Genomic DNA, 72089 nt, shown 5'->3' with positions numbered 1-72089 from the left:
CTGTATTTTAGCCTTAGACTACAATAAACAGCTATAACAGTTATCACTGGTGTCTACAATGAAGCTTTATTGTTAACATGGTTCTAATGACAATCCAACATTTTTAAAATCCAATTGTCACAGAGACAAAATATAATTTGGCTGGGGATTACAATGATAAAGTATACAGTTCCGACTTACATACAAATTCAACTTAAGAACAAACCTTCAGACCCTATCTTGTATGTAACCCAGAGACTGCCTGTATTTGTGCTCAATTTTTCATGAATTATTTCCATAGTAATTAAAATACACATAGAAGAACATATACATTATATATCCTTAAGGGGGACCATGCACCTTCTACAGGGCCCTTGGTGCCTAGCCTTAGCTAGGAAAACTTTATTTGGAACATTATTGAGGAATTCCCTGCATTTTATGATGAATGGATAATATAAGTTCCCTTAATACAATTGTGTGCAGAAATGCAGTAAAGGTATTCCCATGGGATGAAACAATCAATTTCATTATGGCCATTCTGAGAACTTTATGTGATTGATGAGACCACTAATACTGGCATGAAGGGATTAGCAGAGACTTGGGACTAGTCGTGTGACTTAAAGAGGATGCTTTTAGAACAATAGAATAAACTATGGGGCTTATTTACTAAGAGTCGCGTGCTGCACTTTCATCAGACTTTGCGCCGTTTTTGTGTTTCACACAGCTTTAACAGGTGTCTGCGCTGGGACTGTGTCGCAGACTGTGTCGCAGATCATCCGACTGTGTCGGATGATCTGACTAATTCGGACTGAGCGCAGGATTTAACTTTCAAATTGTGCCACAAGACAATGCACTTACATGCACCAGTAAGAGGAAGGTGAACTCCAGAGGACCTGAGCGGAGAAGCGACACATGCAGGATATCGGACGCATAATCTTAGTGAATCGCGGCAGCGTGCATTATCGTCGGACAATGCACTTTCGGTGAACTCCAAGGAATGGGTAAGTAAATGTGCCCCTGTGTCATGTAAGATAAGTGGACATGGATAAGGCAGGTCAGAGTTCCTACACTGAGTAATCAGGTTGCTGAAGTTGACAGTGCTGTCATTTCATTTTTCTAAGCGAATCTAAGAGAGAACAATACTCACAGCGGTGAGTCTGAACGCCAAACCCAAATAGAATGAAGTCTGGGTTCACGTTCATGGACACAAACCCACAGTTGCTGTCCAGAACATTGCGGTTCGGGTCCACTCATATCTACTTGGGACTCATAATAACTCCCATAACAGTGGTTTTTGGGATGGCATGGGCACACCCCTCCAACCAATATGGGAGTGGTTATCACGGAGGGGGCATGCATATACTAATGACTGCAAATCTCTCTCCATCCACTGTAAGGGTACATGCAGATGAACATGTGCCCGCCCAGCCTACGGCACACATCACAGAGCTGGAGAGGAGGAGTAATGAGCGCTGGGCCGGCGCCATAACATGATAAAATATAGGACATGTCCTATACTGCACCGTGCACGGTCACGGTGCGGTGAAATAATGTGTGCGCCACAAGTGTCAACAGGGATCAAAATCTGGCTGCAAATGGTGCGGCCGGATATCAGTCCCTATTATGGTCGTGTGAATGTACGCTTAGCCAGCAGGATGCAGGAATAAACAGAGCCAAGAGTCCTGCTGCTGGAGGGTCATGTGACACGCGGCCCCTACCGACAAATGACCCCATAGGGGTTGATAGTGAAGAGTTCTCTAACAGATATGATAAAATAAATAGTATAGGGCTCTATTGAGAGGAGGGATCAATTCTTTAACTCACTGACAAATGTCCACAGTTAGGGAATTTTCTAATGAGCTGTTTAAAAATGGGTTTACTAAACCAGACAACCCCTTTAAGGGAAGTTACTGATTGCAAATCTGTACGTTAAAGCAGCTGCAGATTCCCCTGGCAATGCTATAATTATTTAAGAACAATCTGAGGCATTCAGGAGGTAACAATTTGTTTGCGACTGGCAGCACAAACGTGCAATGGCTTTTAGATTAATGTACCATCTCTGTGATTATATGCAAATGTCTCCCTATCTGGAGCTGTTTAATTTTCCATTTAGAAATTGGATGTGTATTTTGGATGGGGAGGAGTCACTATGGCGAGATGTGTATGGGATGACTATCAGCCGAATGGAAGAAATAAAAATGTTCTCAAACAACGAATTACAGTCAGACAATTAATTGGGCATGTATGTGCATAATTAAGCATGCAAACATTGTTCCTTGTACACATAAATTATCATATAAATGCTTTCATTTGAAAATTCCGGTTGTTAGGCAGAGGTATAGTAGTGCAAGCATTCGCCTGTGACATCTGCCAAAACATGTGCAAAATTTCCCTCAAATTTCTTCTTTTTACTTTCAATTTAATTAAATTTAGCGACAGTGTAACAGTGTGTGAAGGTTTACAGGATTCAGGCATTTGGTGCAAATGTTTTTGATGAGACTAAGGACTCTAATTATTTTTGCATCTCACTATAAATCTAGTTTTTGACCACATTCCAATTCTTTATTTGTATTCTCCCTATTAAACATTACAATTTTCTCCATTAAAAAACCCTTTAAAGAGGACCTGTCACCCTTAAAAACGGCACTAGCACCTAGTGCTACAACAGTCCCATCAGGGTTACACTGCTAGCGTTATCAGAAACCTCCGATAACGCTAGCAGACACTGCCGTGATGTACACTGAAAACGCCAGACTGTTCTTAAAGCGGTTCGGCGTATTCATGAGGGGGCGGGATTAGGGGTGGTGATGCTCGCCAGTCACCGCTGGCCTATGGAATGAGCGGGGCGGTCCAGGAAAGAGGCAGCCCCTCATGAATAGTTTATAGCGCAGCCATTTTTAAGGGTGGCAGGTCCTCTTTAACCCCTTAAGGACGGAGGGTTTTCCGGCTCATTTCTCGCTCTCCAACTTCAAAAATCCATAACTTTTTCATTTTTACGTGTACAGACCTGTGTGAGGGCTTATTTTGTGCGTAACAAATTTTACTTTCCCGTAATGTTATTTATTTTAACATGCCGTGTACTGCGAAGCTGAAAAAAAATTCCAAATGTGGAAAAATTGAAAAAAAACCGCACGTGCGTCACGTTCTTGTGGGCTCAGTTTTTACGACTTTCACTCTTCGCTCCAAATAACATGCCTACTTTATTCTTTGGTTCGGTGCGATCGCGGTGATACCAAATTTATATAGGTTTTATTGTGTTTTAATACATTTTCAAAAATTAAACGAATGTGTACAAAAAAGAAAAAAAATTTTTTGCCATCTTCTGACGCTAATAACTTTTTCATACTTTGGCGCACGGAAATGTGTGAGGGGTCATTTTTTGCGAAATGAGGCGACGTTTTCATTGCTACCATTTTGAGGTCTGTGCGACATTTTGATCATTTTTTATTTCATTTTTTATGTTATGTAAAAAGGTGTAAAAGTCGCATTTCGGACATTTGGGCGCCATTTCCCGCCTCGGAGGTCACCGCCGGCCGTAACCGTTTTTATATTTTGATAGATCGGGCATTTTGGGACGCGGCGATACCTAATATGTCTGTGATTTTTACTGTTTGTTATGTTTTATATCCGTTCTAGGGAAAGGGGGGTGATTTGAACTTTTAATATTTTATTAATTTTTTTTATTTTTTAAACTTTTTTTTTTCTTTTTTTTTTCACTATTTTTTAGACCATCTAGGGTACAATAACCCTAGATGATCAGATCGCTCCTACCATATACTGCAATACTACAGTATTGCAATATATGGCGTTTTTGCAGGTCTTACATTACAATGAGCCACTGGCTCATTGTAACGAACCTGCATAAACCATGTAGCCTCGTGTCAAGAGAAGACCCGAGGCTACCATGGTAACCGATCGCCGCCCCCCGATGACGTTCGGGGGCGTGGTGATCGAAAAAAAGATGGCGGCGCCCGAGCGCCGCCGTCTTTTAAACGCCGCCCGCGACTTTGCGGGCGGCGTTTAGAGGGTTAATAGCCGCGATCGGTGCAAGCACCGACCGCGGTTATTAGCGGTGGGGGTTTTGTGCAAAATGCAAAAACCCCCACCTCTGTATGAAGAGGACTCAGCCCGTGAGCCCTCTTCATACTTCCCTTATACCTCTGCGCCGTAGAGCTACGGCGCAGAGCGTTAAGGGGTTAAAGACCTTAAAAGGAACCCGTCAACAGAAGTTGTCCTAATAATCTGTTACAACTTTACTGTCAAGCTATTTAACACATAGATCATGACTGGTTTTGTTTCATTATATTGAAAATCAACCTTGAAGAGGACCTTTCACCACATCTCACATGTGTAGATAAGCACACCATCCTGTAGGGGCTGTTACGCAGATTCAGGGGCACTTAGAATTTCTCCTCCTAACCCTTATAGTTATGTAAATATCATTCCCGGTTTCTGACCACTATAATCTGTGTTTGGTCAGAGAGGAAGGCATATGCATTTGTCTTGTTTGCATCGCATTTATGCTTATGTGGTGTATGCATTGATGTCTCATTTGCACTTACGTTTACATAGCGTTTCTGTTTACATTGCATGCATGTTTACCAATGCGTGTAACATTGCATTTTTTTAAACACAGTGGGGGTCATTTACTAAGGGCCCAATTCGCGTTTTCCCGACGTGTTTCCTGAATATTTCCGATTTGTGCCGATTCTCCCTGAATTGCCCCGAGATTTTGGCGCCCACGATCCGATTGTGGCGCTTCGGCACTGGCATGCACGCGATGGAAATCGGGGGGCGTGGCCGAACGAAAACCCGACGGATTCGGAAAAAAATGTGTCGCGGAGCTTGCACTTACCTTCACTAGGAATAGGCCGGTGAACTTGAGTACGTTCCGATGCTCTTCAGTGCAGCAGCGCCACCTGGTGGACGTCGGAGGAACTAAAATAAAGTTAGGTTAGGTTCCCGGATTATTAAATTACAGATTAAGGCAGAGGCAGGCAGAAGTAATCTACCACCAGATCTACGTCTGATAGTAGATTCCTCATGGTAGATTTACTTTAATCTAACCTTTCCAAAGGCCATTATTTTATAGTTGTCAGTGTCCTCTTTCTTTAGGGTTAAATGCTGTATTATGTATCGGCGTATCAGCGCCAGCAGTTCCCACTTTTAATTTTCACTTCTCTTTTCAAGACCCACACATCGCGTTCTCTTTTCTGTGAAGATGATAGTTTTCTTTTCTTTTTTTTTGCAAGAATTTCTATTTTGCCTTAAAGCAGATCAATCTCCTCGTCTCTTCCATATAAACAAGCGTTCAATTTTCTGACCATGTCTCTAGTGTGCATTATGTATCAATAGAAAAAGATCCAGCCCCAGGCACCGTCATCTCCACAACACAATCCAATTCATACTATGGGCCTATGGAAATGAGTTACCTGCTCTTCACCTTTCTGCTTATATGAATATATCTTTATGGTAGGATGTGCTGTTTGGCTGTTTTTGGAGATTGTGTTCTTTATAAATAATCTTCCCTTCGCTTTTCTTGTTGCTTTAACAGTGCAAGATCAAAGGAAACCAACATGCCCTGAGCAAATAAAAAATATGTCAAAATCTGAAAGTGTGTAGCCTTCCTATTTACATGTTAACAAGCTGGACATAAGAAATGGAGTTTTTATCTTTGTACACTTTATCTTTGCTGATATGCCCAAGTACTCTCTATTAAGTGGCTTCACAAGTGCAATCTCTGTATAGATTTTGTATGTTTGCTTCTCATTTTTATTCCATGTTGCTTGGAAGGCATCTTAAAGGGTATGAATATTATTGTATCTTATTTTTAAAACTCCATTAAACCATTATACAGATACCACAACAAAATAAATCCCATAGGATCCTGCAGCAGTAATGTTATATCTGACTCCCTTTCCTCTACCATTGTGAAGAAGGTAGGTTAAGAAGAAGCGGGATACATGGGAGGTAAAATAAATTCCCACAAATGGATACTAACTGAAAATCTGTAAGGATGTTCTTCTGTTATGTCAGAGCTTTCATTTGCTACTCAAAATAGTAGCAGTATTGTAGACATTGTATACTAGACAGAACAAAGTCCACATATCTGTACAGGAATTCTAAGAGGGTGAAAATTGGGAAGGTAACTTCAAGGTTTGATAAGATGGTGAGCTCTTAAAGGTCACCAACATTAAAAGCTTGCAGGACATATACCACAAGTGTTGGCCATCTACCTTGGCTATTTACCTTGGCTGTAGTATTAAAAAAATGGTGATGTGCCACAACCCTGACGATGCATAGGCTAGGTAGTTGTTGCGAATAGCACCCTCTCCATGTTAGGAGCTGCTAAGGGAGACTGATCATCTTGCTAGGAGGTTTCCACAAGTGGGGAACTTTGTAATTGCAGCTGGAACTACTGCCTGGTAGGAAAACAGTAAACATATCAATTGTCTGTAACCAATGATATGCTATGTTGTTACTGTAAAGCAAGTTGGAAGCTGATTGGAGAGTGCTGCCACTTCACTAGGAGAGCATAAAAACCCCTTGTGGGTGGGAGCAAATGGACAGTCAGCTGAGACTCAGTGAATCTTCAGTCTAAGCAGAAGCAGAAGAGATTGCAATGCAAGCAGATGTCCCACTACCAGGAAGCATAGGTGTCTCAGGCCCGCTGCCTGACACCTTGGGCAAGTCAGGAGACTAAGCACCAGAGCAGAGGTCCACTGTCTGGACTTGACTCCATCTACCAGCCCAGCCTGAAACTACTGCCAGGCTGTGAGCAACCCTCCCTGTGGTCCAGATATCTCCTACCAGCTTTCCAGACTGCTGAACCTGCTGTTGATGTTTTGCCTGCTGTTCAAGTTCAAATAAAGAACCGTGAGTTGATTTGTACAATGTGCCTCACCATCCCAGGCTTCCCATCCTCCATCACGCAGGGATTCCCATATATACCTCGGGGGTTGCCCAAAGGAGAAACCTCTTTATCAGCCTCTCCCTCTACTTTTCTTGCACACACCACCTGCTGGAGACCTGCAAGGCTGTAGGCCCATCCTCCCGTCCCAATACCAAGCACCATGACCATATCATGCTCAAGGCCACATAAGCCAGCCACTCTGGTATTCTGGACCCAGCTGTCTACAACCACAGAAGAAAGGCTAAGCCCCGGTGGGGGATGTTGCAGATGCAATTGACAGCAAGACTAGCTTTGTGTTACATTTATGTCTGTGTCACCCTCTGTCTATACGTCTATATATGTCTATATGTCTATATATATATGTCTATATATGTCTATACGTCTATATATGTCTGTCTATCTGTCTATACAGCTGAGGGTGCATTTCCAGTTTGTTTCAGGGTGCGGTCACACGTCGCGTTTAACGCATGCGTTTAAAAACGCATTGGAATAGCTGAAGAGTGATTTGCCTAATTAAACACCTCTTAACACTTGTGTTTACAAAACGCATGCGTTAACCGCGACGTTAACGCATGCGTTAACAATGCGTTAACAACCGCATGCGTTAACCGCGATGTTAACGCATGCGTTAATAATGCGTTAACGGTTGCGTTTTGTAAACACAGGTGTTAGCAGCTGTTTAATTAGGCAAATCACTCTCCAGCTATTGCAATGCGTTTTTAAACGCATGCGTTAAACGCGACGTGTGACCGCACCCGCAAGTCTTTGGCTAGTCTGAACACTGGTGTATTTACTTTCCTGGCAGCCTTGATTGATTTCCACCACACCCATCTGTCTCCTGCAAACTCTGCTCTGGTTCAATTAATTGACAGAATCTATCCCCACTGTCATTGCTGTCCTGCCTGATCCAACCACTTTTTGGACTTTCATAAAAGGACTAGTGCTCTTTCCCTATTAAAGTCTTTTACTGGGATAGCTGTGTTTATTCTTTCATCTGTTTTGTAGTATCTGTGACCTTTTCTCCTGGTCTCAGAATATCCATTTGCCTTGCAATTTTGTACTGCTTTGTCCTCATGGCTCTGACCCATATTTGGCGACTATGCCTCTCTGTTTGTCCTGCCTTTTGTTTGTCTCCATGTTTTGTATTTTGGGGCAGGAAGGAAACATTTGCAGATCTACTTATAGATTTGCAATAGATTTAATGGGTAAACAAGATGAAAAATCAAGTGTATGGAGCCTGAAGGAAATTGCTGCATTCAAGCTGTTGGACATAGGACAGGTCTGTAGAGTTGTCCACAGCGAAAAGAGGTGGACAGGAACATAAAATTGTGCAGTCAGGTATATAAGATTAAGCTCTGCATTTATCCCATCCTTCTGCAACGTATTAAAGGCAATTTTGATAGGTAGAGGATTAAAGAAAGATTTTCGGTGGGGATGGGGCTGGCGGATAGAATTACAAATTATTCCTATCTTCCAACAGATGAAAATAAACCAAAGTGGATAGATGTCTGCTGGTTGTATATTGATCTATAAACCAACTGCATTGTGCACTCAACCTACTGTAACTACATGCCATAATAAAATGTAAATCCTAATCCTATTTTCAGACTCAGGGCATATTTTGGTTTTCTGTGGTAATAACCATTGTTACATGGGAAGCATAAGACGAAGGAATACAAAAATCATTGTGATCTTCATATTTTATACATATTCTTTGTAAAAAATAAAGATAAATTTCAGATAAACAGAATTTAGTATAATTATAGCATGGAAATACTTGGTATCCATCAAAAAAAGTTCCAGAAATGAGGAGAATTTGGAAAAATGACTTTTTGCCTTTGATAATGAATGGATTGCATGAGGAGCAATATTTGCTCCATAAAAACTTTGAAGATTGAATTTTAAATTGCAAAATGTAAATCTGTATTAGGAAATATTATTTCCTCCATATATCTTGTTCTGATCATTATTTACTATTAAACAAATTTCCAGTTCTATATCAATCTACAACCGAGAAGTTCCATGAATTCTTCCCAAGTACCAATTCTTGGGATTTCCTATTTTAAAATGACACAGAATTAAAGAGCACGGATCATGCTACCAAATACATGGTCGACATATGTTAGTAAGGAAAAAATGTATATGTATCCATTTCGACACTTAAAGGGAATCTGTCATCATGTTTTCAACATTAAATCTAATGACAGGTTCTCACAAAAGTCTTCTCTCTGTTTCCCGTTCAGTTTTTAGTACAAAAATCCACATTGTTGTATATTTTGAAATCATTTTTTTTTTAAAGTAGCTGTCACTTTTCTAGCAGACTAGCTAAGTCACAAGGGGCATTTTTTCTCTTCTCCAATGTCTCCCTCCGCTTCCTCATTCCAGAGGGGGAGTCACACAGTGATTGGCTTAAGAGAAATTCCTCAGGGAGGAAAATGAGGGAGCTAAAGGAGATTTTGGAGAAAATACGCCCCTTGCGACTTGGGGAGTCTGCTGGTAAGATAGTTTTTAAAATTGATTTAATAAAAAAATGAGCTGATTTTTATAATAAAAACTGAATGGGAAACAGTGAGAAGACTTCTCTGGAAACCTGCCTTTAGGCTTAATGGTAAAAACCTGATAACAGGTTCCCTTTTATACAATCAGAGGTACAACCACAATGCTAGAGTACATGGCTCACCCTACTTTTAGCTATGTATAACCCCCAGCAATTTACAACCTGCCACTTGTGTCCATAATGTCCTAAATTTATTTGAATTGATAAAGTTCAATACCAGAAATAGTCCATGCATTAGGAACCTAGCATATTCAAGATATGTACCTGGGTACAAGACAAATGATATTATGTTGTTAGTAAAAAGTAGTAACAATAGGATAACATTTTTTGTGGATGGAAAAGTGCAGAACTAAGAGCAGGAACACATGAATAGTAGAGTAAAATTATAATTCGAAGACCCAGATCTTACATCCCTTATGTAATGAAAGAAATATTAGATACTAAAATCTAAAAGTAAAAAGAAACCTAGTTTATGAGAACTTATGATAACAAAATGGGGGTCATTTACTAAGGGCCCGATTCGCGTTTTCCCGACGTGTTACCCGAATATTTCCGATTTGCGACGATTTTCCCTAAATTGCCCTGGGATTTTGGCACACGCGATCGGATTGTGGCGCATCGGCGCCGGCATGCACGCAGCGGAAATCGGGGGCGTGGCCGAACGAAAACCCGACGGATTCAGAAAAACCGCTGCATTTAAAACAAAAAATGTGTCGCGAAAATTACACTTACCTTCACCAGGTATAGGCCGGTGAATTTCAGGGCATTCCAGCGCGCCTCCGGGGAACTTCAGCGCAGAAGCGCCACCTGGTGGACGGCGGAGGAACTGCCTTAGTGAATCCCGGCCGGACCCGAATCCACCGCAGAGAATGCGCCGCTGGATCGCGAACGGACCGGGTAAGTAAATCTGCCCCAATGGGTCCATTATGATTAGTATATGACATTTATCATCCTCTTCAATAACAAATGAGCATAATAGAAACCCTAGACAGAGATGTGAACTCTACTATACTTAAACTCTAATAAATAATAAGCTGGAAGTACAAATAATCATTGTATCACAGGAAATATATTATGCCATAGAGCAAAGAGTAGAGAATGCTATTGTTCTGTTATAAGTGTATAGTAGTGAATAGAAAGATGTAGAATAATACTACATCATAGAACAAATCACAATTTGAAGCTGGAAAAAAAGTCAGAAAAGGTGAATGAACAGGATCACCTTATTATAGCGTTTTTAATTGCTTTGATACTGTAAAATATACAATATTGTTGCTTGTTTTATTATAAAGAATTTTATTCACTCTATTATGAAAGCTCAGTGGTTACCATCATGGTTTAGCTGTAGGGGGTACAGATTACATCCAAGGTTTGGAGCCTAAGAGGAACTAAAGGACCCACTGCCAGATAAAAATACACTTGCATTGAAGTTATTGGTAGTTGGTTACTTACCGTATTTAGAATTAGGGCCCAGATATTTTTACTGCAAAACTTTTCATTCTTTTTCTGCATTAGGCACTTTTCATGGTGAAAGTAAATATCAGAAAATATTTATAAGATTTTTATGACAGAATTAGGGAAAGGACACCATGTTGCTATAGGGAGAGAAGTCAACTACATTACTTAGTACTCTATAATGTCCTCCATGCTGCTGTTCATTCTCTATGCATGAGATAATAAAAGGGGAGGAGGGTCTCATTTTCTCTGCATGCAGTGTATGTGAGACAGTGGGGCACGTTTACTTACCCGCTCCTGTCGCAATCCCCGAGGTGCGTTCTCCGACGAGGATGAAGTCCGGCGCGATTCTTCAAGATCGTGCAGCCATTTTCCTGCATGTGTCGCTTCCCCACTGAGGTCCGCCGGAGTTCACCTTCTTCTTCCCGGTGTATGTAAGTGCATGGCTTGCGACACAATTTGAATTTTAAATCCCACGCTTAGTCTGAATCTGTCGGGTTGTCAGACGGCCACGCCATCCGATTTGTGTTGCATGAAAGTCGGAGCGATTGCTCCAAAATCCGTTAGCGCGCGCCAAAAACCTCTGTTAAATGTGGGGCAAATCTGAAATAGTCGGGAAACCCAAAGGAAATGCAGTGTGCGGACCCTTAGTAAATGTGTCCCAATATGGTAGCTATAGCAAAATATTCCTTGCAGTAACAATTTTTCAGAATTTTCAATTTTTCTGAACGAAATGCAAAAATTATCATTACAATTTTTCAACTAACAAGAAGTACAATGTGTCACAAGAAAACAGTCTCCAAATCACCTGGATATGTTATAGGGTTCCAAAGTTATAACCAATTATGGCACATGACAGATTCTAAAAATAGGGCCTGGTCAGTAAGGTGAAAACTGGCTATGGTGGAAAAGGGGTTGAATATGGTGAAGGAAGGAATCTTTTTGTATTGTTTAATCACATTCCAGGTCTGGATGTTTCATTTATATAGTTGCAATCAAAATACAGGCGGTCCCCTACTTAAGAACACCCGACTTACAGACGGCCCCTAGTTACAAACGGGCCTCTGGATTTTGGTAATTTACTGTACTTTAGACTGAAGCTACAATGATCAGCTGTAACAGTTATCACAGGTGTCTGCAATTAAGCTTTATTGGTAATCCTGGTTCTTATGACAACCCAACATTTTTAAAATCCAATTGTAACAGAGACCAAAAAACTTTTGGCCGGGATTACAATTATAAAATATACAGTTCTGACTTACATACAAATTCAACTTAAGAACAAACCTACAGAACCTATCTTGTACGTAACCCGGGGACTACCTGTAGTTATCAACTATAACTTGTTTGTTACACATTCTACATCTACTGCATATAGTAGCTAGTCTTATACTATGTAAAAATTAAGAATTTGAGCTGATTGGAAACTAATAAAATATGTACAATACAAGCTAAATACAGTAATGGACAGAAATAGTCTTATTCTCGTTCTACACAAACAACAGTTTATTCTGTTGACGACATACAGTGTATATTCTTCTGAATCCCTGTCCAGTCAATAACAATCAGTTGGGCTGAGGACTATTATCAGCAAAGTGCTGATTACTGATTTTGGAGAAATACAAAGCTATAATCATCACTTGTTCTCTCATAGCGGCTTCTACACCACTAGTATATTTGTGACCCTGCATGTTGTATGCTGATAACTTATTGATTGTAAACACTGCTTGGATATGAAAAGTATATTATATTCTCAGCACGTAAATTAGGAAAGACTTAGGACGTCTGTGAACTGGCTGATGGTTTAAGATGTTCAATAATTCTCAGTTCTCAAGTTTTTACTGATCCAAAATAATAAGAGCAGGATGGGCAAAGATTTATGAATACAGAGACTGGAGGTGCTAGTTCCACCTTGTTGCTGATGATCGACCAAAAGCTCCCAGCAACTTCAAGTTCTACCTGTGACAATGGGATTTACTTCCAAACTTACCTAAATTGCCTTTAGAATTCAGTTTCACATAGTTTTTTACGTATTTATACTTCCACCTATGATTTCTAGAGTTTTCGCCCCACATCATAGATGCCGACTGCTCTGGGATCACTAAAGCCCGGTTTATATTGACAAAGGGATTTATCATTATGGCCTCTCCACGTGAAGTTTCCACATACAGGATCTTTCTGACTGGTATAATTTCTGCCCTGGCTCTGATAATTGTATTTTCCTGCTTCTAGTGATAGATTTCACCATTATAGTTCTCTCCCCCTAAGACATCAATTGCCCAAGAGGTTACAGCTCAGACACCATCCCCTTTCCTTTATAAGAAGCTTTCATTGTATGTTCTCATCAAAACAATGCTCGCGTTGACTACATTATTCTGAGAACCCATAGTTTGGCTGAATGTCCACTTTTTTTTACATTTGTCATCTTCCTAAGAACCTCATAGACAGGAAAGTTTATTTTATGCTGTGTTATCTTTAACCTTTTGTTACATTAATGCAGTTTTCAGGCAATGTTGCTATTGTAAAATCAGAAATTGGTAATTTTATTCAATATTTCTAAAACATATTTCTTTTTAAAATGTTTCCACTGTTTTACACCTTATTCTTGTTGATATACAGTTAATAATGACTGCCTATAGGTAGATTATGTCAGGGAAAAAACTAAAATCCTTAAAGGGCTTCACCACTTTACCTCATTTTTTTTTTTTTATTGTCCCTAGAAGTTGGATATTAGGTAATTTTACAATATACATCTATTAAAAGTTCTGCACTTTTGCTTGATTTGTAAATTAAAGCCTCCTGTCTTTTACCTCATCAGCCAAACATTCCTGTCTATAAATGGCCACAGATGGAGGGTCATGTGATCTCTATCTTTCCATAAACAATTGCCCTGCCAAGACCTTGACCTTATATTCATGAAAACTATAATGAGGTCATGGCAGGGAGATTGTCCATGGGCAGACAGAGATCACATGACCCTCCATTTGTGTCCATTTTATGGTCATGAATGTCCGGCTGTCCAAACTGTCCACTGTTTCAATGTTTTTGTATCTCATCATGACAGTGTAGAGAACTTAGTTAGGCAGAAGGCCAAAGATGCAGGTCAGGGATCAAATTAAACATATTAAAGGGGTTATCCGGGTTTAAAAAATTTCTTATGGCCGGGCTGGGGAGGGCTATTTAAACACAATAAACATGTACTTACCTCCTCCGGTGCTGCCGATGTCCCGCGCCGCGGCCGGTCTTCTCTGTGCGCCGGTTTCATTACAAGTGCGCACAGAGAGCTCCCGGCCGGCCGGAAGCTCCCATGCGCACCATCTCCCAGCGCTTACAGGGACGGATGGGAGGAGCCGGCCACATAGCGGACTGGAAGCTCCCTGTGCGCGGCTTCCGTGCCCCTGTGTGGGACATCAGTGGCGCCGGAGGAGGTAAGTCCATGTTTATTATGTTTAACTAGCCCTCCCCAGCCCGGCCATAAAAAATTTTTTAAACCCGAATAACCCCTTTAAAGAGACTTTGACATTAAGAGCAACATTTGCAGGCATATGGAAGCTCAAAGGCGGGCTTCTGGGAAGGAAATATGCAAATATGTTTTAAGGGGTGGGATAATTACAGGTAATATATGCAGCAACATTGGACTCCATAATGAAGGGTGCATACGAGATCCATATCCATAGTCAGACTTCAAATGTTATTGTACAACCAATTGGACATGGCACCTAAGCCATTCATGATACTGTCACAGTTTATACATGCAACAGGCAAATGTTAAATTAAAGACTGTTAACCTAATAAAGTACATAAAGTCGTAAGACCAGGTTAGTAATTATACACATACCTGGTATCACTTTTTGAACAGTGGAGGTGCAATGCAATCAATGGAACAGGGCACCCGTGATCGCCATATGAATAGAGCCGCTCGTCATGGAGCCATGTTGATACTCCATTCAATCTCTATGAGACTAAAATGTGGCTGAGCATGGACAAAAATCGTGCCTGTCTAGATTCCAATTAACTCTCCCTCCACACCAGAACATTTGCGGTGAGAAGAGTGTAGAGAATTAGAAAACACCACTACCACTCTTCATCCCCAACTCCATGTTCTGTGATCACAGTATGGAGTATGTGCTGGTTGTATAGAAAACCTGAGTCAAATGAGTTATTGATCAGGTCACCTAATAAGTAAATAACTCTGTAATGATAACTGTGTCCAGGAATTCATCATATCAATCTATTATATCTCTAGAAGATATGAAGACTGGCCAGTCCTTTCCTATTGAAAACCACAAAGCATCAGCAATACAATGACATCTCTTGTAATATGCGGCCTATTGTATCCAGACCATAATACTACACTATAATTACATGATAATTAATGAAGGCTATTCATTTTTTTCATTGAACTCAGCAGTTTTCCACATTATCTGTGGATCAATAGCAGCTTTATGTGTCTTGTGGCCACTGCTATTGATTGTGCTCCATAAAAATGAGTTATCTATGACTTTTTTTCAGCTTTTTCTATACAAATACAATAATGATCGGCAATTACTTGTTTATTTGAGGTCCCTCTGGAATGTTGATTCATATTTCAAATTTTATTTAAAAATCTATGTACCGAATCAGTAGTAAATTAATCTACTTAAGGTAAAACTGGGGGTTGGGAAAATAAAGGGGAATGATGTGAGATTGTTTTATTAATAATTTGAACATTTGATTATTATGTATTTCAGTGTTCAGTAAGTTGTCCATACTGTACATCTTATCCCTGTAGAGACATTGGGGGTCATTTACTAAGGGCCCGATTCGCGTTTTCCCGACGTGTTACCCGAATATTTCCGATTTGCGCCGCTTGTACATGAATTGCCCCGGGTTTTTGGCGCACGCGATAGGATTGTGGCGCATCGGGGCCGGCATGTGCGCGACAGAAATGGGGGGGGCGTGGCCGAACGAAAACCCGACATATTCGGAAAAACCGCCGCATTTAAAAACCGAAAATGTGTCGCTTGGGGAGCGCTCACCTTCACCTTCTATGGGATGGTGCATTCCGGGGCGTTAAGATTATTTTCGGCGCTGCAGCGCCACCTGGTGGACGGCGGAGGAACTACCATCTTAAATCCCAGCCGGACCCGAATCCTGTGCAGAGAACGCGCCGCTGGATCGCGAATGGGCCGGGTAAGTAAATGTGCCCCATTCTTCTTTGGTGAAGCTAAGAAACACCAACTCTGTAGATCCTGTAATAGTAATGCAATAATAATAGCACATGGCACGGCAAGAAACTGGAGCAACCTGGCTATAGCCGCGACATAAATGACTCACGTGGGGCCCGGACACTGTGGCTCCTTTAGACCTTCCCATTAATGGCTCCATGTCATGCCTACTACCCAACAACCACCTCACCTGCAGTAGTCTCTTTTTCTTAAACAGACCATCTCCTTACCTTCTGTTCTACTACAACCAAGCAAACCCTTGCCATGGGACCTCTCCTATCAGCATGATATATAGTAACGAAATATAATATGGGCGGTTTGGGTGGTAACCCAGGGCCCAAACCTTCTAGGAGGGCCCATGCCCTCTCAAACCACCCACCACAATTTATACTTAGAAGAACCTTCACCCATGAAATCCTCATACATCTGTTCCTGTTCTTAATACACATGTCCATTTCAGGACCTTTGAAGATGCTCTAAAGATCCTGAAACTATAGATTGATGTGCAGCGATCCACCTTTACGCTCCTTTTTCCAACTTTGGAGAGAATGCTCCTCCTCTTTGTGTAATGTGATACTGCCCCTTCCATTGAGGCACCTGAGCCTCCCTGCTCACATATAATCAGCCCAATCACTGATCACCCATTTGTGGACTTGACATACTATTCTACTTCTACCAGACTCTTAATGGGGTCCTACCACTTAACTGGTCACATCAGCACCCGCCACATCTAAATAACAGAGACAAAGAGCAATACAAACATTACAAAATGTTATTACACAATTATAGGCAAGTATTATTTTGTCAGAAACATAGAGCACCTTTGGTTCTCCGGTGGGCCAGTGCCCTGCTGGCAGCCTATGAAACCATATGCAGTTGGGTAAACAGTGGTAGCACTTGGGAGCTGCATGGTATTCTTGCAGTCCAATCTTTGAGCTATCTGCCTTATATAGATTCATTTCTGCTCACTCAGATCCATTCAACATTCTATGCTGCAGATAAAATAGTTGCGTAGGCGACTGGTGAGATTGCTTAGAACTATTCTTCCACTGCTTCATTTCCTTGCAAATGTATTTTCTCCTTGGCAGGTGAATGTGATAACAAACCGTCACTGCGGGCAGACTTCCGAAAGCTACAACTACATACACTTTATTACAAGGAGCTCTGCAACAACTCAATGTGCTCATTTTCTCCCTTACATCTGCATTTACAGAGCTTGCACAGAGTAGAATTTAAGTCCCGCTGTATACATTTTACAACCGGGTAACATCTCCACAAGATTGGATGACGGTTATTCTTGTATATCTTGCTTTATGTCGTAAGACAATGTAGGATGGGGGTTTAAATCATACGACTTTGAAATATGAGTTTGGTGCTTGGAAAAACCTTTTTGTAGATTGGGAGTTTAGCAAAGCTTCCTGTGGATGACTTACGGCGCTCGACAGGAATGTTTTTCAAAATAATTACATTGTTTCCCAATCACAAACTCGCTGCATATCAGCATTGTTTATGGGATGTGGAGGTAGACCGATCCTGTTAGTGGGCAAGCGTGCAGTCTGTGTCTATAACATGGGATAATAAAGGTGACATATTGAAAACTAAAGGGATATCACTTGTCTGTAAAGTGACTTTACCTGAAGCTGCCTAAAATAAATAACACTAAATCCAAGAGGTATATGCTCCTGGATTGTGTCAAGTCTTTTAATATTTATTTCAGTCTTTTCAGGGCTACCTTTGTCTAATAGTGCCTCAATTTCTAAAAAAAAAGGCTTAGAATACCTTAAGTTTCTCACTGAAAGATTTTAATTATGCATTTACAGTGCTGTAGTGTCTCTCTTAAGAAGCTCACAGGGTCTATATGGTTCCAAAATGCCCTAATCCTACTGGGTATATCCCAGCGGCTTCACTACATTCATATGTTTATTATTTTAATTATTTTTTATTATTTGTTTTTGTTTTTTTTTTAATTATTTGTTATTATATTTATTATTTGTTTTTATGCTTATTATTCGAATCCATTATACAAGCTCTTATAATTCTTGTGTCACCCCCTTCATCCTCATAGACTGTAAGCTCTTGTGAGCAGGGCCCTCCCTTCTATTTTTTCATATGACTGTGTTTTAACTCAATAATGTCTTTAATTTGTATATTTACCCCCCGTAATCTGTAAAGTGCTATGGAATCTTATGGAGCTATATAAATAAAGATTATTATTATTGGATATTCGGATATACAGGATATTTTTCGAAGACACTGGGGGAGATGTATTAATGTGTCGGTCTTTAGACCAGTTCAAGTAGAAATAGCAAGTATTCTGGGTTTTCTGACCAGTGAATGCCTTAACTGCCATATTTACTATAGTCGATAACAGGTAGAGACTATATTACAAAACTCTGCCAGTTCTGATCTGTTCTACAGGGTGGAACTGGTAAAGTTTGCACTTTTATCCACTAAGAGGCCAGAGCCTCATAGTGTATACAGGCACAAGTCTGGCAGCAGGGGGGGATTTTAAAACTGGCTTTCTAAACACCAGACTTAATGAATTCCCCCTGTATGGAGGAAAAATCTCTAGAATATTCTGTTTATTTTCTGGCAGAAATTTTTCATATGGTATTTTTCTTCAATTGGTATATGAACATATCTTCTAAGAACTTGTTACACGATTCTGTAGGGTCATTTTTAGAGGACCAAAAAAAAAATCACATATCATAGATTATCCAAGACATAGGTCCGTCTAGTCCAAACTATGCTCTTTAGTGTTGAACAAGAGTAGAGATGCAGGAATCATTCAAGAATTGCTTTATCAAATTTTCCACAAGATTAATTTTGGGTGTGAGCCATTGCTTTATTTGTTCTGTAATATGGTATCTTATCCCCACTAGTCCTCTATACTAAAAGTCCCATCTTGTTTTGTAAATTTCTCACAAATCAATTTTAAGTTTTTATTAAAATGATAATGGAAGGGTTAGTAAAAGACTATATACCGGAGTATGTGACATCCAATAGTATAATAAGTGATAACCAGCGAGGGGTTTAATAAGGATAGAAGTTGTCAGACTAACCTGATCTGCTTCTATGAAGAGGTGAGCAGATGCCTGGATGGAGGAGCTGCTGTGGATATTGTGTTCTTGGATTTTGCAAAGGCATTTGACACTGTCCCTCATAGACGCCTGATGGGTAAAATAAGGTCTATTGGTTTGGCAGAAATCATTTGCAATCGGATTGGGAACTGGCTGAAGGATCGTATCCAGAGAGTTGTGGTCAATGATTCCTACTCGGAATGGTCACCAGTTATAAGAGGTGTACACCAGGGTTCTGGGCTTGGCCCACTATTATTTAATATATTTATTAATGATATAGAGGTAGGAATTAATAGCATGGTGTCTATTTTTGCAGATGACACCAAGCTGTGTAGGGTAATACAGTCTATAGTCGATGTTCATAGGCTGCAGGGGGACTTGGACAAACTGAATGAATCAGCTGGTTCTAAAGCCATCAAGATCTTGTCATGTATCAAAATTGGTATGGACTCTCGGGATAGGGATATAATATTACCACTGTACAAAGCATTGGTTCGGCCTCACCTGGAATATTCTGTCCAGTTCTGCGCACCGTTCCATAAAAAGGATGCCCTGGAGCCAGAGAGGCTTTAATGAAGATCCACAAAATGATACGGGATATGGAGGGTTATGAGCAAAGATTAAAACAACTTGATTTATTTAATCTGGAAAAGAGACGACTACGAGGGGGCATGATTAATTTATATAAATATATGAATGGTCCATACAAGAAATATGGTGGTAAGTTGTTCTGGATTATATTAGATCAAAAGACGAGGGGGCACTGTCTACATCTGGAGAAATCAAGGTTTAATCACCAGAGGCAACAGGGCTTTTTTACAATGAGAGCTTTCAATCTGTGGAATAGCCTGCCTCAGGCGCTGGTCACAGCAGGGACAGCAGAGAGCTTCAAGAAGGGTCTAGATGCCTTTTTACACCTAAATAGCATTGACGGTTATGTTATAAAGAATTGTTTCCCCTAAATCCCTTCCTCATCCAAAAATCACCTCTGTATGTGTAGAAGATGCCCCATGTATATGGTGATGGTATAACTCCCTCTCCTCTAGGCATATAGGATGCTCCATGCCTATGGCGATGCTAGAACCACCTTGGTATGCATAGAAGATGCCTCCTGTCTTGTTTACAGGCCCAGGTATAAAAAGATCCTTAGAAAGATCCCTGTACTACCCATCCAGGTATTTCCACAATGTACCATCTGTGACATAAGCATACCTATGCCCTAATAATTGTTCCCAGCATGTGTCAACACATGATCCAAGGAAATTGGATAGCAATCCCCACTGTGATCCCCCACTGGGAAAGATGTGACAATATTCAGTACACAGACCTATGTGGTAGCTGATTAGATAGAGGGATAAGGCAACCTTACAAGCAGGATATATATCACATGTAACAAAGCTACACAAAGTAATTCTTAACAAGACCAAACCTGGAATTCTTCCTTCATTTATCATGTATTAAGTGACACTAGTGCTCAGCACAATTTATTTATGGGTGATCCTACACTACCTTTGGATGAGGTGAATGTGTTAAGGAGTTGTCAGGTATAAGAGGCACAGTACATGTGTTTTATAACCTGTCTGTGCCAGAAGTTGCATAAGAAGACTGTGCCCAGGAGGATTCGAATCTGCTCTGATCCTCCGCACTGGCAAAGTTTATATGACTGTACTTTAGTGATTCAGTGCATCTCCTTTAATTTATGACTACAGAGTCTTTCAATCATCACATTCCGAAGGGAGAAAAATCCCTACAACGGAGAACAGATGTTTTGCTTTATTTATTAATAAATTATAGATAGACGGCAACTAAAAAAAAAATTGACGCACGTGCAGTATATCATCTCATCCAAAATGCAGTTTACTGGTATCATCCCGAGATGTCATAAGAATGTAATAAAAGGCAGCAAACAGCCCGACATAAAAAGCTTTATTGCAGATTTTCAAATTTAAGGTTTCTTTTACTGCTAATGAAGAATACAATCATTTTAAAAATAAACGTAATAAAATGTTATGGTGGATGTGGAAGATGCCGGCGCCGCACAATCTATTTTATTGCTTGGTGTCGTTTTTGCAATTCTACTCCGTACTGAGCACATATAAGGAAATCGAGTCAGGCAGATCTATGGAGCAGATGAGGACAATTTGACCACTAGAATAAACTATATTTAGTCTACGCCATTTTCATTCCAAGGAATAAGATGAGCCATTGTTTATAAATCCACTGGGATATCAGGTTTTATTGTATAATTCCGAACACAAAGAACTTCATGTAATGTGTTAGTGATACAAATCCTTCCTTATAGGGGCTGACTCATCAAAACAACCGGGCTGTATGTCCTCTTCAGGTCATTGCCATCACTGGGGTGTAAAGAGGGTTTTTTTGGGTCAGGACTTACCTCTATGAGCCACTCGGCAGGAGAAACTTAAAAACAATTATAGTTTTGACCCCTTTAAAGAAGCACGAGGTCAATTGTTCATATTGGATACAAGGTCCTGTATTATGCTCCACCTCCTACAGCTCAGCTGAGGTTACAATAGCCTATGGCTATTGCATCCACCCCTGGCCTCCGCTGAGCGTACACTTTTGTTGTCTATCCAGTAGAGTAACTGTTCATATAAGGAGAGTGACATCACTGGTGAAACATCACAGCAGCAATTCACTGGCTGCAACCAATAGAATCTATCCCACTGTATAATCATAGAGGGGGATACATCCCAGTTGTAAATGCGTCTGATGTAACCTAACTATGAAGGACAATTTGAGATTAGACATGCAGTTGCTGCAGTATGAAGATGTTTGGCATTAGACAGGTAGTGACTGCAGTATGAAACTATATGAGATTAGTTATGCAGTCACAGTCACTGGCACTATAAGTCAGTATCAGTATACAGATGCAGATATCTAGCTATCCCTTTATATAACAGCCTCCTCTCTCTATCTAGCTGTCTCCTCTCTATAATTTTGCAGGAACATGTGACCCTTATACAGCAGGCTCACATGTCCTGCCTGGGCAATTACAGCCATGCCCAGTATGATAGGGGTTACAACATGGACGAATTGGCTGCTCAGCAGCCCATCAACCAGCTTTATCTCATTGGCTGCCTGTTCTCTGACCTCCTTCTGTGGCCTGCAATCCTTCAGCCTCCTTCTGTGGCCTCCTGTCCTCCAGTCTTCTTCTTTGGCCTCCTTTTCTCCAGCCTTTTTTTGTGGCCTCCTGTCCTCCAGCCTCCTTCTGTGGCCCCCTGTCCTCCAGCCTTCTTCTGTGGCCCTCTATCCTCCTACCTCCTCCTGTGACCTCCTGTCCTCCAGCCTCTTCCTGTGGCCCCCTGTCCTCTAACCTCCTCCTGTCCTCCAACCTCCTTCTGTGGCCCCCTTTCTTCCAACCTCCTCCTATCACCCCCTGTCCTGAAGCCTCCTCCTGTGGCCCCCTGTTATCCATTCTCCTCCTGTGACCTCATGTCCTTCAGCGTCTTCCTATGGCCTCCAGCCTCCATCATATTATGGCCACCTGTCCTCCTTCCCCCTCATATTGTGGCCTTGCTTCTCTGAATATTGTGGCTCCTGTCCTCCTCCATCCTCTAAATATTGGAATAATGTGGCCCTTGTGCTTGCTTATTGTGGCCCCTCCTGGTTATAAAAAAATACCCTTACTTTCCTTTCCATTGTTCCCCTGCAGTCCTGCTTCCTCCTTCCCTCGGTGCTCCGAGATGTTGAGGCCGGGCTGGGTCACCCAGTTGTAGCTCCTCCCCTCAGATGAACCTGCCCCCTTCTCCTCAGAGCCCCGGGGAGAGGAGGAATAGTGGCAAGGTAAGTAAAGTTTTTTTCTATAAATAGAAAGGTGGCAGCCGGCAGCAAAAGCTGGTCCTGCTTCCTGGTCTCGTCTATGCATCTCCAGTGTGTCAAGGCGGAGACCAAGACATTGTAGGACAGCACGAGAAATTCTCCATACTCCTAGCGACGGCAGACAGTGCCCAACAATCATGAATGTTCCGCTGAATCCAGATAGTTGAGAGCTATGGGTTCAGTGAACAGGAAGAGAACACAGAGCTAGGTGTTTAACCCTTTGTCTGAACCAATATAGTTTCCTGCAACCTGGAATGGTTCCGTTATTTATAACAGAAAAAATAGAGCTGTAGTAAAAAGTAATTTTGCTGTTATATTTAACAGAAACATGTTGCAAGGAGTATTCTGTACATGAAACCATATGCAGAAAGAAAGGGGAAAGGAAGACCTTCCATTTATAGTTTCTGTTATCCTCTTCTGAAGCAGAAGAGCATAATAGAAAAAGTGCTAATGTGACCTTAGTTTCCTTCATGTAGATAGATTCGGAGGTACCGCACACTCTTGAATACTTGTTGGTGCGTATGTAGGGTTCTTAACCCGGTCAGATATGGTAGAAAATAAGGCACACACCAATAATTTTTTCAATGCTTGCTTTGAATTTATTCAATATTTGATAAACACATTAGGCCTTAACCAAAAACCATTGATGGCATATGAAAAGTATTTTACAGATCAAAAAATGGTCGATGTTTCGGTCTGGACGACATTTGCCAAGTAGATCTGGATCTAAATTATTATTATTTCTGTAGGGGAAGCATTGTGCCTGCCGGTCTCTGCTGCATATAGCAGCAAGGGCAACAGAGATAGTGCGGAGAACTCTCTGAAGGCTCTCTGCACCATCATCATATTCATCTCCATCTGTGTTCAGAGAGTGCAGATAGAGCTGAAGTGCCGGCAGCCGGGGCGCGAGGTCAGCGGCAGCAAGGCTAAAAGGTGTTGGGGCTTACCAATGCTTTCACCAGTGCATCTGTGAGCCAGTCCAACCTTGTATAATGAGGTTTTGCAGCAGATGAGGTTTGTATTATTAGGTTCTGCGGCATCTGTAAAAATAATTTAGGAGGGGCAGGGGCATTGCAAATTTTGAGGTTGAGAATGGTAAAGTAATGTGTCAGAGGAAGGGAGGGGGCCCAAAAATTTTCCAGTCGCGGGCCCTGAAATTTACAGCGGTGGAAATGACCCTAGAAGACATACAGTTGGGCTGATTTATAGAAAGTGTCCCAAGGTCAGACAGTGCAAAGTAAGACTAGACTTATAGTCTAATTCTATAAATGTTTTAAACATTTTTAAATGTTTCTAATGCTGGATGATAAATCTGTACAAGTATAAGACTGTCTAGTCGTACTCTGCACCTCCTATTTACACCAGAAAATTAGGACACAATTCTGTTGGGTTAGCAGCATTTCTGGTGCACTGACCTTCTAGGCACGAGGGGGCACGGCAATTTTTCTTAGGCCTTGCCCCTATTGTCAAGCTAGTTGTAGGAGAGCCAGAAAACTGTCTAAAACCCTTTATAAACGTGGTGTAGACAGTTTTTTTGGTGCAAACTACAACAGAATTATGTTGTGGACGGATTAATAAATCTCCCCCAATATTTTTTTAGGAGTCACTTGCCCTTTCCAATCACAAATGGGAAATACATTTGTTGGTTTGTGTTTTACTATACAGGAATGAGGAGCATTCAAGCCTGATTTTTCCAATTTTTTGACGGATTTTGTCTGTCAATAGCACACTGTAATATATTGGCATATGTTTGAAATCTGCTGCAAAAGTCAACCATCTTTCATCGTGAAGCCATCAAAGAAATATATCACTTTTTATGGTAGTTTAAATTGAACCCCAAGGCATTTTTCTAAAATGACAATATTAGCATACTGGAAATATTCATATATTTTACTTTATTGTATTGAAAAATAGTGTTTTGGGAAATATCTGTGTTTTAACCATAAAGTAATATGTGTGTAGTAAAACAGAAAAGAACAGAATAAAAGGGCAATCAAATTTTAATGATGTGGATGAAATTTGTAGTCTCACACAAGTTATCCTCAACACTTACTGGAACACTTATCAATCTCCTATCATAAGAATTCCCGCCAGGGGAGAACAACATTGGAAAGAGGACTATTAGACAGCGACTTCATGCAATAACACATAGGTAAAATTCTGAGTTTACCCCTTCCTCTCCACCGTCCTCCTACCACTGCCTGGTAACCTACGTTTTTTTCACTCATTAAAGGGTCAGTCTTGTTTTTCCTGACATCGCTTAGGTTTTCAGTCCCATATATTTATCATTTAATATATGCCCACATATGCTGGATGTCAAGAGGATCCTTAGGGTTCATGTACACGATTAGGAAATTTGGAGGTATTCTAGGCGTTTCTTCTACAGCTAGCACTCATCCCTCTTCACTACGCATACACATGGCTGCAGATTCCATGGCCCTGTATATGATTTCAAAAAATGCAAAAGGTCCTAATACTGTTTGCATTCTGGGAAGTCCTTTTCAATTGCCAACAGCACATGATAGTCATTCACCTGCCATTAACACACAGGATGCATACAGCAGTACATGTTACCGTTGTTTGTCTCCCATATAACTGCATGTCCTGTGGCAAGGAAGACTCAGACTGCACCAGAGAAGCACAGCATAATTTTGGCATGGTTATACTGTTGTGACAATGGTTAGCACTACAGCCTTGCAGCGCTGGGGTCCTGGGTTCAAGTACCATCCAGGTGAACAAATATACATATACAAATAGCTTGTATGTTCTCATCATGTTTGTGTGGGTTTCCGTGCATACTACAAAAACATACTGGTAGATTTTTTACATCATAAGCCCCATGGGGACAGGGACCGATGTGGCAAACACTGTGAAGCGCTGCAGAATCTGTGTGAGCTATATAAGTAAAGGAAATTATTATTAATCTCATGATCCGTTCCACACTCATGTTCCTAGCGAACCTAAACCCAGTTTGGCTTTTAAGTACATTTATATATCTGTCTCCTTTCAATCTTGACTCACGTTCTGCTTGAAATTGGGCCTGAATTTGGCAAACCCATACCCAGACAAGTCTACTGAACACACTCCACCTGCCCTAGCCTCTACCTATCCACCCATCTCTTCTGCCTGCTGATATTGTACTGGTGTTATCTGCTTGGGTTGAAGACTTGATGTAGGGTCCTGCTGATGTGCCGCTGCAATCTTTAGATTCTAGTCTGCTCTCTTAGGCTTAGCTTCAAACCAAATACAGGAGGACTCCCGACTTACAGATGACCCCTACTTACAGACTGCCCTTACTGCCACTGTGACATCTGTTGAAGCTCTCTATATGGTTTACTTTAGTCCCAGGCTACACTGATCAGTTGGAAGATGTCTGTAATGAAGCTTTAATGATAGTCCTTGTTCCGATGTTCCAAAATTTTGTCAACTATAAAATGCATACAAATTCAACTAAAGTACAAACCTAAAGAACCTATTTTGAACGTAACTCAGGAACTGCCTGTAGAAATGGGACAGTGACAATCAGCTTCTTTATAGATAATACTTTTGAGAAATTTTCATAGAGAAATAAATATTATGTCTTAATTTACTTTTGAGGTACCGAATGCAGCAGAAGGTATACCACAATTTCTGCTGGACACCATATTCATAAATAACTCCTAGGTGCTAAAGAACCTCTCACCTAAAGGCCTCCTCCCAGTCAGTGTGGCTAGAAAGTGACTGTGGGGTGGTTGCGATGGATGATCCACCTCTGAAGTATTGCCTTACAGGCTGCAGTTGACACAGCAGCTTCCGTCTTTAGAGCAGGGTAGCTGTGTCAGGTCAATCCAACCAAACAACCACCAACTGTATTTTAATCATACTAATGTAGTTCATTTTGTGTCCCCTTCTATGAAAGGTTCTCAGAAATGTTTCTACTACACATTTAGGTAAATCTGGTAGGGTATGAGATGTAAATTCAGGAAAGTCTCTGAACCATGGCATCATCACTTTTTGTGTAGTATGTAGTCCCAAGTGGGGTATAGATAATGATAGTGGAATTTGACCCTCTTGTTGTGGTGGGTAGGAGTAGAGCCCTAAATATTTATACTTTATACCAGAAATCTGTAGATGAGATTTTCACGGGATAAAATACTTAAAATGGGCAAAACAGAAGATATAGAAGATATATTCATATGTCATTGGGAATGGCAGCTATTCCCTGGGGTGCATTGGAAGTTAATACCAAGGTGGTGTTGAAACATTATCAGTAGGAATAGTGAGAGATGCTTTATTTTTATCTCCTTATGAGTCATTTGTTACCAACTTTGATCTCCTGGATAACATTGTTGTAATGGAACATTCTGGATAAAACTGATACATTATAGTATATCTTGTTTGCAATTGTATACAAGAAGAGAGCGTGTCAAGACAACCAAACTATAAGCAAAATATCAAACTTTATTTACACATACTAAATTTTTGACAAACACTGACCAGTTTAAAAACACTTAAAACGTGTAACAAGTACACAAACAAGACTCAATGGGAGGAGAAAATATAAAATTCATCCCAAGGAAACCACCCTGGCTACATCAAATCTTATCTGGTGTTGATATATATACAATAAGAGCTCCCAAAGGGAATCAGCTACATAAGGTGCATAGTAACACAAAAGTACAGTAAACTTTCCTACATAACAATGATCATAAGATATAAGGCACTGCATATAACCCGTATATGTACAAAAATCATGGTAGTTTACCAGACACAACACCAGAAACAGCCAGGGGGTCGTGATGGGACAATGGGACAATGGGACCCAAAGCAACCATAATACAGTGATGTCATAAGTCTAATCATGGCAGTATATGGAGGGAGCATGTTATGATAAAGATTACATATTTACATAGTGCAAAAAGGTATTCAAAATTGTTACATATATATTGTTACATTGTTACAAGTCATATTGCATCATAACATATCAAAAGTCATGGTCACATAGAAATGTGTAGCATAATATATTGGTGTATCAGATAATGGGCCACCTACCAGATAGCTGGAGAGTAAGGGTATGAAGATAATATGGCCTGTGGCCATGTCGGTATATAGTGTCTGGAGTCTTTTGCGGAGCTCACCGCACATGGAAGGACGGTGTGGATACAGACGTCAGGCGGTAAATAAATAGAGGAGAAATGAGCGAGGAAAAGGTAGAGAGATGGTGTCGTCATGAAGTGACATTCCGCCAACCGAGGTGGCACCAACCAAGGACTGGAAGTGACGTTGCACCAACCAAGATGTCACAAACAAGAACCGGAAGTGACATTGTGCCAACCCATATACACTTACGGTTGGGGGCGTAGCTGGGAGTAGAACACCGGCTGTAGCCAAAGATAAGTGGGAGGAGCTAGGGAGCAGAATCCCTGGAGCCTGAAAGGTAAGTAGTTAAAAGGGAGAGTGAAAAAGGGGGTGAGCCAAATAATGAAAGAATAATGGAAATAAAGGAGACAGACTTATATCAGAAACAAATAGGTAGGAGGTGGATAAAGAAAAGTCAAGATACCTAGATGAGAGGAAAGAAGAATAAGAAAAAAGAGGAAAGAAGAAAAAGGGGAGTAAAGTCTGAGAGGTGGAGGGAAAAGGGAATAGAAGTAGAGGAAATAGCATGACAGAGAGGTGAAAGGGGCAGATCCAAAGGAGTCAAGCTACCCGAAGAGGAGAAAGGATAATACCAGCAGATACCACTCCAGAAAATCTGAATGTACCGCACAATGCCAGCATTATCGATTCTGTGGATAAGAAAAACAAGTTAGAACAATGATCTTAGACAAGTTTTATTACTGCATGTATCAATTCTAAATAAAGATAGTGATTAAAGTAGATTGTGGAGTTCATATCCTCTGTTAAGTCTCCTAGGGGCTCAATATTTCCAATCGATGTATTCAGTATGCTTCTCTTTTGAGAAGAGCCAAACCCTGTCTCCACCTCGTCTACTTTGTGGTACCTGTTCTACTTGATATTTTAATTAAGAGATGGAGTGGAGGGCTTCCACGAAGTGCTGAGGTAAGGGTAAGAGTAAACATCAACATCTGATGTCGGATTTGAGCTGTGTTTAAAACAAGGCATGAAGGTAACCCGAAAAAGAGGGGATGTTTGGGTAACCCTTCTGTAGTAGAGCGAATCATATTTAATGGCCTGGTGTAACTTGTACACCATAGAGTGGAAGTGATGCACAAAGGTGATGTGCTCCGGCTCATTTGTTCTAGTGTTAGCCTGTGTGGCTGTTTGGATAACCACGTATAGAAAATGTATTACTCATGTGTTGAATGTGAACGTTGAGTGTCTCCTGATCTGAGACTATCCTCTTTACCATCCTATTCCACTTGGGATCTTGGTAAGGATTATCTGCATGCAGAGGAGTGGGCACTAGTGTAGTACAAAAGGGCATTATGGTCAGTTGATTTGGTCAGTGGAAAGGATACCCTCTGGGAATTTAATCAACATGGTATTCAAGAAGTCTATTCTGTTGGGATCATGGTGAAAGGTAAACCTTAATTCAGCCCATATATTATTGATGTGGTCATGTTATTCCAACAGTGATTCTAATGGAACATTCCAGGTACAGACAATATTGTCTATATACCTGCGCCATGTAATGGCATGAGTTTCAAACAGTATGTTAAAGTAAACAAGCATTGGCTTAGGGAGGGGCCACGTTGGACCCCATGGCAGTGTCTCGAATCTGCAGGTAAAATATGCCTTGAAATAAAAAATAGTTTTCTTTCAAAATCAGTATTAAAAGGTCAATGCAAAATTGATTAACTAATGGCTGATGTTGTGTAGTCTTTAGTAGTTCAGACACAGGTAGGATTCTCTTATTATGTTCAATAGCGATATAAAGACTGGTGACATCCCAGGTTACCAATAGCACTGTAGGTGGGATCAGCAATAACGACCTGGGAAAAGTTTAGAGTAGGACGGTTTGTGGACCCTTTGGTCATAGATCTCCACTGATAGTCAGAGAGGGAAACATAAAGGACATAGGGGTGCCTTCCTCGTGTAGTACCGTTAACAATTAGTTTAAAGTAAGTAAAACAATTTTAAGTGCTCACCTGGTAGCACAATACCATGTGCACATAAGCAGATGTCCCTGCTGTCAATCTTCGTTGTCTTCCTCCCTATTTCCTTCCAGTTGGACCAGCAGGTAGTGAGGTATACAGGGTTATAGTTCTGAGCTCCAAACCGGATTGGCTCGAAGATGCGCTCAAGGGAGTCAAGTCCGCATAGGGTTAAAGGTTCTTTTTATTAGTTGCTACGCATTTCTGTTAAGGACTTGAACCTTCGTCAGGCAACTATCCAATGCCTGTTTATCAAGACCCAATATATTTCAAGGGTAATAAAGGGAATTATGTTCCAGATCCTTCCTGTAGGAGTCAAAAACTCTGGAGACCAAGTTATTAAAATTTTCTACCGGGTCTTTTTTTGGAGGCATAAAATTGCTTTTAGAGTTGTAGGGGTTCAGCTCAAACGTGGGGGCCGGCAATGACAAAGCTCTCTTGGACAGCAGGATTAAAGTTGAAACTGTGCATTTATTCCAGCAAAAACAGCAGTTACAAACAAAACATCAAATAAAAATCCTTGCCTGTCCGGCTCTAACTAAACACTTGGCGGTCCTCACTAGCCACTGGAGGGCTTCTCCCTGCCACCATGAAACATATGTTCAGTAACCCTGTGTCACTCACGTGTGGCTCTCACACAGTCCAGCCTCTGTGTCTTCAGGTAGAGAGCCACTTCTGACTGCTCCACACCCTTCTTTAAGGGATTGCACACCTGGTGCATTGTTAGACCCATTAGAATCTGGAAGCTTTGGTCTGGAGCAGTGATCACACTTCTGTCTCTACTCCAGCAATTAGAGTCCTGTACCAGATATTCCAAGAGACCAACACATGGAAAACAGCTTCCAGTGTGACTCAATTCACATTGTGGTCGCTGTAATACACATAAACCTTCATTTTATCGCCAATTCAATAGTGACTTTGTCACAGAGTTAAGACCAGAGTCACCGGGCGTAATTAGGGCTGTAGTCAGTGGTGGGTTAGTCCACCTTAGAACACCTTAAGACGTAAAGTTCTAAAGAAATCTATGGAGGGACAAAATGATAATCCCTTCTGCAAGAGGTCCACCTGTGCTGGACTCAAGGAGACAGAAGAAATAGTGACTACAATCTTTAATCTACAATGTATCTTTAAGATACATTCTAACATTTTCTACGTTTACTTGCATCAGATCTGTATGTCGGTCACACACTTTATCTTTGCTTTGTCTTCTAAATTGACATGCTTCTGAAAGAGCCCTGAAAGACAACTTAAATGGAGAGATTACTATATGACCCTTTAACTTTGTCTAAAGTTCAGCAAAAGATTCAATTCTGAGAATAACCTCTTGACTAAAGAAATTATTCTGCTCACATAGGGAAAAATAGGAACTGAAAAATACCCAAATAAGAGCCAAGGATGTTTTGCAAGTCTAATGTGTAATATTTGAATAATTCTTGCTGAGAACAAGTGAATAGAGGAATGATTAAAACACTAAAGAAAAATATCCAAGGAACAAGAGCAAAAGTTTTCTTTCCAGTCTCTTTATATGGAAATAAGTAGGTAAAGTACATATCCACCACCATGCATGCTTGAAGGGAATGTGTCACCAGAAAATGTAGTTGTTACGTTAAACATTTTAATCCCTTAATAATTAAGACTTAAAGGAAATCTACCATTTAAAATGGTCATTCTGACCTAAACATATCGTTACATGCAAATCGCTAGGTAAGCCGATGCTGGAGGTGGTCGTGATAAGGCACAGAAATCCGCAGTTTCGATGAAAAATTAATTTATCAATAGGCATATGACCCTATTCGGCGCTCCTGTGCCTTTGACACAGGGCACTTGGTCCCGATCATAACAATGCACACTCCTTGCGTGCTTGAAACTTCACCCCCCTACCCTCCCTTGCTCGATCCCGAGAGCCGGTGACGTCATGGCCGCGCATAATGAAGATGCAGTGCGCATGTGCCAATGCTCCCACGAGCTCGGTGACGTCATGACGTCAGGGGCTAAGGAGCACTGAATTGGGTCATATGCCTATTGATAAATCGATTTTTCATCTGCGGATTTCCGTGCCTTATCACAACCACATCCAGCATCGGCTTAGCTAGCGCTGTGTAACGGTATGTTTAGGTCAGAATGACCATTTTAAAATGGTAGATTTCCTTTAAATGACTAGGGCATTTTTAGCGAACTACCGAATTAGTGGTTTAAGGGCCATAACTTCTTTTTTTGTTTGTACTACCTTGACATTTTTTGCTGCATTTTTTTTTTGGACACACTAAGGCTAGTTAAAACATAATGAATAGAGATGAGCGAACACTAAAATGCTCGGGTACTCGTTATTCGAGACGAACTTTTCCCGATGCTCGAGTGCTCGTCTCGAATAACGAACCCCATTGAAGTCAATGGGAGACTCGAGCATTTTTCAAGGGGACCAAGGCTCTGCACAGGGAAGCTTGGCCAAACACCTGGGAACCTCAGAAAAGGATGGAAACACCACGGAAATGGACAGGAAACAGCAGGGGCAGCATGCATGGATGCCTCTGAGGCTGCTTAAACGCACCATTATGCCAAAATTATGGGCAACAGCATGGCCATGACAGAGTGACAGAATGAAGCTAGATAGTATCTAAAACATGCAATAATTGACCCTGACACTATAGGGGACGGCATGCAGAGGCAGCGGCAGCAGGCTAGAGAGTGTCATGGCGACATACCCTAAATGGACTCAGGCTTCAAACCAATGGGTGGCAGAGAGGAACCAAAGGAGGTGAGCAAGAAGTGCTCAAATAATATCGGTACATGATAAAAGTTTGCCAGTATATTTTGTGGATTACACAGCAGGGTGGCGACAAAGTTAACATGGAAGCCATGAAAACAACCCAAAATTCTGCCTGACACAGCTCGTTTGATAAGGGGACCATGTATGGAGGCAGTGAACTAGTAGTAGATTAAAGGTGCTGCAGTTAAAACTATGTTAGTTGGATCTTGGCATGGAGCTGGCGCTCCGCTGCCAGGCGAGCTTTCGCCAATCCAAGCCCCTGTCTCTAGGCTACTCCCCAAACAGCACTTTTGTATAAGATCAAGTGTAGTAGCGTTATTATAAGTTTAGGATATGCCGGGTGAGGGGAATGTAAACAGATGCGCAAGAAGCGCATGATGCGCATGGAGCTGGCGCTCCGCTGCCAGGCGAGCTTTCGCAAATCCAAGCCCCTGTCTCTAGGCTACTCCCCAAACAGCACTTTTGTATAAGATCAAGTGTAGTAGCGTTCTTATAAGTTTAGGATATGCCGGGTGAGGGGAATGTAAACAGATGCGCAAGAAGCGCATGATGCGCATGGAGCTGGCGCTCCGCTGCCAGGCGAGCTTTCGCAAATCCAAGCCCCTGTCTCTAGGCTACTCCCCAAACAGCACTTTTGTATAAGATCAAGTGTAGTAGCGTTCTTATAAGTTTAGGATATGGCGGGTGAGGGGAATGTAAACAGATGCGCAAGAAGCGCTGAAATAATATCCCTAAATGGTAAAAGTTTGCAAGTATATTTTGTGGATTACACAGCAGGGTGGCGACAAAGTTAACAACTTTGATGTGGAATGCCCTGTAATAGCTCTTGGGCGGTGTGCCTTTTATCGCCTAGGCTCAGCAGTTTCAGCACCGCCTGCTGTCGCTTAGCGACGGCACTGCTGCTGTGCCTAGAGCTACCGACTGATGGCGCCATGCCCACGGATGGTAATTCGGAGGAGGAGGAGGTGGAGGAGGGGTGGGAGGAGGCATAGTAGGCCTGAAACACCTGGACCGAGGTAGGCCCCGCAATTCTCTGCGTCGGCAGTATATGACCAGCCCCAGGGTCAGACTCGGTCCCAGCCTGCACCAAGTTAAGTGTAGTAGCGTTCTTATAAGTTTGGGATATGGCGGGTTAGGGGAATGTAAACAGATGCGCAAGAAGCGCATGATGCGCATGGAGCTGGCGTTCCGCTGCCAGGCGAGCTTTCGCCAATCCAAGCCCCTGTCTCTAGGCTACTCCCCAAACAGCACTTCTAAGAACCTTTTGTATAAGATCAAGTGTAGTAGCGTTCTTATAAGTTTAGGATATGCCGGGTGAGGGGAATGTAAACAGATGCGCAAGAAGCGCTGAAATAATATCCCTAAATGGTAAAAGTTTGCCAGTATATTTTGTGGATAACACAGCAGGGTGGCGACAAAGTTAACAACTTTGATGTGGAATCCATGAAAACAACCCAAATTTCTGCCTGACACACCTCGTTTGATAAAGGGACGATGTATGGAGGCAGCTATATGGACGACTTTTGGAGGTAGCAATGGAGACAACGTGTGGAGGCTGCTATGGAGACAATTTAATTTGGATAGTGCCTGTATGTGGCAGTCCCAAACATTTTTCAAACCAGAGGAGCAGGTAGGTGGCCCTCCAGTAAAATGGAATAGATTGAGTGCCTGTATGTGGCAGTCCCAAAAATTCTTCAAACCAGAGGAGCAGGTAGGTGGCCCTCCAGTAAAATGGAATAGATTGAGTGCCTGTATGTGGCAGTCCCAAAAATTGTTCAAACCAGAGGAGCAGGTAGGTGGCCCTCCAGTAAAATGGAATAGATTGAGTGCCTGTATGTGGCAGTCCCAAAAATTCTTCAAACCAGAGGAGCAGGTAGGTGGCCCTCCAGTAAAATGGAATAGATTGAGTGCCTGTATGTGGCAGTCCCAAAAATTCTTCAAACCAGAGGAGCAGGTAGGTGGCCCTCCAGTAAAATGGAATAGATTGAGTGCCTGTATGTGGCAGTCCCAAAAATTCTTCAAACCAGAGGAGCAGGTAGGTGGCCCTCCAGTAAAATGGAATAGATTGAGTGCCTGTATGTGGCAGTCCCAAAAATTGTTCAAACCAGAGGACCGGGTAGGTGGCCCTCCAGAAAAATGGAATAGATTGAGTGCCTGTATGTGGCACTCACAAAAATTGTTTCAAACAGAGGACCGGGTAGGTGGCCCTCCAGAAAAATTAAATGCATGAAGTATAGCAAGAGCCAGTGGGCCCTGTCAAAAAATAGCCATTTTCCTCTGCTTTACTGTACAAAGAGGAGGAGAAGGAGGAAAATGAGGAGGAGGAGGAGGAGTGGATCAATTATTCAGGTTGAGCTTCCTTCACCTGGTGGAGATTGGAAATTCTGAGAAATCCAGCCTTTATTCATTTTAATAAGCGTCAGCCTGTCAGCGCTGTCAGTCGACAGGCGTGTACGCTTATCGGTGATGATGCCACCAGCTGCACTGAAAACCCGCTCGGACAAGACGCTAGCGGCAGGGCAGGCAAGAACCTCCAAGGCGTACAGCGCCAGTTCGTGCCACATGTCCAGCTTTGAAACCCAGTAGTTGTAGGGAGCTGTGTGATCATTTAGGACGATGGTATGGTCAGCTACGTACTCCCTCACCATCTTTCTGTAAAGATCAGCCCTACTCTGCCGAGACTGGGGACAGGTGACAGTGTCTTGCTGGGGTGACATAAAGCTGGCAAAAGCCTTGTAAAGCGTACCCTTGCCAGTGCTGGACAAGCTGCCTGCTCGCCTACTCTCCCTCGCTACTTGTCCCGCAGAACTACGCACTCTGCCGCTAGCGCTGTCAGAAGGGAAATACTGTTTCAGCTTGTGCACCAGGGCCTGCTGGTATTCATGCATTCTCACACTCCTTTCCTCTGCAGGGATGAGAGTGGCAAGATTTTGCTTGTACCGTGGGTCCAGGAGAGTGAACACCCAGTAATCGGTGCTGGAATAAATTCTTTGAACGCGAGGGTCACGGGATAGGCAGCCTAGCATGAAATCTGCCATATGCGCCAGAGTACCAACGCGTAAGAATTCACTCCCCTCACTGGCCTGACTGTCCATTTCCTCCTCCTCCAACTCCTCCAACTCCTCTTCTTCTGCCCATACACGCTGAACAGTGAAGGACTCAACAATGGTCCCCTCTTGTGTCTCGCCAACATTCTCCTCCTCTTCCTCCTCATCCTCCTCCACCTCCACCTCCTCCGATATGCGCTGAGAAACAGACCTCAGGGTGCTTTGGCTATCAACAAGGGAATATTCTTCCCCCGTCTCTTGTGACGAGCGCAAAGCTTCCGACTTCATGCTGACCAGAGAGTTTTTCAACAGGCCAAGCAGCGGGATGGTGAGGCTGATGATGGCGGCATCGCCACTGACCATCTGTGTTGACTCCTCAAAGTTACTCAGCACCTGACAGATATCAGACATCCACGTCCACTCCTCATTGTAGACTTGAGGAAGCTGACTGACCTGACTACCAGTTCTGGTGGAAGTTGACATCTGGCAGTCTACAATCGCTCTGCGCTGCTGGTAAACTCTGGATAACATGGTCAGTGTTGAATTCCACCTCGTGGGCACGTCGCACAACAGTCGGTGAGCGGGCAGTTGGAGGCGGCGCTGCGCTGCCCTGAGAGTGGCAGCATCTGGGCTGGACTTCCTGAAATGCGCACAGATGCGGCGCACCTTCGTGAGCAAATCAGACAGATTGGGGTATGTCTTGAGGAAACGCTGCACTATCAGATTTAACACATGGGCCAGGCATGGCACATGTGTCAGTCTGCCGAGTTGCAGAGCCGCCACCAGGTTACGGCCGTTGTCACACACAACCATTCCCGGCTTGAGGTTCAGCGGTGCCAGCCACAGATCAGTCTGCGCCGTGATGCCCTGTAATAGCTCTTGGGCGGTGTGCCTTTTGTCGCCTAGGCTCAGCAGTTTGAGCACCGCCTGCTGTCGCTTAGCGACGGCACTGCTGCTGTGCCTAGAGCTACCGACTGATGGCGCCGTGCCCACGGATGGTAGTTCGGAGGAGGAGGTGGAGGAGGGGTGGGAGGAGGAGGAGGCATAGTAGGCCTGAAACACCTGGACCGAGGTAGGCCCCGCAATCCTCGGCGTCGGCAGTATATGAGCAGCCCCAGGGTCAGTCTCGGTCCCAGCCTCCACCAAGTTAACCCAATGTGCCGTCAGCGATATATAGTGGCCCTGCCCGGCAGCACTCGTCCACGTGTCCGTGGTCAGGTGGACCTTGTCAGAAACGGCGTTGGTCAGGGCACGGATGATGTTGTCTGACACGTGCTGGTGCAGGGCTGGGACGGCACATCGGGAAAAGTAGTGGCGGCTGGGGACCGAATACCGAGGGGCGGCCGCCGCCATGAGGTTGCGAAAGGCCTCGGTCTCTACTAGCCTATAGGGCAGCATCTCCAGGCTAAGCAATCTGGAGATGTGCACATTAAGGGCTTGGGCGTGCGGGTGGGTTGCACTATATTTGCGTTTCCGCTCCAGCGTCTGGGGTATGGAGAGCTGAACGCTGGTGGATGCTGTGGAGGATCGTGGAGGCGACGATGGGGTTTTTGTGGCAGGGTCCTGGGCAGGGGGTTGACTATCAGCTGACACAGGGGAAGGAGCAGTGGTGTGCACGGCCGGAGGTGAACGGGCTTGTTGCCACTGAGTGGGGTGTTTAGCATTCATATGCCTGCGCATACTGGTGGTAGTTAAGCTAGTAGTGGTGGAACCCCTGCTGAGCCTGGTTTGGCAAATGTTGCACACCACAGTCCGTCGGTCATCCGGTGTTTCCTTAAAGAACCTCCAGACTTCTGAAGATCTAGCCCTCGCCGCAAGAGCCCTCACCACGGGAGCTTCACTAGTTGACACATTTGGCGCTGATGCACCAGCTCTGGCCCTGCCTCTCCGTCTGGCCCCACCACTGCCTCTTCCAACCTGTTCTGGTCGAGGACTCTCCTCCGTCTCAGAAGCACTGTGTTCACCCGGCCTCTCAACCCAGCTTGGGTCTGTCACCTCATCATCCTCCGATCCCTCAGTCTGCTCCCCCCTCGGACTTCCTGCCCTGACAACAACTTCCCCACTGTCTGACAACCGTGTCTCCTCATCGTCGGACACCTCTTTACACACTTCCACTACGTCAAGAAGGTCATCATCACCCACAGACTGTGACTGGTGGAAAACCTGGGCATCGGAAAATTGCTCAGCAGCAACCGGACAAGTGGTTTGTGACTGTGGGAAGGGTCCAGAAAACAGTTCCTCAGAGTATGCCGGTTCAAATGCCAAATTTTCCTGGGAGGGGGCAGACTGGGGGGGAGGAGGCTGAGGTGCAGGAGCTGGAGGAGTGGCGATTTCGGTGACATGGGTGGACTGCGTGGAAGACTGACTGGTGGACAAATTGCTCGAAGCATTGTCAGCAATCCACGACATCACCTGTTCGCACTGTTCTGGCCTCAACAGTGCTCTACCACGAGTCCCAGTAACTTCAGACATGAACCTAGGGAGTGTAGCTCTGCGGCGTTCCCCTGCTCCCTCATTAAGCAGGTGGTGTCTCACCCCGGCCAGGACCACGGCCTCTGACCCCTGCAGTAGTTGGACGCCCACGTCCCCGCCCTCGTCCTCTACCCCTAGCCCTCGGGTTAAACATTTTTAAAATGAGAGTTATAGCTTTAATTTTTTTTTAACTTTTTTTTGTGTTTTTTTTTTTTTTTGTGTTTTTGAGTTTTTAAAACCAAACAATGCTATCCTATTGCTATGGCTATTTTCTAGCCAAGTATGAAAGCACACTACTATGCCAGATGAGATGACGCTGAGTTATTAAACAAAATAAACGTAAAATAAAAAAGGACAAATGGCAGACTGTGCCTAATTGAAATCCAACCCCTACTAAATTTTCCCACTTCGGTCTTTGCAATGGATATGTGCGTCACTAAGCGCAAAACACAGCGGTCGCAAGTCTCACTACAAATTGCTCACAATTGGCTAGTAGATGCACTGCAGCAAGTACAGCCACCAGCAGATCAACCAGAAATCAAATATATAACGCTACTGTAGGCGTAAGCCGTTTGGATTCTCCTTTGGCTATTTTCTAGCCAAGTATGAAAGCACACTACTATGCCAGATGAGATGACGCTGAGTTATTAAACAAAATAAACGTAAAATAAAAAAGGACAAATGGCAGACTGTGCCTAATTGAAATCCAACCCCTACTAAATTTTCCCACTTCGGTCTTTGCAATGGATATGGGCGTCACTAAGCGCAAAACACAGCGGTCGCAAGTCTCACTACAAATTGCTCACAATTGGCTAGTAGATGCACTGCAGCAAGTACAGCCACCAGCAGATCAACCAGAAATCAAATATATAACGCTACTGTAGGCGTAAGCCGTTTGGATTCTCCTATGGCTATTTTCTAGCCAAGTATGAAAGCACACTACTATGCCAGATGAGATGACGCTGAGTTATTAAACAAAATAAACGTAAAATAAAAAAGGACAAATGGCAGACTGTGCCTAATTGAAATCCAACCCCTACTAAATTTTCCCACTTCGGTCTTTGCAATGGATATGGGCGTCACTAAGCGCAAAACACAGCGGTCGCAAGTCTCACTACAAATTGCTCACAATTGGCTAGTAGATGCACTGCAGCAAGTACAGCCACCAGCAGATCAACCAGAAATCAAATATATAACGCTACTGTAGGCGTAAGCCGTTTGGATTCTCCTATGGCTATTTTCTAGCCAAGTATGAAAGCACACTACTATGCCAGATGAGATGACGCTGAGTTATTAAACAAAATAAACGTAAAATAAAAAAGGACAAATGGCAGACTGTGCCTAATTGAAATCCAACCCCTACTAAATTTTCCCACTTCGGTCTTTGCAATGGATATGTGCGTCACTAAGCGCAAAACACAGCGGTCGCAAGTCTCACTACAAATTGCTCACAATTGGCTAGTAGATGCACTGCAGCAAGTACAGCCACCAGCAGATCAACCAGAAATCAAATATATAACGCTACTGTAGGCGTAAGCCGTTTGGATTCTCCTATGGCTATTTTCTAGCCAAGTATGAAAGCACACTACTATGCCAGATGAGATGACACTGAGTTATTAAACAAAATAAACGTAAAATAAAAAAGGAAAAATGGCAGACTGTGCCTAATTGAAATCCAACCCCTACTAAATTTTCCCACTTTGGTGTTTGAGGTGGATATGTGTGCCACTAAGAGCTAAACACAACGGTAGCAAGTCCCCCTGCTAATTCCTCACAAAATGGTACTAGATGCAAATAAAAAAAAAAAAAGTAGAACGTTATTGTAGCCCTAAGAAGGGCTGTTGGGTTCTTGGAGAATCACTCCTGCCTAACAGTAAGCTAATAGAACACCCTAACGCTTTCCCTGACCAGCAGCAGCTCTCTCCCTAGCGGCATCCAGACACAGAATGATCCGAGCAGCGCGGGCAGCGGCTAGTCTATCCCAGGGTCACCTGATCTGGCCAGCCAACCACTGCTATCGACGTGTAAGGGTACCACGTCATGCTGGGTGGAGTGCAGAGTCTCCTGGCTTGTGATTGGCTCTGTTTCTGGCCGCCAAAAAGCAAAACGGCGGGAGCTGCCATTTTCTCGAGCGGGCGAAGTATTCGTCCGAGCAACGAGCAGTTTCGAGTACGCTAATGCTCGAACGAGCATCAAGCTCGGACGAGCATGTTCGCTCATCTCTACTACTGACCTATGTGCAATGCTATGGTCAAGCTTGCTCTCTCCTACAAAATGTTCGGGAGTAATACAAAAATTTTAATGAAAATAAGCCTCCAAAATTTCCTTAATACTAATCTTGTCTTTGAAATTCTCCCTACTAAATTTGTCATTTTTTCTTAAAACCTACAAATATTTACTAAGGTAAAGTTAAAGAGGTATTTCGGGGAATATGAATGTCTGATACAAAAATCCATGATGATATAAATAAATGAATGTAACAAAACTCAATGTCATTAGTCACAAAGTGGAGCTTAATTTGTTTGATTTTATGATTCACAAAATTTTAGGCCTCTCTAAAGTAGGTGGAGTTATCACCAAGATGGCCACAACTGGAAACTAGAAGTCCCATGATCCTTTAGTTCTCAGTAACTCCTCCTACCTCTTATGCTCTGCTCCCAGTGATGATCTGACAGGTTTTCTTGCTCTGTTACCATAGTAATGATTTGTAACTGGCATCAACACAACACTGACCATACTGGATGCACTGCAACCAACCGACTGCAGCCACACATAGTGGTGATCACATGACCTGACCAGGCAGGTGCAGGACATGTGATTTGGACATGTGACAACCGGCCATCTTCTGTACTGTGTCTGCTCCGCGTGGAGGAAATCAACGGACTAATTAAAGGGCTGGTAGCATTTTAATTCTTCATTACTGTGTATGTCAGCAGCATTTTCTGCTAAAAGGAGCAAAATTTTAAATAACAACTAATTACACATTAGCTAATACTTTAAGGACCCATTTGTATATGAATAATGTTGATTCCTGGAATACCCCTTTAAGGAATCGGTTGCCGACTCTTTCATTTAAAATAAGGAATACATATAGTCTCAGGTTACAGGGATTACTTGTCTTCTGTGCATTTTTGTAAACATAATGGGGGGAATTAAATAAGAACCCCATAGTCTTAAACTCTATTCATCATCACAATTATAAATCTGGTGTGCCACTAGCGTTGTAACTAGCACTAGTGTTGTAGTGCTGTCGGTGCACTGCACTATTTATAAATTCTCCCTAACATGTCCCTCTAAGGTCATAAAGGCCTCTTGGGAAAAATAATTTTACTGTTTTCTGCTGAAATTGAGCCAATTGTACCAGGGCTGAGGAGTCGGGGTCGGCGACCATTTTGGTGAAGCAGTAGTTGTTAGTGGTCTGAAAAAGGATCCTAAGTGATGTCAGAGGCATGTGACTCATCACATGTTTCAGGTTGGCCAATTATAAACATGCTGTCCTGATTCATATGTATGCTCTCAGTGCTGTTGCCTCAGTATCTTTAACTGATGTCACAACCAGAAAGTTCCCACTTTAAAAATCAGGGGATTAGCCATTAAAGCATAACTTACATTTGTGCAATTTTTTTATTCTGTGTGGGGCAGCGCGAACCTATTTGTAGTATCCCTTAGAAATCTACCACTAAAATCAAGCCTGATAAACCAGGGACACCTGCTCATAGATCGAGGCACTATAACTGTGACATGGTGCTACACTGCACCCTTATTAATTATAATTAAAAAATATTCTTTAATTGTCTAGTTGTTCTTTGATAGGAAAAGTTATTTTCTAACTTAATGCTAGCAAGACGTGGCTGGCTTCTAATTATGTTTTTCCAGATCTTTATCACAGGTATTTAATGCTAAATACTACAATCCTTCATCTCAAATGCTGCATGTTCGAGTGGACCTTACAGCTTCATGGTCAGAACAGGCTGTAAATTAAATGTTAAGTATACTCTTAACCTACAGGGAGGGTTCTCAAAACGGAGCTCGTATTTTTATGGCATTCAGGTTTTCCAGATTACTTGTAATAGACTTTTTATGCAACAAGGCAACTGTCGCACAACTTAATTGGAATGCCATGTCGAATTTTTAAATTAAGAATTTCGTACTCAAGCATCGCTGATTTTTTTCATTAGAGGAGTGAAAACTTAATTGAATCCCGCAACAAAAATACTACACATCTTTAATTAAACTGGAGCATTCCACAAACTATTTTTCCGGAGAGGGTGATTTAATTATTTAAAAGATATTTTGAGTCTATATAGGGAAATTCCTAAATAATTTTTCTGCAAGTGCCAGTGTAGATTCCAATAAAGCTATAATGATTCTGGATTTACAGCTGGCAGAGTGAGCAAAGACAAAGAGTGAAGCAATGAAAGTTAAATGGTTTTCAGTTATGTTCATGGGAAAAACCGTACCCCATAAAGTAGACAGACGATGCAATGTCGACTGTGATTTTGTACTTATTTTGCATTCTTATTCCGAACAATGCCATATTTAACTACTGGTTTACTTTATTGAATTCCACTACACCAGTCTGTCTCCTACTGATTTTGTTCTGGGATGCAAATGGTTAATCTAGTTGTGATGAACAGATCACATTTCTCCTCTGCTGGCGTGTGTTCTTTTTAGGTAAGGACGGCTTGTCCAATTGTAACTGGATACAAACTCTCACATTCCATAAGAAGTTCCTTTGCCTTCTTCCTAGTGCTTGCTACAAGTCTTATCTTACGCTTGTTAGCGTATTGTGTATTGTGTATTGCGTATTCTGTATTGCTTTATTTAGTTTTTTCCTATCTTTTGTAACCTCTTTACCTTCCAAATGACTCTCTTAATGTTCTGAATAGTCCTCTTTGTCACACCCATATTGGTATGACCTTTCTCCAGTGTGTTTTAATTGTTCAGTCTCTGTGTTTCACTTTGGCACAGGTAGGGAATGTCACACAGTTTTCACCTACCATCTAGGATATGCAAGTAAGTAGGGAAGCTTGGTAAGTTTAACATTAGGACTCACAGGCTGTACCTTCCCTTACTTTTTCCTTGGTCAAACATTCTCTATCATATATCAGGGATACTACTGATCTACTAAGACACCTAGAAGGGATCCAAATTGATAATGGGGTACAACTGGCAAGCATTGATGTGGAGGTGCTCTACTCCTCTATTCCACACAACAAAGGAATAGAGGCAGTGGAGTTTTTTCTCTCTGCTAGGGGTAGACAATTTGGTCTACATAATACCTTTGTAGTGGAGCTTCTACAATTTTCCCTTACGCATAACTTTTTTCTGTTTGACAAGAAATTCTACCACCAGCTCAGGGGCACTGCGATGGGGAGCCCATGCGCCCCCACCTACGCAAATTTGCTCCTGGGCTGGTGGGAGAATACGATGGTCTTTGGAGACTCCCCCCCGAGAGATTTGGATAGAGTTGAACTGTTCCTTAGATATATCGATGACATATTCGTACTCTGGAGAGGAGACAAGGAGTCTTTCTACACATTTGTGAAGAGTCTTAACAATAACAATATTGGACTTCGTTTCACCTGCGAGATCCATCCGGATGAATTACCATTCCTGGATGTAATGATTAAAAAGGACTCTAAGGGGAGCTTACAAACTTCGGTATATCGCAAACCCACCTCCACAAATTCCCTGCTACGATGGGAAAGTAATCACCCAAGGGCATTATGTAGTGGAATCCCTAAGGGCCAATATCTCAGAATGAGACGTAATTGTAGCAACAATAAGGACTTTAGGTTCTTTTCGGACGACCTAAGGAATAGATTTAAGGAGAGAGGATACCCGGACCACTGTCTCCGGACGGCATTCCAGTTTGCGTCCAATAAGATAAGACAGGACCTTTTGACTATGAAGAGAGATGAGGAGAAAGGGGACAAAAAGCAACCAATAAGAATGATCGCTACATTTGACAATGGGGCAGACCGGGCCAGAGACGTTCTGACAAAACACTGGCCCATCCTATGCATGGACCCTGATTTAAGAGATGTAATTGGAGACAGACCCGCCATTACCTTCAGAAGGGGCAGGTCAATTCGGGATCGAGTGGTGCACGGCCACTACAAGGCCCCCATTCAGAGCGGAACATGGCTTGACCGCAAAATATGTGGCTTTTTCAAATGCAGTGGCTGCATAGCTTGCCCATATTTGAAGACGGGTAAAACCTTCTTTGGAAGGAACAACAACAAGACATACACAATTAGGGACTTCATAAATTGTAGATCAAAAGGGGTTATCTACAAGGCAACATGTGCATGTGGACTTGAGTATATAGGAAAGACCATTCAAGAGAGGCAAGATGGATATACCTATTGAATACCGTGGCACCTGGTGGCCTAAACATACAGATGCAATATGCATGCATTATATAAATACCCCCTGTAATATATCTCTATATCAAAACATCAATTCTATGTCAGACGGGGATTTTGAGAGCTATACTCTAAATATACCACTGCTAAATACGATGGTATGTGGTTCGCTTATGGTGTGTTAAAACACTATGGGCGATTCACCAGTTTATTTACTTGACACTTTCTAGCCTATTGATCTGCCAACATATGGCACATCCTGATTCATTGTTTTCCATGCCTGTGTACTAGGACAAGCTTTGCTATTCACAATTTAAAGAGCTATGCAGCATGCCCGCGATGTAGATACGTGGATGCACCATCAGGGGTTGCTAGGCAACCCTGTGAAATAACTCCGGCCGCCACCCCGGGAGTGACGTGTGACACTTCCGGTCTGGCAACCAGTGCGTCATAGATGGGAATCAGGTGTGAGTATGTGATAAACGCACTGGGGGACGGTAAGTCCACCGTGAACGGAGTCGTCACGAGGGGGTGGGCGGGGCCGGCTACATTTAAACTCAGCTCACACCCTGGAGAGGCGTCACACGCCAAGCCATCCGGTGTGAACACGAGGTACCGCTGGTATGAGAGGGCACTCCCTCCTTACCTAGCACCTCTTCTTGATTTACCCACGGACCTTAGTGGTGAGTAACGTGATCCCTTATGGGTAGTTTGTTTGGAGGCACCATTTCTGAAGACTAAAACTGGTGTTTCCATTATTTTTGTCTATAGGGCCATATGTCCATATTCAGTGTATATTCTCCCTCTGATGAAGCTTGATTGTGGAAACGCGTCAGGGAGGTGTGTTTTTTGAGCTAATTAGAACAAGGGACAGCATTTTGGTACTGCCCTTGTAAGGGCGGGAGTCTTTTTGCTGGGGTATAGGGTGAGTTTAGACTATATCTCACACCTCCCCCAGATGGTCCACGAGAAATCAAGGGTGGATCCTCTCCCGTCATAGGCCCTCTCAGACTGGCTACAGGAAGAGTGGTAAGTTTGGATCCAAGAGGGATCTCATGCAGTCGATGCCCCCTCAGGGTATATAACCAACCCAACCTGCCATTTTCCAGCCTGTATGAGGTTTGTTTTTTGATCTATCTATTTATTTATTTGTCTAAGTGTTGGCAATCATATGCCTTTACACGTCTATGTATTAAATGTTCACATTAGTATGTACCTACACTAGGGTGTTGTTGCTTGGTGCGTCATTCAATTAATCATTACAGTGTGTGAGCTGTTGGTACGTTAGGTACCAATTGGATTTTAAAAATGTTGGGTTGTCATGAGAACCAGGATTAACACTAAAGCTTCATTGCAGACGCCTGTGATAACTGTTATAGCTGATTATTGTAGCCTAAGGCTAAAGTACAATAAATTTCGAATATCCAGAGGCCCGTTTGTAACTAGGGGTCGTATGTAAGTCGAGTGTTCTTAAGTAGGGGACCGCCTGTATATGTTTTGCTGTAATTTTTAAACATTCTCTATCAGTAGCATTACAATAGAACAATGCATTCTCATCACTAAGGTGATCATTGAATCATACATAAAAAGAACTTTCTATACTCTAAAGTGAACTTGTTATCAGGAGCCCTTTTTTCTGGCTCCCCCATGTCTCCATGGTATGCACATTGCCAAAGTGCTTTTATAATAAAACTGTCTTCTTTCAATAAAAATAAAAGTCAGAAGAAAGTTTGCCTTTCTCTCTGCAGAGCAGCATTCTGTGTTCCAGGGCGGTTCCCTGAGGGTGGGGGGAACCACTTCTCACTGGCCCCTCCCATGGAACACGGGACACTGTTCTGCAGAGAGAAAGGTAAACATTAGAGATGAGCGAACACTAAAATGCTCGGGTACTCGTTATTCGAGACAAACTTTTCCCGATGCTCGAGTGCTCGTCTCGAATAACGAACCCCATTGAAGTCAATGGGAGACTCGAGCATTTTTCAAGCGGACCAAGGCTCTGCACAGGGAAGCTTGGCCAAACACCTGGGAACCTCAGAAAAGGATGGAAACACCACGGAAATGGACAGGAAACAGCAGGGGCAGCATGCAAGGATGCCTCTGAGGCTGCATAATCGCAACATTATGCCAAAATTATGGGCAACAGCATGGCCATGACAGAGTGACAGAATGAAGCTAGATAGCATCTAAAACATCCAATAATTGACCCTGACACTATAGGGGACGGCATGCAGAGGCAGCGGCAGCAGGCTAGAGAGTGTCATGGCGACATACCCTAAATGGACTCAGGCTTCCAACCAATGGGTGGCAGAGAGGAACCAAAGGAGGTGAGCAAGAAGCGCTCAAATAATATCGGTACATGATAAAAGTTTGCCAGTATATTTTGTGGATTACACAGCAGGGTGGCGACAAAGTTAACATGGAAGCCATGAAAACAACCCAAAATTCTGCCTGACACAGCTCGTTTGATAAGGGGACCATGTATGGAGGCAGTGAACTAGTAGTAGATTAAAGGTGCTGCAGTTAAAACTATGTTAGTTGGATCTTGGCATGGAGCTGGCGCTCCGCTGCCAGGCGAGCTTTCGCCAATCCAAGCCCCTGTCTATAGGCTACTCCCCAAACAGCACTTCTAAGAACCTTTTGTATAAGATCAAGTGTAGTAGCGTTCTTATAAGTTTAGGTGAGGGGAATGTAAACAGCTGCGCAAGAAGCGCTGAAATAATATCGGTAAATGATAAAAGTTTGCCAGTATATTTTGTGGATAACACAGCAGGGTGGCGACAAAGTTAACAACTTTGATGTGGAATCCATGAAAACAACCCAAATTTCTGCCTGACACACCTCGTTTGATAAGGGGAGGATGTATGGAGGCAGCTATATGGACGACTTTTGGAGGTAGCAATGGAGACAACGTGTGGAGGCTGCTATGGAGACAATTTAATTTGGATAGTGCCTGTATGTGGCAGTCCCAAAAAGTTTTCAAACCAGAGGAGCAGGTAGGTGTCCCTCCAGAAAAATGGAATAGATTGAGTGCATGTATGTGGCAGTCCCAAAAAGTTTTCAAACCAGAGGAGCAGGTAGGTGGCCCTCCAGAAAAATGGAATAGATTGAGTGCCTGTATGTGGCAGTCCCAAAAAGTTTTCAAACCAGAGGAGCAGGTAGGTGTCCCTCCAGAAAAATGGAATAGATTGAGTGCCTGTATGTGGCAGTCCCAAAAATGTTTCAAACCAGAGGAGCAGGTAGGTGGCCCTCCAGTAAAATGGAATAGATTGAGTGCCTGTATGTGGCAGTCCCAAAAAGTTTTCAAACCAGAGGAGCAGGTAGGTGTCCCTCCAGAAAAATGGAATAGATTGAGTGCCTGTATGTGGCAGTCCCAAAAATTTTTCAAACCAGAGGAGCAGGTAGGTGGCCCTCCAGTAAAATGGAATAGATTGAGTGCCTGTATGTGGCAGTCCCAAAAATTTTTTAAAACAGAGGACCGGGTAGGTGGCCCTCCAGAAAAATGGAATAGATTGAGTGCCTGTATGTGGCACTCACAAAAATTGTTTCAAACAGAGGACCGGGTAGGTGGCCCTCCAGAAAAATTAAATGCATAAAGTACTATAGCAAGAGCCAGTGGGCCCTGTCAAAAAATAGCCAGTTTCCTCTGCTTTACTGTACAAAGAGGAGGAGAAGGAGGAAAATGAGGAGGAGGAGGAGTGGATCAATTATTCAGGTTGAGCTTCCTTCACCTGGTGGAGATTGGAAATTCTGAGAAATCCAGCCTTTATTCATTTTAATAAGCGTCAGCCTGTCAGCGCTGTCAGTCGACAGGCGTGTACGCTTATCTGTGATGATGCCACCAGCTGCACTGAAAACCCGCTCGGACAAGACGCTAGCGGCAGGGCAGGCAAGAACCTCCAAGGCGTACAGCGCCAGTTCGTGCCACATGTCCAGCTTTGAAACCCAGTAGTTGTAGGGAGCTGTGTGATCATTTAGGACGATGGTATGGTCAGCTACGTACTCCCTCACCATCTTTCTGTGAAGATCAGCCCTACTATGCCGAGACTGGGGACAGGTGACAGTGTCTTGCTGGGGTGACATAAAGCTGGCAAAAGCCTTGTAAAGCGTACCCTTGCCAGTGCTGGACAAGCTGCCTGCTCGCCTACTCTCCCTCGCTACTTGTCCCGCAGAACTACGCACTCTGCCGCTAGCGCTGTCAGAAGGGAAATACTGTTTCAGCTTGTGCACCAGGGCCTGCTGGTATTCATGCATTCTCACACTCCTTTCCTCTGCAGGGATGAGAGTGGAAAGATTTTGCTTGTACCGTGGGTCCAGGAGAGTGAACACCCAGTAATCGGTGCTGGAATAAATTCTTTGAACGCGATGGTCACGGGATAGGCAGCCTAGCATGAAATCTGCCATATGCGCCAGAGTACCAACGCGTAAGAATTCACTCCCCTCACTGGCCTGACTGTCCATTTCCTCCTCCTCCAACTCCTCCAACTCCTCTTCTTCTGCCCATACACGCTGAACAGTGAAGGACTCAACAATGGTCCCCTCTTGTGTCTCGCCAACATTCTCCTCCTCTTCCTCCTCATCCTCCTCCACCTCCACCTCCTCCGATATGCGCTGAGAAACAGACCTGAGGGTGCTTTGGCTATCAACAAGGGAATCTTCTTCCCCCGTCTCTTGTGACGAGCGCAAAGCTTCCGACTTCATGCTGATCAGAGAGTTTTTCAACAGGCCAAGCAGCGGGATGGTGAGGCTGATGATGGCGGCATCGCCACTGACCATCTGTGTTGACTCCTCAAAGTTACTCAGCACCTGACAGATATCAGACATCCACGTCCACTCCTCATTGTAGACTTGAGGAAGCTGACTGACCTGACTACCAGTTCTGGTGGAAGTTGACATCTGGCAGTCTACAATCGCTCTGCGCTGCTGGTAAACTCTGGATAACATGGTCAGTGTTGAATTCCACCTCGTGGGCACGTCGCACAACAGTCGGTGAGCGGGCAGTTGGAGGCGGCGCTGCGCTGCCCTGAGAGTGGCAGCATCTGGGCTGGACTTCCTGAAATGCGCACAGATGCGGCGCACCTTCGTGAGCAAATCAGACAGATTGGGGTATGTCTTGAGGAAACGCTGAACTATCAGATTTAACACATGGGCCAGGCATGGCACATGTGTCAGTCTGCCGAGTTGCAGAGCCGCCACCAGGTTACGGCCGTTGTCACACACAACCATGCCTGGCTTCAGGTTCAGCGGTGCCAGCCACAGATCAGTCTGCGCCGTGATGCCCTGTAATAGCTCTTGGGCGGTGTGCCTTTTGTCGCCTAGGCTCAGCAGTTTGAGCACCGCCTGCTGTCGCTTAGCGACGGCACTGCTGCTGTGCCTAGAGCTACCGACTGATGGCGCCGTGCCCACGGATGGTAGTTCGGAGGAGGAGGTGGAGGAGGGGTGGGAGGAGGAGGAGGCATAGTAGGCCTGAAACACCTGGACCGAGGTAGGCCCCGCAATCCTCGGCGTCGGCCGGCCCCAGGGTCAGACTCGGTCCCAGCCTCCACCAAGTTAACCCAATGTGCCGTCAGCGATATATAGTGGCCCTGCCCGGCAGCACTCGTCCACGTGTCCGTGGTCAGGTGGACCTTGTCAGAAACGGCGTTGGTCAGGGCACGGGTGATGTTGTCTGACACATGCTGGTGCAGGGCTGGGACGGCACATCGGGAAAAGTAGTGGCGGCTGGGGACCGAATACCGAGGGGCGGCCGCCGCCATGAGGTTGCGAAAGGCCTCGGTCTCTACTAGCCTATAGGGCAGCATCTCCAGGCTAAGCAATCTGGAGATGTGCACATTAAGGGCTTGGGCGTGCGGGTGGGTTGCTCTATATTTGCGTTTCCGCTCCAGCGTCTGGGGTATGGAGAGCTGAACGCTGGTGGATGCTGTGGAGGATCGTGGAGGCGACGATGGGGTTTTTGTGGCAGGGTCCTGGGCAGGGGGCTGACTATCAGCTGACACAGGGGAAGGAGCAGTGGTGTGCACGGCCGGAGGTGAACGGGCTTGTTGCCACTGAGTGGGGTGTTTAGCATTCATATGCCTGCGCATACTGGTGGTAGTTAAGCTAGTAGTGGTGGAACCCCTGCTGAGCCTGGTTTGGCAAATGTTGCACACCACAGTCCGTCGGTCATCCGGTGTTTCCTTAAAGAACCTCCAGACTTCTGAAGATCTAGCCCTCGCCGCAAGAGCCCTCACCACGGGAGCTTCACTAGTTGACACATTTGGCGCTGATGCACCAGCTCTGGCCCTGCCTCTCCGTCTGGCCCCACCACTGCCTCTTCCAACCTGTTCTGGTCGAGGACTCTCCTCCGTCTCAGAAGCACTGTGTTCACCCGGCCTCTCAACCCAGCTTGGGTCTGTCACCTCATCATCCTCCGATCCCTCAGTCTGCTCCCCCCTCGGACTTCCTGCCCTGACAACAACTTCCCCACTGTCTGACAACCGTGTCTCCTCATCGTCGGACACCTCTTTACACACTTCCACTACGTCAAGAAGGTCATCATCACCCACAGACTGTGACTGGTGGAAAACCTGGGCATCGGAAAATTGCTCAGCAGCAACCGGACAAGTGGTTTGTGACTGTGGGAAGGGTCCAGAAAACAGTTCCTCAGAGTATGCCGGTTCAAATGCCAAATTTTCCTGGGAGGGGGCAGACTGGGGGGGAGGAGGCTGAGGTGCAGGAGCTGGAGGAGTGGCGATTTCGGTGACATGGGTGGACTGCGTGGAAGACTGACTGGTGGACAAATTGCTCGAAGCATTGTCAGCAATCCACGACATCACCTGTTCGCACTGTTCTGGCCTCAACAGTGCTCTACCACGAGTCCCAGTAACTTCAGACATGAACCTAGGGAGTGTAGCTCTGCGGCGTTCCCCTGCTCCCTCATAAGCAGGTGGTGTCTCACCCCGGCCAGGACCACGGCCTCTGACCCCTGCAGTAGTTGGACGCCCACGTCCCCGCCCTCGTCCTCTACCCCTAGCCCTCGGGTTAAACATTTTTAAAATGAGAGTTATAGCTTTAATTTTTTTTTAACTTTTTTTTGTGGTTTTTTTTTTTTTTTGTGTTTTTGAGTTTTTAAAACCAAACAATGCTATCCTATTGCTATGGCTATTTTCTAGCCAAGTATGAAAGCACACTACTATGCCAGATGAGATGACGCTGAGTTATTAAACATAATAAACGTAAAATAAAAAAGGACAAATGGCAGACTGTGCCTAATTGAAATCCAACCCCTAATAAATTTTCCCACTTCGGTCTTTGCAATGGATATGTGCGTCACTAAGCGCAAAACACAGCGGTCGCAAGTCTCACTACAAATTGCTCACAATTGGCTAGTAGATGCACTGCAGCAAGTACAGCCACCAGCAGATCAACCAGAAATCAAATATATAACGCTACTGTAGGCGTAAGCCGTTTGGATTCTCCTTTGGCTATTTTCTAGCCAAGTATGAAAGCACACTACTATGCCAGATGAGATGACGCTGAGTTATTAAACAAAATAAACGTAAAATAAAAAAGGACAAATGGCAGACTGTGCCTAATTGAAATCCAACCCCTACTAAATTTTCCCACTTCGGTCTTTGCTATGGATATGTGCGTCACTAAGCGCAAAACACAGCGGTCGCAAGTCTCACTACAAATTGCTCACAATTGGCTAGTAGATGCACTGCAGCAAGTACAGCCACCAGCAGATCAACCAGAAATCAAATATATAACGCTACTGTAGGCGTAAGCCGTTTGGATTCTCCTTTGGCTATTTTCTAGCCAAGTATGAAAGCACCTGACAGATATCAGACATCCACGTCCACTCCTCATTGTAGACTTGAGGAAGCTGACTGACCTGACTACCAGTTCTGGTGGAAGTTGACATCTGGCAGTCTACAATCGCTCTGCGCTGCTGGTAAACTCTGGATAACATGGTCAGTGTTGAATTCCACCTCGTGGGCACGTCGCACAACAGTCGGTGAGCGGGCAGTTGGAGGCGGCGCTGCGCTGCCCTGAGAGTGGCAGCATCTGGGCTGGACTTCCTGAAATGCGCACAGATGCGGCGCACCTTCGTGAGCAAATCAGACAGATTGGGGTATGTCTTGAGGAAACGCTGAACTATCAGATTTAACACATGGGCCAGGCATGGCACATGTGTCAGTCTGCCGAGTTGCAGAGCCGCCACCAGGTTACGGCCGTTGTCACACACAACCATGCCTGGCTTCAGGTTCAGCGGTGCCAGCCACAGATCAGTCTGCGCCGTGATGCCCTGTAATAGCTCTTGGGCGGTGTGCCTTTTGTCGCCTAGGCTCAGCAGTTTGAGCACCGCCTGCTGTCGCTTAGCGACGGCACTGCTGCTGTGCCTAGAGCTACCGACTGATGGCGCCGTGCCCACGGATGGTAGTTCGGAGGAGGAGGTGGAGGAGGGGTGGGAGGAGGAGGAGGCATAGTAGGCCTGAAACACCTGGACCGAGGTAGGCCCCGCAATCCTCGGCGTCGGCCGGCCCCAGGGTCAGACTCGGTCCCAGCCTCCACCAAGTTAACCCAATGTGCCGTCAGCGATATATAGTGGCCCTGCCCGGCAGCACTCGTCCACGTGTCCGTGGTCAGGTGGACCTTGTCAGAAACGGCGTTGGTCAGGGCACGGGTGATGTTGTCTGACACATGCTGGTGCAGGGCTGGGACGGCACATCGGGAAAAGTAGTGGCGGCTGGGGACCGAATACCGAGGGGCGGCCGCCGCCATGAGGTTGCGAAAGGCCTCGGTCTCTACTAGCCTATAGGGCAGCATCTCCAGGCTAAGCAATCTGGAGATGTGCACATTAAGGGCTTGGGCGTGCGGGTGGGTTGCTCTATATTTGCGTTTCCGCTCCAGCGTCTGGGGTATGGAGAGCTGAACGCTGGTGGATGCTGTGGAGGATCGTGGAGGCGACGATGGGGTTTTTGTGGCAGGGTCCTGGGCAGGGGGCTGACTATCAGCTGACACAGGGGAAGGAGCAGTGGTGTGCACGGCCGGAGGTGAACGGGCTTGTTGCCACTGAGTGGGGTGTTTAGCATTCATATGCCTGCGCATACTGGTGGTAGTTAAGCTAGTAGTGGTGGAACCCCTGCTGAGCCTGGTTTGGCAAATGTTGCACACCACAGTCCGTCGGTCATCCGGTGTTTCCTTAAAGAACCTCCAGACTTCTGAAGATCTAGCCCTCGCCGCAAGAGCCCTCACCACGGGAGCTTCACTAGTTGACACATTTGGCGCTGATGCACCAGCTCTGGCCCTGCCTCTCCGTCTGGCCCCACCACTGCCTCTTCCAACCTGTTCTGGTCGAGGACTCTCCTCCGTCTCAGAAGCACTGTGTTCACCCGGCCTCTCAACCCAGCTTGGGTCTGTCACCTCATCATCCTCCGATCCCTCAGTCTGCTCCCCCCTCGGACTTCCTGCCCTGACAACAACTTCCCCACTGTCTGACAACCGTGTCTCCTCATCGTCGGACACCTCTTTACACACTTCCACTACGTCAAGAAGGTCATCATCACCCACAGACTGTGACTGGTGGAAAACCTGGGCATCGGAAAATTGCTCAGCAGCAACCGGACAAGTGGTTTGTGACTGTGGGAAGGGTCCAGAAAACAGTTCCTCAGAGTATGCCGGTTCAAATGCCAAATTTTCCTGGGAGGGGGCAGACTGGGGGGGAGGAGGCTGAGGTGCAGGAGCTGGAGGAGTGGCGATTTCGGTGACATGGGTGGACTGCGTGGAAGACTGACTGGTGGACAAATTGCTCGAAGCATTGTCAGCAATCCACGACATCACCTGTTCGCACTGTTCTGGCCTCAACAGTGCTCTACCACGAGTCCCAGTAACTTCAGACATGAACCTAGGGAGTGTAGCTCTGCGGCGTTCCCCTGCTCCCTCATAAGCAGGTGGTGTCTCACCCCGGCCAGGACCACGGCCTCTGACCCCTGCAGTAGTTGGACGCCCACGTCCCCGCCCTCGTCCTCTACCCCTAGCCCTCGGGTTAAACATTTTTAAAATGAGAGTTATAGCTTTAATTTTTTTTTAACTTTTTTTTGTGGTTTTTTTTTTTTTTTGTGTTTTTGAGTTTTTAAAACCAAACAATGCTATCCTATTGCTATGGCTATTTTCTAGCCAAGTATGAAAGCACACTACTATGCCAGATGAGATGACGCTGAGTTATTAAACATAATAAACGTAAAATAAAAAAGGACAAATGGCAGACTGTGCCTAATTGAAATCCAACCCCTAATAAATTTTCCCACTTCGGTCTTTGCAATGGATATGTGCGTCACTAAGCGCAAAACACAGCGGTCGCAAGTCTCACTACAAATTGCTCACAATTGGCTAGTAGATGCACTGCAGCAAGTACAGCCACCAGCAGATCAACCAGAAATCAAATATATAACGCTACTGTAGGCGTAAGCCGTTTGGATTCTCCTTTGGCTATTTTCTAGCCAAGTATGAAAGCACACTACTATGCCAGATGAGATGACGCTGAGTTATTAAACAAAATAAACGTAAAATAAAAAAGGACAAATGGCAGACTGTGCCTAATTGAAATCCAACCCCTACTAAATTTTCCCACTTCGGTCTTTGCTATGGATATGTGCGTCACTAAGCGCAAAACACAGCGGTCGCAAGTCTCACTACAAATTGCTCACAATTGGCTAGTAGATACACTGCAGCAAGTACAGCCACCAGCAGATCAACCAGAAATCAAATATATAACGCTACTGTAGGCGTAAGCCGTTTGGATTCTCCTTTGGCTATTTTCTAGCCAAGTATGAAAGCACACTACTATGCCAGATGAGATGACGCTGAGTTATTAAACAAAATAAACGTAAAATAAAAAAGGACAAATGGCAGACTGTGCCTAATTGAAATCCAACCCCTACTAAATTTTCCCACTTCGGTCTTTGCAATGGATATGTGCGTCACTAAGCGCAAAACACAGCGGTCGCAAGTCTCACTACAAATTGCTCACAATTGGCTAGTAGATGCACTGCAGCAAGTACAGCCACCAGCAGATCAACCAGAAATCAAATATATAACGCTACTGTAGGCGTAAGCCGTTTGGATTCTCCTATGGCTATTTTCTAGCCAAGTATGAAAGCACACTACTATGCCAGATGAGATGACACTGAGTTATTAAACAAAATAAACGTAAAATAAAAAAGGAAAAATGGCAGACTGTGCCTAATTGAAATCCAACCCCTACTAAATTTTCCCACTTTGGTGTTTGAGGTGGATATGTGTGCCACTAAGAGCTAAACACAACGGTAGCAAGTCCCCCTGCTAATTCCTCACAAAATGGTACTAGATGCAAATAAAAGAAAAAAAAGTAGAACGTTATTGTAGCCCTAAGAAGGGCTGTTGGGTTCTTGGAGAATCACTCCTGCCTAACAGTAAGCTAATAGAACACCCTAACGCTTTCCCTGACCAGCAGCAGCTCTCTCCCTAGCGGCATCCAGACACAGAATGATCCGAGCAGCGCGGGCAGCGGCTAGTCTATCCCAGGGTCACCTGATCTGGCCAGCCAACCACTGCTATCGACGTGTAAGGGTACCACGTCATGCTGGGTGGAGTGCAGAGTCTCCTGGCTTGTGATTGGCTCTGTTTCTGGCCGCCAAAAAGCAAAACGGCGGGAGCTGCCATTTTCTCGAGCGGGCGAAGTATTCGTCCGAGCAACGAGCAGTTTCGAGTACGCTAATGCTCGAACGAGCATCAAGCTCGGACGAGCATGTTCGCTCATCTCTAGTAAACATTTATCTAATTTTTTTATTTATTGGAAACACTTATGCAATGTGCACAGTATTCTCTGTAGGGGCATGGGGGAGCCAGAAAAGGGGCTCCTGATGACAGGTTCCCTTTAAGTGAAATGTCTTCAAAATTCTATTACCGTGAGCAGAGAAGTTCTGTTTTTTATACCATAAAGCGACAACTTACAATGTAATGAGCCATGTTTCAAATTTTACAATTGGTCACCAAAAAGATTGGTTGACTAGCCATCTAGCTATCATAGCAAACTAGCTATCACTCGATAGGAAATACAGTGCATATTATTCAAATAACACTAGACTTGAATAAAGTTGGAGCAAACCTGCTCAGTACCGTTTTTTTTAGCAAAGAAAGGTGTAGATAATTTCCAAAAACCCGGGATAGAGAGACAAGCACCAGACTTTTCTCTCTAGAAGAAAAAAATAAAAACTTAGTAAAATAGTGCCCCTTTCGTATAACTTTAATGGAAATCTACTGTCTGCAATCTACTTTTGTTATTAGATCCATAGGTAGATTCTGATGACTAACTCAAACATTTTTATTATTCTTTTGAATGCTGCCTTTATGTTTTAATTCTTTATTTTGTTTTTATGCAAATTACCTATAGAGACGTGGAGTAGTCCCAATGAGCTCCAGCAGCGAAGGCTAGTTCACGGCCAGAGAGGCCCTGCAGATCTGCCCCTCCGTGTCCATGCCACTTCTGAATGCAGCCCACGTAGACGCAGTGGATCCAGCCATGTTGCGGCAAGGGAACCAAATCTTCTGCATGTGCGCAGAGCTCCTCCAATCGGCAATTTGCCGCTGTGCAACCAAGTTTCCAAGTGGTATGGAAGTGCAGGGAGGCGGATCTGCACAGCTACACTTGGTATGGAGTAGCCTTAGCCCCGGGACCTCACAGAGGCCACCCCATTCCCCAGGTACTTTACATATAACTAAAATAAAGTATTAAAACAAAAGGTTGATTTCCTTTAAGGGACAGTGTCAGACTTCTGCATAAACTGTATGTGGGTGCATAGGTGAATGAGATGCAGTGCCAGACATAAAACGGAAAAAAACAAACACCCTATAAATTCCTTTCCTAACCACTCGTCATTGGAGCAGAAATACATTTCCATTTAAAGTGATACAGATAGCAAACACAAAACCCAGAATGTGGAAAATCATGACTTTTTTCATCAATATTTCTCTGCTATTTGAATAAGCGTCTGCTTGGAATCACTGTGTGGGCACATTTACATCTGTCAACACAAATTACATAGCGCTTGACAGCTGAAAGACCACTGGTTGTTTTGGTATTGTAATAAAGTTGAGTCCACATACAAATATGTATACATGGTAAGATAAGTACAGTAATTAAAGAGCAATGAATAAATACAATGGCAGACTGAACACTGCTATAATTTATTAGCATTTATAATGTGTTGTATAAAAACCAGATGTCTCCATAAAACCAGAAGAAATTGCAAAACTGTTATAAAGGGCCATATAAAAGTAGAGATTTTATTGAAACAATACGGATTTGCTTGTTGCAATCTGCATTTTATATTAGAGTCTTCATATACCTTCATATTAATATGTCATATGGCTTATAACAAGACTCCAAAACAACAACTTCCAATATGCACAGCAAAAAAAAAAGGCATCTTTCACTGTAACTTTGGAGGAATATGATTATTTAATGATTCTTCCACACAAGCATGTTCCAGGGCCACCCTGCCGTCAAATTAATAAATGCCCCCCACTGTGTCTTTGTGGCCGCAGACAGAGCAGGTCCTGGTTCTGCCCGGATTTGGAGCGTGGCAAGCTTTCCCCTGCTTGTGGCCTATTTATGCACAGCCATGTGCAAGAGGTCTAAGGAAGATGGACCACTCATGCTTTAAATTGGCCTTATTTATGGATGCAACCCTAGCTAGGTCCCTAGCTCTACTTGACAATGGACTTGCTTGAAGGCTACCTAGATGTGGGTCTTATCTCACTAAACTATTAAGTTGACCAAAAAAAACATAATATAATGTGTGGAGAAAGACCGTCCTGGTGTAGATTTCAGCTATAACCGTTTCCAGTGTTCGGACAAAGATTATGGTAGATTTGGCTGGTCAGGGCATCCTCTCTTAGGCTTTCCTTATGCCCCAATTTTCATAAGTGGTGGAGCGGGTGCAATAAGTCAAAAATTCCCCAAATCTATTGTGTACATCTAGATTTACAACTTTTTTATGCAGAGCACTGCCCCATTGCCTTTCTTATAACCAGTACAAACATCTTCTGATGCTGTATTTATTCCCATCATCTGGTTATCACACAAACACACATAAATATATATTACTAACATAATAGTACCCCTATAACATACAGTGCCTTCTTCACATATATAATAATAATTTAATAGGTCACTTCCTTCAACAACATAAACATAGTCATGTGCTGCTGTCCACACTAATCTGATGGGGAGTAACAGATTTGTGATAGGTTGAAGATAATCTCTGCTGGCCTACAAAAATGCTTGTATAAGTTTAGGCAACGTCTTGACAATGACCGGGATCCCATTTTACAAGAAAATAAAATGCCTGCTTTAATTACCATCTTGAATATTTTGTGCTTGGTCCAGTAATATTTATTTAAAGACCAATCTGGTCTAATTTCATGGCGAAGGTTTACACAAAATTGCATATATTTACCAGAATGTGATCATCAAGCGTAAAGGTTGGTGCCTCCTTGAAAGCCCCGACTCCAGCCATGATAATGGAGTCTATAATACCGTCTATAATTTTGCTTATTGTAATATCCGCTCATGCCTTATCTGGGCACAGGCTATTGACCTAAATATTATGTATATTTTTCGGTCCTGCCTGTAGATGTAGGCTCCTCATTTTTGTGACAGTCATATTCTGTCGAGGTCATTGTGTCCTTTACTTTAATATTGTAGAATTGTTAGAATACATTATGCACTAAATTAATTTGATCCACTTTCAAACAGATTTTGCATAATCGCATGGACATGGGAAGAATGCAGATTCTTACATGTAATGCTGAATCAGTGGATGGTGCTCCATGCCCCTAGTGGGGGGATTCTTATATTATGGGGCTATTTTATGCTGGTGTTTTATGCATTATGTATGGATATACTTATTAACCTTTACTGATGTGAGGATACATTGAGCAGAGTCCCGGCATATACTTACAATGGAGGGCTAAGATGTTTCCCACTATATGCAGGATAATATTTTTCCTCCAGCTCAGACACAAGGAATGCTCAGTCCTAGTAGCACGGAGCCTGGATACTTAAATGTTGCATGTGTATGAAATAATGCATTTAAATGTTGCATGTTTATGAAGTAATTTATCCATGACTAAGGGCGTTTTCACATCCGAAACTCGTTGGAGGAGGAGATAAATGTTGCATTCCTTTTAATTTGATGAAATAAAAGAGATTTTTATTGAAACACGTGCCTGGACCTGAATAAGCAGGATCGTGAAAAGCTGATGATCCCATTGTATGCACATAGAATGGGATATGTAGTCCTGTTACTCCCCCTCACCTCCTGAAAGTGAGTGAAGGAGTGAACATCAGAAATAGTCAGTGACTGGCAGCTGCTCATGTTGAGAGTGTTACACCCAGTGAAGTGACTTTCCTTGTAAGGGGAACCAACTATGGGTGGCCTTCATGAGCGTACTCTCAGTGGAGGCAAGGGGAGGGATGCAATACTTTGTATCAGTTTTCAATCGCCTTCAGTGGCCTCCACTGTGCGTATCCACCGAACACCCTCAGTAGATTCAAAGGTTGGACTTGATGGACTTGAGTCTTTTTCCAGCATTATATACTATGATACTACAGTATAAACACACACAGGTGCATAGTATCCTTGAAGCCAAGCACTGGATCTATCATAGTATATAAGGCCGTAAAAAGACGCAAGTCAATCAAGTCCTCTCTAAGAATTAAATAAATGTTTTATCCCCATAACCAGTGATATTTTTTCTCTCCAGAAAGGCATCCAGGCCTCTCTTGAACCTGTACACAGAGTCCGCCATAACAACCTCCTGGGACAGAGAGTTCCATAGTCTCACTGCTCTTACAGTAAAGAACCTCTGTCTATGTTGATGGTAGAATCGCCTCTCCTCTAGGCGTAGAGGATGCCCCCTTGTCCTGGTCACAAGCCTAGGTATAAACAGATCTTTGGAGAGATCCTTGTACTGTCTGTTCAGGCATTTGCACATTGTAATGAGGTCTCCTCTTAGTCGTCTTTTTTCTAAACTGATTAATGCCAAATTTTTTAATCTGTCATTGTATTCTAATCCCCCCATTCCCATAATAATCTTGGTTGCTCTCCTCTGCACCCATTCCAGTTCTACTATGTCCTTTTTGTACACCGGTGCCCAAAACTGTACACAGTTTTCCTTGTGTGGTCTGACCAGGGATTTGTATAAGGGTAAAACTATGTCTTTATCATGAGAATCTATTCCTCTCTTGATACATCCCAAGATTTTATTTGCTTTAGCAACAGCCTCCTGGCTCTGGTCACTAAAATGAAGTTTACCATCCACCAATACCCCCAAGTCCTTTTCAGCTCCAGTTTTACCAAGTAATTGACTGTTTAGGACATAATTATACTTTTTGTTTCCATGGCCCAAGTTCATAACTTTACATTTAACTACATTAAACCTCATCAAACATTTCTCTGCTCAAGCTTCCAAAAATCCCTCTGTAATGCTAAACTATCGACCTCAGTATTTATTACTTTACACAGCTTAGTATCATCTGCAAATATTGAAACTTGACTGTGTAAACCCACTACAAGGTCATTAATAAAAATGTGAAAAAGAATTGCCTCAAATACTGACCCCTTTGGCTCTCCACTGGTGACGTCAACCCAATCTGAGAATGGGCCATTAATGACAACCCTCTGTTTTCTATCACTAAGCCAATTACTTACCCAAATACACAGATTTTCCCCTATTCCCAGCAGTCTCATTTTATATACCAACCTTTTATGCGGCACGGTGTCAAATGCCTTTGAAAAGTCCAGATATACAACATCCACAGCGTCCCTCAGTTCTAGTCTGGAACTTTCTTCCTCATAGAAGCCAATCAGATTAGTCTGACAGGACTGATCTCTCATAAACCCATGCTGATACTGGGTTATAAGGTTATATACAGTGAGATACTACAGGATAGCATCTCTAACAAACCCCTCGAATATTTTCCCCACCACAGAAGTCAGACTCACAGGTCTGTAGTCCCCAGGATCACTTTTTGAACCTTTTTTGTATATTGGTACCACATTTGCTATGTGCCAGTCCTGTGGAACATAACCAGTCCTCAGGGAATCTTCAAATATTAAAAATAACGGTCTGTCTATCACGGTACATAGTTCATGTAGAACCCGGGGGTGTATGCCATCTGGCCCCGTTGATTTATCTATCTTAGTGGTTGTGAGGCAGCGCCGTTCCTCTTCCTGTGTTAAACTGTTGACATTCCAAAGAGAATTTACATCATTCCTCATTGTGTGTTCCACCCGGGTATTAACTGGATAAACAGTCGAGAAGGCAACATTCAGTAGATTCACCCTTTCCTCATCTCCTTCCACCATGACCCCCATCTTATTCCTCAGAGGGCCCACACTCTCCATTTTTAGTTTCTTATCAATTATATACTTGAAAAATAATTTGGGATTAATTTTGCTCTCCCCGGCAATATTTCTCTCAGTCTCTATTTTTGCAGCCTTTATCTGATTTTTACAGAATTTATTTTTCTCTTTATAATCCTGCAATGCCTCATCGTTACCTTCGCATTTTAGCACCTTAAACACCTTATCTTTTTCACTTATTGCTTTCCTTAGAAGACTAGTTAGCCACATTGGCTGTTTCTTGTTCCTCTTATGCTTTTTCCCATATGGTATGTGTTTCTGACAGGTATTTTTTAGAATATTTGTGAAAAAAAGGGGGGGGGGCTTTTGCCTTTGAGAACATTGTCCCAGTTTATGCCTATAAGGTCTTGCCTTAGTTGATATTATCACTATTACCCAGGTGCCCAGGTTACAACCTGTAATTTTGATACCCTGTCAGGTCTGTTGGTTAGGATAAGGACCAGCAGTGATCCCCCTCTTGTTGGCTCCAGAACTCGTTGTGACAAGTAATTGTCTTTTGTTGTTGACAAGAACCTGCTACCTTTGAAGGACCTGCAGATTTCTGTGCCAGTCCTGTGTGCCAGTCCTGTGGAACATAACCAGTCCTCAGGGAATCTTCAAATATTAAAAATAACGGTCTGTCTATCACGGTACATAGTTCATGTAGAACCCGGGGGTGTATGCCATCTGGCCCCGTTGATTTATCTATCTTAGTGGTTGTGAGGCAGCGCCGTTCCTCTTCCTGTGTTAAACTGTTGACATTCCAAAGAGAATTTACATCATTCCTCATTGTGTGTTCCACCCGGGTATTAACTGGATAAACAGTCGAGAAGGCAACATTCAGTAGATTCACCCTTTCCTCATCTCCTTCCACCATGACCCCCATCTTATTCCTCAGAGGGCCCACACTCTCCATTTTTAGTTTCTTATCAATTATATACTTGAAAAATAATTTGGGATTAATTTTGCTCTCCCCGGCAATATTTCTCTCAGTCTCTATTTTTGCAGCCTTTATCTGATTTTTACAGAATTTATTTTTCTCTTTATAATCCTGCAATGCCTCATCGTTACCTTCGCATTTTAGCACCTTAAACACCTTATCTTTTTCACTTATTGCTTTCCTTAGAAGACTAGTTAGCCACATTGGCTGTTTCTTGTTCCTCTTATGCTTTTTCCCATATGGTATGTGTTTCTGACAGGTATTTTTTAGAATATTTGTGAAAAAAAGGGGGGGGGGGCTTTTGCCTTTGAGAACATTGTCCCAGTTTATGCCTATAAGGTCTTGCCTTAGTTGATATTATCACTATTACCCAGGTGCCCAGGTTACAACCTGTAATTTTGATACCCTGTCAGGTCTGTTGGTTAGGATAAGGACCAGCAGTGATCCCCCTCTTGTTGGCTCCAGAACTCGTTGTGACAAGTAATTGTCTTTTGTTGTTGACAAGAACCTGCTACCTTTGAAGGACCTGCAGATTTCTGTGCCAGTCCTGTGTGCCAGTCCTGTGGAACATAACCAGTCCTCAGGGAATCTTCAAATATTAAAAATAACGGTCTGTCTATCACGGTACATAGTTCATGTAGAACCCGGGGGTGTATGCCATCTGGCCCCGTTGATTTATCTATCTTAGTGGTTGTGAGGCAGCGCCGTTCCTCTTCCTGTGTTAAACTGTTGACATTCCAAAGAGAATTTACATCATTCCTCATTGTGTGTTCCACCCGGGTATTAACTGGATAAACAGTCGAGAAGGCAACATTCAGTAGATTCACCCTTTCCTCATCTCCTTCCACCATGACCCCCATCTTATTCCTCAGAGGGCCCACACTCTCCATTTTTAGTTTCTTATCAATTATATACTTGAAAAATAATTTGGGATTAATTTTGCTCTCCCCGGCAATATTTCTCTCAGTCTCTATTTTTGCAGCCTTTATCTGATTTTTACAGAATTTATTTTTCTCTTTATAATCCTGCAATGCCTCATCGTTACCTTCGCATTTTAGCACCTTAAACACCTTATCTTTTTCACTTATTGCTTTCCTTAGAAGACTAGTTAGCCACATTGGCTGTTTCTTGTTCCTCTTATGCTTTTTCCCATATGGTATGTGTTTCTGACAGGTATTTTTTAGAATATTTGTGAAAAAAAGGGGGGGGGGGGGCTTTTGCCTTTGAGAACATTGTCCCAGTTTATGCCTATAAGGTCTTGCCTTAGTTGATATTATCACTATTACCCAGGTGCCCAGGTTACAACCTGTAATTTTGATACCCTGTCAGGTCTGTTGGTTAGGATAAGGACCAGCAGTGATCCCCCTCTTGTTGGCTCCAGAACTCGTTGTGACAAGTAATTGTCTTTTGTTGTTGACAAGAACCTGCTACCTTTGAAGGACCTGCAGATTTCTGCCCCCCAGTTAATATCTGGGTAATTGAAGTCCCCCATGATAAGTACTTCACCATGCTTTGAAGCTGCATCCATTTCACTTATCAGCATTTCCTCTGCTGCCTCCATTATATTTGGAGCCTTATAACAAACACCTGGAGTATTTTATTATTCTTTTATTCTTTTTCTTTTTCCCTCCCCTTATCCACCCATAGGGACTGCACATTTTCATTTGCGTCACTGATGTCATCTCGCAGGAAGGGCTTGAGGCAAGAATTCACTTATAAACAGCCCCCCTTTTTTTAGTTATACGATCATTTTTTAAAAAGACTATAACCATTTATAGTAACAGCCCAGTCATAGCTACTGTCCAGCAATGTCCCGCTGATACCCACTATATCATATTTGCCCTCCAACATTAAGAGTTCCTGTTCCTCCATTTTGTTTGTGAGGCTTCTGGAATTTGTGTACATACACTTTATATGGTTTTCCCTATTCATTTTGTTCTTAGTCCCCAATCTTATTCCAGCCCCCCTTTGTCCCCCATGGACTTTGACTCTTCCCAGACCCCTATCTTCACTGTCTTTTTGCCCTGCACAAGTGTAGTTGCCCTCCCCCCAAGTCTCTAGTTTATACACTCCTCCAGCCTTCTAGCCATTTTTTCCCCCAAAACAGCTGCACACTCGCCATTGAGGTGCGGCCCATCCCTTCTGTAAAGCCTGTAGCCGACAGAAAAGTCAGCCCAGTTCTCCATGAACCCAAAGCCCTCCTGATCTCCCGCTGCCTTTCTCGTGTGGCACGTGGTACAGGTAGTATTTAAGAGAAAACTACCTTTGAGGTCCTTGCCCTGAGCTTATGGCCTAAAACCATGAAATAACTTTTAAGGACCTTCCACCTACCTCTTACTTTGTCTTTAGTGCCAATGTGGACCATGACCGCTGGTTCCTCACCAGCCCCTCCCAGTAATCTGTCAACCCAATCCGCAACATGCCAAACCCAAACACTCGGCAAACAACACACTATTGGGTATGCACGGTCTATGTGACAGATTGCCCTGTCTGTTCCCCAAATAATAGAATCTCCCAATACCAGCCCCTGTCTGACCTTGCCTGTGCTCCAATTACCCTTCTTACTGGAGCAGACAGTCCCCTTGTTGCTAGAGGCCATATCTAGCTGCAGCATTGCTACCCCAGAGCTGATATCCCCCTCATCCGCCAGCCTGGCAAACTTATTGGGGTGCACCAAATCAGGACTAGACTCCCTACAACTCTTCCCTCTACCCCGCCTTCTACATTTTACCCAACTAGCTGCCCCCTCACTCTGCACCTCCATACTTCCCTCCTCACACCCATCTTCCCCAGAGAGTTTGTGCTCCAGGAGCAGCAAACTTCGCTCCATATTGTCAATTGCCCACAGCCTTGAAACTTGCTCATTTAGATCCAGAATCTGGGCTTCCAGATGAGCAATTTTCACACATCCCACACAGCAGTATTCCCCCTCGAACGGCTGTTCAAGGAAAGCATACATGGCACAGGATGTACACTGTGTACCATTGCCACTGATGAAGTCCATTGTGCTAATGGGGAATACAAGAGAAATATGGAAGAAAAGAAGAATTTACAGTAAAGTAACACAAAAACACAGCAGTTACCTGCTACAGTCCCTCAAACTTAAGTCCCTTAATCCTAAGTCCCACTTTGGACACTGCACACACTTAGGATCAATGCACACTCGCCACATAGCTCACACACTCACTTTTCTGAATGCTCTTAAAAAGGTTATTTGCCACAAAAATCTGCTGTATTCACTGCAACAAGATCTGGCTGCAAACCTGGAGCACCGGCACAAGCTTTGAAACCAGCATGCTTGTCCGTTGAATGTGGCAGAGGTTTTGTTCAGTGATCGGGAGTAAGGTAGTTGCCAGTGCTGGCAGATGCTAGGAAGATTGGATATATCTTGGAGTCTCAAAGGCAATGACAATTTTATAGTGTGAGAATTAGAAATTTCTTATAGGGACTTAATTGAATGCAAAATCCATAATCCTGTCCTTACAGTCAGCACTCAAGAGAAAGGAATTATTTTCCTAAAAGGGAAACTGTAGTGAGTTGCCCTGCATGATGATATTGAAATGAGTCAGCTGCTACTGTGAATTATCAAAAGAGCCCCTCCCCCCACCACCACTCTGCATTGTAGCCTTGTGAATTGAGTCAGCCAGGTGTTCCTGAGCTGAGTCAGGCTGCAGCACCCTTTCCTCCTCTGTTCTCTTGTCACTTTCACAGCACCTGCATTCACTCTCTGTTAAGCTGCAGCACAAAGAGGGGTATGAATGATGTGCTCAGGGGGCATGAGGGGGGGGGGTTGTTTACCAGAGGACAGAGGCAAAGGGGGTGCTGCAGCCTGACTGCTCAGTAACACCCAGCTGACTCATTTGACAGGATTACAGGACAGAGTGGTGGGTGGGCTCATTTTATAATACACAGGAGCCATTGACTCATTTAAATATCATCATGCAGAGCAACTCACTACAGTAAATGAGGTAGGACCTTTGGTTTCAGGGCTAGATGTGCCTGACAGGTTCCCTTTAAGTAGGATAGCCCACGGATATCCGAGGATCTCAAAATTGAATCTTTTCATGCATTCTTAACATGTATTTAATTTCTTCAACTTAATTAATTTCTTCTATGATATATAATATACATTTTTCAATAAAAGTCAGTGCTAAAAATGTATGTTTCTACAGTCCAGCTGAATGACAAACAAGAAACATGTAATGACATGTAAAGATCCCTGTTAGCTTTTTTTTCTGTTAAACTAGAGTTAATTGGGCATATTGTGATTACATAGGATTTTACAACTCTGTTCACATCTACACGTTCCACATTGTGATCTTCTTCCAATAAGTTGCAAAAACAACATTATTGGAAATTCCGACATCCTGAACAAATGTTCAAACTGGTAATAAAGTATTTTAAATAGCGTTTTCCCTGCTTCATGATCTGCAAACTTCTGTAGCACAGACTGTTTGATCAGCTGTGTCCTGTTTTCGGAGTGTGTAATACAAAATCTGATAACACCACAAAGCGTAAAAATGGAAGTTACAATTCTGGAATCTAATTGTTTTGCATGAGTTTGTTTTCAGTCATTATACATTCCACAGCAAATGATTTTTTTCCACTTGCTTTATCTTTTTTCCAGGATATATAATAAAGGATAAAGATCTGAATGGGAAAATGTAATATTAGCATATTAGCTACATTGACCACCATCCAAAATCAGTCTTTGAGAAAACTGCAATGCCTGGTCTAGTTTGTGTTCAAATTTTACATTGTGGACCTAAAAGTTGATCCATTTCTCAATTTAAAGGGTTTTTTTTAACCGCAAATAATAATAACAGTAATTTGCATAAGGTTACGAAGATCAAGAGTTTCAAGCCCCATTACTTTCACTGATCTGAGAAAAGGAGGATAGTGTTTTAGCTACAGCACCATCTATGACAATGTGGTGTGTCTGGTGTATATTCCTAGCTTGTGAATTAGATGCCATTCACAGAGACTTAAGATTCTTCAGATTCTTTAATTCTCTAAAAAACTCTAAAATCCTAAGATCTTGACCTGGTACTACAGCTCATCCCTATGAAATTGATTGGGCTGAGCTGCAGTTCTGTAACAGCTACATGAGGTAGCGGTGGGTCAGAAGGTACAGTAGATATAGGACTCCAGTAAGCATCATGGTCCCTTCTTTCTACTGATTGGTGACAATTGATGGTCTTGTACAGTTTGTTGAGAAAAGTGTAAAATTACTTAGGGTCTTTTACATACCTTTAGTTACCACGCCCATTGGTAGGTGCTTTTCTTCATGGCATGGTAATGAAATACACTAACAAGCCAATTATTTACTAGGCGGACTACAGGAGTAATTATATCTGTACTGAATCTTCCCCAAATTAATAATTGGGTTTCACTGCCCTTGTGGATTCTGGCACACAATACAAACTAACCGACAAAATAGGGAAACATTTTGAACTTGGAGGAGAAGACTGCCAGTCTACCTGAAAAAGCAGGGGTACCCTACCATTGACCCTGAGCTCCCAGCTTTTGGCCAGTGTATTGATCTTCTGAGGGACAGCTAGACCAGGCCTATCATCAGCATTAACCCTTCTTCTGCTAGGAAGGAGATTGGACAAGTCAGCCCTTATATTTGCTTGTATTGCTTTGCATCTGAATTTCTTCAGGAAAGAAGTAAACTGTTAAATGCAGACCCTGACTCTCTGTATTTATTTCCCATTGGGGTACATCATGCCCTATTATCCCTTACAGAGAGCAGCAACACGTGGTGACACCTCAACGACACCTGGCAGACCCAGCATGAAGTTAAAGCCACCCCTAACCTGGGCACTGCATATGACCTGAGTTAAACAGGAAGTAAGTGACATAAATGGTGCAAGTACAGCAAAAAGTCACAAAACAGAGTGCAATGAAACAAAAATGTAAAAAAATGAAATATGATACTGTAATCATATCTCTACAGTTCTTAGTTCTTCTATTCTTAAAAGAGTCATTATCCTCCTTATGAAATATACTATAAATGTTTGGAGCAAACAATGGTCCTCTTTGCCCCAAACACCTTACTGCCAATCAAATTGGCTACACTCATGGTTGTTCTTCTTACATGGACTATATTTCTTTTTCATATGTACATTTACGTAAATATTTTTATAAGCTTTATTTAAAAGACATCTAGCACCAGGATGAAGGACTGTATGCAAATGAAGGGCCTGAAGGGCTCCATTAACACCTATGAAACCTGGAGCCCCTCAGGCTCATTTACATACAGTCCTTCATTCTGGTATTAGATGTCCTTTAATGTTCTTTCTATAACAACACAAGTTATAAAACAAATTGGAGAGAAAATGATTTTGCATGATTGAGGTCTGGTCTACTAAGTGTCAGAGGTGGCATAAGAAAGAAAACATGGAGGTTTAGACTAGTAATTGAAATCCAGACCAGATTGGAGGGTAGTAGTAGCAAGTACTAAGACTACTCTTCCATTTAGCTAAGAGCTTTGAATTGAATGTACAACTTAGAGAATGGTTGAAAGGTAAAAGCATTTCTTAGATTGAAAATCTTTTGGCTTGGACGTTATAATTCATATCATGTCTAACCATGGCCAGAATTGCACTTTAATGGAACTGCAATCTTTCTTGGAATGGTCATACAAACAGAATATATCGGTGAGGTCTAATTCCTTTTTGTGAATCATTCCCATCCACAAGAACTAGACCTCAATGACACACTATTAGCTTCAGATTTCTCTCCATATATAATATTGTTGTGATGGACTGTGTAATATCTGTGCCCACTTAGGCTTCATTGCCATCCCCACAAAGTACGGCCAAAGATGCACTGCTGACTGTGATTTTGCCTTCAGTTTCTGTCCAGCGCTAGTCTAAACACTACCTTAATTGATTACCACCACTGTATTGCATTGTTATCTTGCTTAACCTGTTTTTGTCCTTTTTTGTTACAGTGTTTTGACGCAACTAGGTTACATTGACCAGTAGTCATCTACCATCTAGGGTAGGGTAGGAAAGTAGGTAGGGACAGATGGGTGGCTCTAGCTTCTGGGCTCCCTGTTTATGTCTATCCTTTCCTTGTCTGTCCATCTTTAAACAGCAGCATTACAGACTGTATTTTGGGCCCATTAGAGTAGTCTACAAGTCCAACCCAAACCAGGGGCAGAAATTGAAGCTGTTGGGGATTCAAGCAATAAAGCTTCCATCTATCACACATGGTATTGGTTACATTAGATGGGCCCACATGCACACAAGCTGTACACTAACTATAATTATGGCCTGACTGTGACCTCCAGTAGATGACAAGAACACCTAGTTGTATGTTCGATAAGATGCAACAAATAGTTCAACAATGAAACTTCACATTGATCTTTATAGCAATAATCCTCTGAAAACCCCATCAGTGTGGCAACACTGTAAAACCATTGCACATCAATAAACTTTTGCAGGATATCCAATTTGGACCAGGATTTTTTTTGGACCAGTGGAAAAAGAGCTCTGCGTTCTATGTCTCTGAGCTTTGTTTGAATATTATCATAAACCTATCTTTATGTGTTTTTTGTTGTTTATTTTAATAGCTGGATGCTTTGATATCCTTAAATGCTCTATTTTTTGAACAGCACATTAATCATAATCTGCAATGGGAAAACCTACAAAGAAAATATCCACAAGCAGATGAATAGTTTTGGAACATCAAAAATGCAAAACACCTTTCCGTGGAAAAAAGAATAAAAAGGGCAATAGAGATAAAAAAAAGACAACAAAGTACAAATATGTTCCTGTCAGATGTCCAAACCGCAAGAGCAATTGTGACTCGTTGTTTTAGAAATTAACCAAATTTGGCAGAGAAGAAAAAAAAGGAAATCAGTGTTTAACCACTTCAAAGGGCGCTTATTAATCCTGATTGTCACGGAGCATATTAGAGAAAACATCCTCCGTCTGGTCACTGCCCAAATATGTTTAGACTGCGGAAAGGAAACAGACCAAATCATAGGGTTATACTGAAGGTCAGAGGGCCAAAAGTTCACATTTTTGTGAGTGTAATGCCTTGTTTGGCATTTTTAACTCAACTTGAAGCCAGGTCATTATCTAAAATGCATGTGATTTACCTTATCATAATGGGTTCCAGATCCTAGTATAAAACCCAATGCTCTAAGAAGTATTCAGGGGCTTCAAGTTCTGAAAACATTTCATACCCCTTTACCTTTTCCTCATTTTAACTATCACTGGCAAAAACTTCTTCCTCTTTCATGTGGGCATATGGCCGAGTGGAGAAGGGATGGGGGGCGAGAGCTCCTCACCCCTCCCCACTCCTTTGAAAGCTGAGTGGCCACAGTGCAAATACGGCATGGTCAGACACAGTGGGGCATATTTACTTACCCGGTCCAGTCACGATCCTGTGGTGCGTTGTCTGACGAGGATTCCGGTTCTGCCGGGATTCACTAAGGTTGTGTGCCCGATATCCAGCAGGTGTCGCTGCTGCGCCGAGGTCCACCGGAGATCATTTTGGAATCCGTCGGGTTGTCCGACGACCCCCCCCCCCCCCCCCACCATTTCTGTCACGTGAAAGCTGGCGCCAATGTGCCACAATCCAATCGCGCGCGCCTAAATCACGGGCCAATTCGGCGCAAAACAGAAATCTTTAGGAAACCCGACGAAAGTGTGGCATTCGGACCCTTGGTAAATGAGCCCCAGTATGCTCACTGGAACATGATCGGGTATCATAGACCTATATGGGGGCTGTGATCTGTCTGCAAATTGCGTGCCTAGATCAGGGCCCCCATATAGTCGTGTGTAAGTAAATACTTTGTCGGTACACCTTTAGTTGCAAAAACAGTTGCAAGTCTGTTGGGACATGTGTCTAACATCCTTGCACATTTAGAGGCTGGCAATTTTGCCACTTTGGTCTGGACTGTGACTAATTTTTTTAA

The sequence above is a fragment of the Engystomops pustulosus genome, chromosome 7 (genome assembly GCF_040894005.1).
Source record: "Engystomops pustulosus chromosome 7, aEngPut4.maternal, whole genome shotgun sequence".
NCBI classification, from domain to species: domain Eukaryota; kingdom Metazoa; phylum Chordata; class Amphibia; order Anura; family Leptodactylidae; genus Engystomops; species Engystomops pustulosus.
Note: the sequence above shows the minus strand (reverse complement) of the source record.